The 72,089-nt window shown below is 40.4% G+C and overlaps 2 protein-coding genes and 1 pseudogene across 2 annotated transcripts in view; 1 reads left to right on the forward strand and 2 right to left on the reverse strand.

Annotated features, from left to right (window-relative positions):
- LOC100721472 (extracellular calcium-sensing receptor-like) overlaps positions 1-1,444 on the reverse strand; it is a 27,009-nt gene extending 25,565 nt beyond the window's left edge. The window contains exon 1 of the mRNA XM_063254047.1: positions 1,242-1,444. Within this exon, the coding sequence (XP_063110117.1) occupies positions 1,242-1,444 (203 nt within the window). The remainder of the gene's footprint in view (positions 1-1,241) is intronic.
- Positions 1,445-22,057: 20,613 nt separating this feature from the next.
- Positions 22,058-55,007, reverse strand: LOC100721750 (extracellular calcium-sensing receptor). Its single transcript, XM_003461692.5, has 6 exons — positions 54,805-55,007; positions 53,250-53,541; positions 27,916-28,713; positions 25,599-25,808; positions 24,208-24,331; positions 22,058-23,022 (listed from the first exon to the last, which is right to left on the reverse strand). The coding sequence occupies exons 1-6, from the start codon at positions 55,005-55,007 to the stop codon at positions 22,058-22,060; spliced, it is 2,592 nt and encodes an 863-aa protein (XP_003461740.4).
- A 3,449-nt stretch (positions 55,008-58,456) lies between these two features.
- Positions 58,457-69,025, forward strand: LOC100722031 (large ribosomal subunit protein uL30-like; annotated as a pseudogene).
- Positions 69,026-72,089: the final 3,064 nt, after the last annotated feature.

Genomic DNA, 72,089 nt, shown 5'->3' on the forward strand with positions numbered 1-72,089 from the left:
CCACCAAAATTAATGTGTATTTCAAAGTTAATAAAAGTAGACTTTAAATGTGCTTTTTACCTCCCCAAAAATACATGAAATCATGGATGCACTGATCAGGCTAATTTAATCTTTCTTTTTAAAAACTCTCTTTTAACTTAATCTGTCTATGGTGTATATACACACATCAACATGCTGAAGTGTGACCCAGACATATATACAATTATTATTTATTAATTTTCAAACATAACACCCAGTGAAAGTCCTAAAGGAACAAGGAAAAACTTGGGCATTTCTCATGGTAGTACAAAATGTCATTTCATAAAACATTTTGAAAATTTTCATAAAATTAAATATGTATGATTTATTCATTTTTTAAAGAGTAGAATATATTTACTGAGAAAAAGAAAGCTTCTACCCAAGAGGCAGACAGAGGGCATCATTTTTAAAAATTTTATTTAAAGAGAAAATAACAAAAGAATGTTAGAAATAACAAATAATTTTAAAAACTGAACAGTAAGAAATCACTAGTTGATAAATTATATATTATCCTCTTAGAAATACTTGAAGTTACAAAATTAAAGCATACAAAGTAGACATTCAAACTGTGAGACTGCAAACAGTTCTGTTCAACTAGATCCATGCCTATCACCATGCACAAACCTAATGTCTAAATGGATCAAAAACCTCAGTATTAAAACAGAGACACTAAATCGACTGGAAGACAAGGTAGGTAGAAGTCCTGGAGACATAAGGGTAGGCAGAGAATACATGAACAAAATGCAAACTACATGGGAAACAATTCAAAGAATCAACAACTGGGATCTCATATTATTGAAAAGTTTCTGCACTTCCAAGAAATCACCAACTCAGGGAAAAGAAAACCCACAGAAAGGGGTCTCGTTTGATTTAAAATAGAAAACTCAAGTGCTGCACTGGAAACTGAAGGACAGAAAAAGGCAAAGGGAAAACAGCGGAACCTGAGTCCCAGCTCCTGATGAGCAGTCTTAAGCTTTGTCACTGAGAATACCTGTCTCGCATCTAGCCCTATTCCCAGCTTAGAAGGAGAAGAGGCCCAGGAATGCTTGCCAAAGCTGGCAGCCCCTGAGCATAGAACACAGCAAGGACCTGGCTACCCAGGAGCCAGCCAGAAGGAGATGCACAGAAAGGGTCACCAAGAACTGGGAGCCAGATGATCAGGCACAGAACAACATGTGGGGACCTGTAGCACCACAGCATGGGGACCCGGGGACCCTGCTCACCTTGAGGATGGCAGCCCTGCAGGCAGTGTTGTGAAATCCAGGGAAACAGCATTGTAGAAATGAAGGATGCAGAAGCTGCCACCCAGCACCACATCCCCTGGACGCTCGAAGCGAGGGGTAAGGCCGGGTAGCCGCCAACCCACAGGCCCAGGGACCGCCAAGAGGGCACCTGCCAGTGTGGTCAGCAGGGCACACAGCCTCATGCCTGCACTGGCTGTGACCAACAGCTGTGACCAGATCCCTCAGACCTAAATGACAGTGGTCAGGCTCTTATCTAATGCCCCTCACCTGGGGCACTGCATCCCATGGCCATTACACCTTGGGGAGCTAGTGATCCCTGCTGCATCAAGCACCTGATGGCAGCAGGCTTTTTCCCCAGGCAGCTGCACAGTGGGGCAGGACACCTGGTGTCCCTGGAACTTCAGGCGGCCTGAGCCTCAGGAGGTTCCAGCCAAGATGCAGTAGAGACACGGGGCTCTGTGTCAGAGGCCTGGTCCCAAGAGAGGCTATCATGTGAGGATCTGGGAGAGAGCAGGATGGTCAGACTCCCAACCTCGGATACAGGGCAGCAGCTGTGAGCAGAGTGTAAGATACACAGTGTCATCGCCAGTGAACGGTCCTGCCAGGCCACATCACACTGTGCATCACCTGTGCACTGAAGAGTGGAACAGAAACAGCCCAGAGCTCAGAGAATTCAGCAGCAATTGGGCTTCTAAGCAGGAGAACAGGGTCATCCTGCACCACACTGCAGCTTTCTTAGGGTCTGCTGGGAACCCAACGGGAAAAGTTCTAGGGAAAACCAGTACCCCCAGGAACTAGGCTTCTAAGCTGGGCTAAACTTAAGAGGCCCTGGCCACTGGCTGGACCCATGCAGGCTTGAGTGAGTGGAATAGACACATGGGACTCAGCAGCAGGCTTGGAGACCCTCACACCCACCATTCTCATGAGACGACCCCATGTCCGGCCTGCTGGATCCTGACCACCACAGAATTTTTCCTTGAGCTGATTTCAGTCTTAAACAGGATGTGGATTTAGGCTGAATTTTGAAGGAAGGTTTGTGCTTTTTACTAAAGGATTAGAAGCCTCTACGAAGTTCAGTGCCAGATGGGAGGACAAGGGCCCTGAAGGCAACAGCTGTCCCTCTGAACTCCAGCATGGGACTTTAAAAGTACTTAAGGGAGCTTCCTGGGAGGAACAGAGAACAGGGGTGCCATGAGCCACCAGTGCTCCAAGACAAGGCCAGGTGCAACTCCCAAAAGGCAGTGCCAGGGAGCCAGAGAGGCAGGGCCTGAGTCACAGCCCTGGGGATCACAGTCCCCCCGAACCTCCTCTCCAGTGCTGAGTTCAGCCCTCTGCACCAACAGCCCACAGGACACAGAGGTGCAGCCTGGCCCACAGAGCAGAGGCAGCCTCTCCTCCCTTCTGCTTTCAGTTTCCAGGCCACCTTAGCTCCTCTTGGGGTTGCTGCTCTCTGGGGCATGCCCCTCAGTGCGGCTCCAGAGGGCCTAGATTGCAGATCTGCTGTCTTCTCAGGGACCATTTGCCTGGACAGACAGAGCACACTCAGCCCAAAGCTGCTCAGGGCCATGGGGCTCCTGCAGGTTAGTTGGGCCTTCAACCAATTCCCAGAGTTGAGCCACCTTACCAAACCAAAAGGCCTCAAATGAAGACAAGGTTGTGTCCCTTCAGGAAGGACTTGGTGCATTGCCAAATGTTATGCTGCAATCTTTTCCCCTCTTCTCTAAAAGTCACTCAGGCATTTGCCAAGGTAACCGTGTACTTGCAGAGGTAAATTATTAGACGCTTAGAAGACAATTGGGTACTGGTTCTGAAATAAATCTGATTCCCGGAAATCTCATGTGTCACTGTGGCCCTCCAGTGGGCATAGGGGCCTGTCAAGCTCAGGTAATCAATGGAAATTTTGCCAATGCCTTGCTCACGTGGGTCCAGTGTGACTCCAAATTTATTCTGTGGTCATTTCCTGAATTTCAGAATGCATCATTGAGGTAGATAGAGATAGAACTTCGCAGAATCCCTACAGAGTCCCCTAATCTACAGAGTTGAAAAGGCTAAAGTGAAACCATTAGAATTGCCTCTACCTGGGAAAATAGTAACAAAGACAGTATCACATCCCTGGGGGTATTGCTGAGATTACCACCATCAGCGAGGACTTGAAAGACATATGAAGGGTATCTGCCATCACACAGCACTTAACTCTCCTATTTGGGCTAGGCGGAGAACCTCAGAGAATGATGTGGATTACCATTAGGTTAACCAATTTCAGATGTGCTTTCCTTGCTTGAGTAAATTAACATATCTCCCGGTCCCTGGCAGGCAACAATTGATTGGAGAATTTCAGTGTTCTGCATACTTATGTGTAACTCCTACCAAAAGTAATTTACTTTCAATTGGGAAGCCACACCTTTATTTTGTTACCTACATTAATGCTCTAGCCCTGAATCATAACTTAGTTGCAAGAATTTTGATCATCTTTCTCTTCCATAAGCCATCACATTTGTACATTACATTGACCAAATTATGTTGACTGGACCAAGGGAACAGGAGGCAGCTGTCACCTGGGACTTTTTGGCAAATCATTTGTGTGACAAATGATGAGAAGTAAATCCAACTGAAATTCACACCCCTCTAATCTGTGAAATGCCTAGGAATCTACTTGTACGGGACATTTAGAGAAATCTCTTTTAAGGTAAAAGATAAAGTGTTGCATGTGGCTCTCCCTATAACCAACCCTGAAACACAACATCTACTAAGCCTCCCTAAGTTTTGGAAACAACACATTCCTCATTTAGCTGTGTTGTACTTGCCCATTTCCCAAATGGCTTGAAAGGTGCTAGACTTGAATGTGGCCCAAAACAAGAGAAGGCTTTGTCATAAATCCAGCAGATTCTAAGATACTTGGCTGGGAAAACATGGTGGATAGAGAGCAGCAGCTATGGAGGCTCTCTGAGATACCCCACTTAAAATCCAGGAATGGTGCAGTACAAGGAGCACTAAGCAAGGGTAGATACACCCTGCCGACCCAGGAATGAACTAAGCTAAGAGAAACGAACTGGAAATCTAATCCTGGTGCTATAACAGGAACAGATAAAATCTCAGCTTGCGAACCTAGAACCTATGCCACTGAAAGCTGTGATTTGAATTTTCTGCTGCCGGTGCTGCGTCTAAATCTGCACGGCAGGGAGAGAGACACACAAAAGTTCAGAGGGTGGGAATCTGTGAACAGAGTTGAGAGCAGGACTAGCAGGGAGCCCTACATGGACTTGCAGTGAGTGAGTGGAACGAGGATCCTTTCATAGAGTAAGAGGCTCCAGCAAAGGACATACTGGGACTGGGCAGACTTGCCTGAACAGGGCACTGCAGTGCCATTAGCCGCATATTCCCCTCTCAAGCAGGATTGGTGGGGAGTGCCTGGCCTGTGTGACGCTGCTGACTAAGACCCAGTAGGCTAGCCCAAACTAGGTCCCAGCACCTGGAGGTGCATCCTAGCGGTGAAGCCTTCAGTAGGTTGACCTGGAGGGGCAGGCACAGCAGAGGCTGCCCATGTCTGTGTCTCCCTACTACACTGCAGTGGGCAGGAACACCTAGCCAGTGCAATTCAAACAAATTGTAACCGACAAAGAGAAAAAAAATTGGGCCTCCTACATTCACTTGTATGGAAGGAACAAAAAGTATGGGAAGAGGAAGCAACAAGAAAGGGTCCTCAGTCCCCAATCCTGAGAACACTGATCCAGGAAAGGGAAACGCAAAGGAAGACAGAAAACATGCAATATCAGACACGGCACCAATACACATAAAGCAATATCTCCAGAGCTTCACAGACAAGTTTAAAAATGAAGGATTTAATGAAATAAAGCAAGACATAAGTAGGATCATTAGAGAAATGCTAAGCATTGCCCAAGAAAAAACAGATGGTGGAATGGAAGCAGAAAAAAAAACCCAGAGAATTGGTTGATGGAGAAAATAGAGAAAACATAGAATATGTGAAGCAGGTTCAAAGAGATTACCAGCAAACTAAAAACTCTATCTAAAGCTGGCATAACAGCTTGAAAGAAACTAAGGATAGATTATCTGAATTGGAGGGCAGATTTGTAATATGGGAACATGAAATGAAAACCTCTTAAAAATAACAAGAAAACAAACAGCAATAATACAAAGGCTAGAAGATGATAAGATGATATATAACTTAAGAATGGAGAACATAAAAGAAGAAGTAGGGACACAAACAAATGGACTACAAAACCTATTCACAGAAATAATCCAAGAGGATTTCCTTAATTTAGCAAATTGTTAAAGATACTCAGATGTATGAGGTATACAGGACCCCAGTCATGTACAACCCAAACAGAGCTACACTTAGGCATATAATAGGCAAAATTCCACAAATCCAGTATAAGAACAGAATGTTAAAAGCTGTCAGAGAGAAGAAACAGATCACTTACAAGGGAACACCCATCAGGATTACGATGGACTTCTTGGCACAAACCATCAAATCTTGAAGAGCATGGGGGGGAAGTAATTCAACCTTTGAAAGATAACAACTTCCAGCCAAGATTGATATATCCTGGACAACTGTCCCTAGAAATTGATGGAAAAACAAGGTGCTTCCAGGATAAAGAGGAACTGGGGGAATTTGCAACCACCAATTCAACTCTACAGAGAATACTGCAGGATATTCTAAAAAAGGAAAATACCAAGACTTCAGAAACAGTGGCAGAGAGGCCACAATGAATGGAGCAGAAAGCGAAATGAAGAAGACAAACTGACAACAAATGACAGAAAAAGAGCTCAACAGAAATGAGACAGAGAAGATTGGCTGGTAGGAACAGCTGTTTTGGGGAAAACAAGACATCGTAATAGCTAGTGCTGATTTAGTATCATCTTGTGCTGAAGTCCCATCAAGCTTTTATTATTCTGTCTCCATCAATCTTAACAGGTTGTATCTTATTGGATTTTATTATATGTGATAATATAAGCAAAAACTTTTATAGACAAGGAGATTAAACAGAAACCATTGTTCATTTTCTGAATGTTGGATCTAAATACCCTGTAATACTGTCATTCTCTTGAATGGTTTTACATTGTCTTGATATGTTTGTTGCTACAGTATACGAAGTTATACTCAAAGATTTCAAGGAAAGAGACACTATGATAACTACTTTTATGTCAGGATATCTTGTGGTGAAACACTATTTTGCTTAAATGGTTATGCTTTTTTTTGTCTTTTTCCTTTTTATTGGTACTGGGGATCAAACTCATGACTGCCTGCTTGCAATAGATAAAGAATAAAATCAAAACATTGGAGACATTACAGGACTTTAAAAGAAGATAATAGTCAACCAGAATGGGCATCATAATGAATCTTATTGTCTTCACAGTTTTGCCTATACTTGAGAACTTGGTACTCAATACGGTTGACTATTATCTTCTTTTAAAGTCCTGTAATGTCTCCAATGTTTTGATTTTATTCTTTACTGTTTTGTTCAATTTTACTATAACTGACAATATAGGCAATTCCTTTTCAGACAGCAAGAGGCAGTATAGTAACCATTGTTGATCACCTAGTATTTTGTTTTTACATTATCTATTATATCAATTCTTTTGATTTGACTGACTCTTTTCTGTTATGGCACATTTGGCTTTACTCTCTTCAAAAAAAAGTAATAAGAACTGTGGGAGTAATAAAACCCAAAATGTGTAATTGTCATTGTACAAAAGAAAGGAAAAGAAAGTGCTTTAAAGGATATAACTGCATACATATTTAAGTGTATAAGATAGATAACCATATTACTGAGTTTTGTTGGATCATTGAGCAAAACTGTTGCTAGTCTCACTGTTTGAAAGTCCACTTCCTATGCTTTAATTTTGTAACTTGAACAACTATTTCTAAGATAACAATATGTAATCTATTAACTGGTGATTTCCTACTGTTTATGTTTTCTGAAATTCTGTATAACTTGTACCCTTTTTCTATTTTTTTCTTTGTCTCCTTAAATTAAAAAAAAAGATACTTGATGTATCAATGGAAGATAGAAATTCCATTTGGGGTCTCCGGCAGGCCCCAAATCACATCACAAGCCTTGGGGAGCTTGGAGCAAGGCTCTGCCATCATCTTCAGATACCTATACTCTCTTCTAAAAACAGATCATGGTCTGTTCATGGACAATGGTGGAAAATGCACAATTGATCATGGAACACTAGGGTATCACACAATCTGAACCACCCATCATGAACTGGATCATATCTGATCAGTCACAGTGTTGGATAGTTGGACATTCACAGCAGCAGTCTATCGTGAAAAGGAAGTAGTTTTCACATAACTAAGCCTAAGCATTTCTAGAAGGCATGAGTTACATTAAGAAGTTGCCGAAATGCACATGGTACCTGCTTCCGCTATGCACTGTCCCCCAGAATGCACAGCCAGCCTCTTGGTGTGCATGCTATCATCATCAACAGTGGATCAGAGACTGGGACATGATTCCCAGTCAATAGTGGATCAGGGTGGCCCCGCCATGCCACCCTGCCTTGGAGCCAACTGAGTATGGACTGAAACCTCCAAAAACTGATTAATCTATGAAAAAACATCCTTTACAAATTCATATAATTGGCGCACACTGTCCCCAGAGCCCAGCCTATTTGGGACTCCTGTACCACACCATCTGGACGCAGAGGAAGGGCTGGGCAGATCTGGGGCACCTGCATCCGCCTCCCAGTGTGTCTGGAGGGCTGTGGACATCTCAGCAAGCAGGCGAGCATCGCAAGTTCCAGAGGCCCCGTGGCCTGCAGTAAGTGCTCAGTGAACTCTGCCCAAAGCCCAGACTGTTCAGGACACTCCAGGCTTCCGGGTGCAATGAAGTGGATCAGTGGGTTTGAGGCATCTACATCCACCTCCCCATTCTGGCTGCGCTTGGAGAACTGTGGAGTTTCCAGCAAGCAGACGGGTGCACACTGTCCCTGGAGGCCAGCCTATTTGGGACTCCTGTACCACACCATCTGGGTGCAGAGGAAGGGCTGGGCAGATCTGGGGCCTACATCTGCCTCCCCATGTGTCTGGAGGACTATGGATATCTCAGCAAGCAGGCGAGCATTGCAGGTTCCAGAGGCCCCATGGCCTGTGGTAAGTGCTCAGTGCACTCTGCCCCAAGCCCAGACTGTTCGGGAACCTCGAGCCTTCTGGGTAGAGTGAAGTGCATGAGTGGGTTTGAGGCATCTACATCCGCCTCCCGATTCTGGCTGCACTTGGAGAACTGTGGAGCTTCCAGCAAGCAGGTGGGCGCAGAGTGTTCCTGTAGCCCAGCTTATCTGGAACTACAGAGTTCTACACAGGTAGAAGGGGGCCATTGGTTCTACAGGCCCAGTGGCTTGGGGGAACTGGGTGCCAGAGGCCCAGGAGACGGAAACATAGAAGTGGATTTCCAACAGACCCTGAGGAAGCTTTCAAATAACACTTGAAACACAGAAATATAGGAAAATGACAAAACAAAAGACCAAATTACAACCTCAAACCTCCAGCCCAACTCAAGAAACCCTACGAGTGATGTATATAGAAGAAAATATATGCTATTCACCTCAAATATTGGACATAATAGCTACTGAAATAAAGAAGCAACTCCAGGAAGCTTTAAAAGAATTCAAACTAGAAATAATCTCCAAGGTAAAAGAAGAAATGATAAAAGAAAAGAAAGAGATTCTGAATATATCTAAAGAAAACACAGTTAAAAAATCAGAGGAACTAAACAAAAAGATAGAATCCCTAGATGAGCAATATAAGAAACAAACAGAATGCATAATGCAGATGCAAAGAGATATACAGGAAATAAAAAACTCCACTGAAAGTTGTAAAAACCGCCTTAATGAAAGTGAAGATAGAATTTCAGACCTTGAAGACAGAATTGCAGCTAGTGAACAGGAAAGGAAAGATCTTTTAAAAATAACAAGGAATCAGGAAATAACAATTCAACAACTGCAAGATGATGCAAAGAAAAATAACAGAAGATCGATAGGGATTAATGAAAAAGAAGGAGACAACATAAAGGATGTCAAGGGGAAATTTAGAGAAGTAATAGCTGAAAATTTCCCAAGCATGAGATCAGAAACCGACATCAGGATCAGTGAAGCATATAGAACTCCAAATAGTCACAACAAAAATAAAATTACACCCAGACATAAAATAATCACCATCCCAGAAATCCAACACAAGAATAGATTATTAAAAGCTGTCAGAGAGATGAGACAGATCACTTATAAAGGAAAACCTATCAGAATCACAGCAGACTTCTCAGCACAAACAATAAAGTCAAGAAAAGCATGGAGTGAAGTATTCCAGATCCTAAGGCAAAATGATTTCCAACCTAGACTGATGTACCCTGAAAAACTCTCCTTCAAAATCTATGGAGAAATAAGATACTTCCATGACAAAGAACAGCTGAAGAACTTCATGAACACCAAGCCAACCCTGCAAAAAATATTGAAAGACAGTTTAGATACACAAAGGAAAAAACCACTAAGCAAAGCAGATAATTAAACAGGATAGAAAGATAAAGATGCAACAGCAGATAGATAACATGTCTACAACAAACCAGCATTTAACAGTAATAACCATTAATGTAAATGGTCTCAATGCACCAATCAAAAGAAACAGACTAGCAGAATGGATCAAGAAACCATTACCATATGCTGTTTACAGGAAACCCATCTAACCCAGAAGGATCCTCACAGCCTGAAAGTCAAAGGATGGAAAACAATACTTCATGCAGCAGGAATCAAAAAAAAAAAAGCAGGAGTAGCCATTCTGTTTGCAGACAACATGAACTTTAAACCAACAATGACCATAAAGGACAAAGAAGGTCACTACATACTCGTTAGGGGAAAACTCCAAGAGGAAGAGATAACAATCTTAAATATATATGCACCAAACTCCAGAGCACCCAGTTATATAAAACAACTATTAACAGAAATGAAAACTGAAATTATCAGTAACACAATTGTAACTGGAGAGCTTAATATGCCATTGACACCAAGGGACAGATCAACCAGGCAGAAAATGAGCAAAGAAATAACAGAACTTAATCACACCTGTGAACAAACGTACATGAGAGACATATACAGAATGTTCCACCCAACAACATCAGAATACACATTCTTCTCAGCAGTACATGGATCATTCTCTAAAATAGACCATATATTAGCTCACATAACATACTTAAACAAGTGCGAAAGAGTTGAAATCATCCCTTGCATGTTATGGTATCATAGCGCTCTGCAATTAGAAATTAATGATAAAAGATACTGCAAAAATCCCACAAAAACATGGAAACTGAATAACACACTCTGGAATAATCAGTGGGTCACAGAAGAAATTAAAGAAGGAATTAAACAATGCCTACAAGAAAATGAAAATGCAGATACAATTTACCAGAATCTGTGGGATGCAATGAAAGCCGTCCTCAGAGGAAAATTTATTGCACTGAGTTCCCACATCAGGAAAACAGAACAAATACATATAAATAACCTGATGGTACACCTCAAACACCCAGAAAAAGAAGAGCAAGTCAATCCCAAAGCCAAAAGAAGGGAGGACATTACAAAAATCAGAGCAGAAATCAATGCAATCGAGACTAAGCAAAAATCCAAAGGATCAACGAATTGAAGAGTTGGTTCTTTGAAAACATAAATAAAATCAATAAGCCCCTAGCCAACCTTATTTTAAAAAGGGAAGAAAAAGCTCAAATTCACCCCATAAGAAATGAAAAAGGTGAAATCACTACAGACCCTACAGAAATACAGAAGATCATCAACACCTATTTCGAAAACCTCTACTCTCAAAGGTTTGATAACACAGAAGAAATAGACAGATTCTTAGAAACATATGAAGTACCAAAGCTAGATCAAGAGGATGTAAAACTACTTAATAATCCAATCTCTGTTAATGAAATTGAAAAAGTAATTAAGTCCTTACCTACAAAGAAGAGCCCAGGCCCAGATGGATTCACTGCAGAATTCTACAAGAAATACAAAGAAGACCTAACGCCGACACTCCTCAAACTATTCAATGAAATTGAAAGGGAAGCAATCCTTCCTAAGTCATTCCTGGAAGCAAATATTACTCTAGTACCAAAACCTGAGAAAGACCCAACTAAAAAAGAGAACTATAGACCAATCTCCCTAAAGAACACAGATGCAAAAATCCTCAATAAAATATAGGCAAAGGGGATTCAGCAAATCATCAAGAAGATTATACACCATGACCAAGTGGGATTCATCCCAGGAATGCCAGGATGGTTCAACATACATAAATCAATAAATGTAATCAACCATATCAATAAAACCAAAAGTAAGAATCAAATGATCATTTCTATAGATGCAGAAAAAGCCTACAACAAGGTCCAACATTCATTCATGATAAGAACTTTACAGAAAGTTGGAATAGATGGTCTTTACCTCAATATAATAAAGGCCGTTTATGACAAACCAACAGCGAGCATGATAGTAAATGGCCAAAAATTGAAAGCCTTTACTTTAATATCAGGCACAAGACAAGGATGTCCTTTATCACCACTCCTATTTAATATAGTACTGGAAATACTAGCCAGAGCAATTAGACAAGAGAGAGAAATAAAATGGATAAAGATAGGAAAAGAAGTTAAATTATCATTGTTTGCAGATGGCATGATACTCTACATAGAAGACCCCCTAAACTCCATTGAATGACTCTTAGATATAATAAGTAAATTCAGTAATGTAGCTGGATACAAAATCAATACTCAGAAATCAATAGCATTCCTATACACTAACAACAAAATCACAGAGAGGGAAATAAGACAAACCACACTCTTCACACTAGCAAGCAAAAAAAATGAAATATTTAAGAATTACTCTTAGAAAGAAGTGAAAGACCTATATAGGGAAAATTATAATACACTGAAAAAAGAAATGGAAGATGTTCTCAGAAAATGGAAAGACATACCTTGCTGATGGATAGGAAGAACAAACATTGTGAAAATGGCCATTCTCCCAAAACTGTTAAACAGAATCAATGCAATTCCAATAAAAACACCATCAACATACCTTATAAATCTAGAGAAATCACTCCTAAAATTCATCTGGAACCAGAAGAGACCTAGAATAGCAAAAGCAGTTCTAAGCAGCAAACGCAAGGCAGAAGGCATCACAATCTGACTTGAAGTTATACTACAAAGCAACAGTAGTAAAATCAACATGGTACTGGAATCAAAACAGAGAAGAAGATCAATGGAATAGATTATAAGATACAACCACAACTACAAACACACTCAACCATCTTATCTTTGATAAAGGATCCAAGCAGGTTCACTGGAAAAATGACAATCTATTTAATAAATGGTGCTGGAAAAACTGGCTCTCCATTTGCCGAAAATAAAGCTACACCCATGCCTATCACCATGTACTAAATTAAAATCTAAATGTGTCAAAGATCTGAATATTAAAACAGAAACCCTAAATCTATTGGAAGACAAGTTGGGTATAAACCTTGAAGACATAGGGCTAGGTAGAGAATTCATGAACAGGATTCCAACCGCATGGGAAATACTTCCCAGAATCAATAACTGGGACCCCTTCTTATTAAAAAGTTTCTGCATGTCAAACGAAATCTCCAGCATAGTAAAAAGAAAACCCACAAACTGGGAAAATATTTTAGTGAACTCTCTCTCAGACAAGGGACTCTTGTCTAAAAGACATAAAGAATTAAAAAAACTCAGACCCCCAAAATTCAAAGATCCAATCCAAAAATGGGCATCTGAGATGAATACGCATTTCTCAGTTGAAGAAATACAAATGGCAAATAAATACATGAAAAAATGTTAATCATGTTTGGTCATTAGAGAAACGCAAATTAAAACCACACTGTGATACCATCTCACTCCTGAAAGAATGGCCAGGATCAAGAAAAGCAACAACAACAAATGCTGGAGAGGCTGTGGGGAAAAAGAGATTCTCCTACACTGTTTGTGGGAGTGTAGACTGGTACAACCTTTGTGGAGGTCAGTCTGGAGATTTCTCAAAACCTGGGATTCGAAGTCCCATTTATCCCAGCTATTCCACTTCTAGGGATATTCCCAGAAGAACTGAAAGAATCATACCACAGTGATATATGTGCACCCATGTTTATAGCAGCACAATTTGTAATTGCCAGATCTTGGAAACAACCCAAGTGTCCATCAACTGAGGAATGGATAAAAAAGTTGTGGCATTTCTATACAATGGAGTATTACTCAGCTATAAAGAAGGATCATATTGAGATATTTATCAATAAATGGGCGCAGCCTGAGACCATACTCATAAGTGAAATAAATCAATCTCGCATGTGTGAATACCGAATAGTTTCCCTAATGTAAATAATGATTTGAATATATAAAAATATGTGGTAATCATGATTCCCCATTATGTGGCCTTGAAGCCTTATAAAGTTTTCACTTATTAATTGGAAAGGCTTTATTCTGGGCTTCCTGATTTGGAAATATTTGAAGCTATAGTATGTGAAGTTTTATTCAAATATTTCAAGGAAAAAGACAGACACTATGGTAACTACTATTAAGTCAGATTATTTAGTGGTGAAGCACTAGGTTGCTGAAACAGTTATGCTTTGACCTGTATTGTTATATTGTTATGTACTCTTTTATCTCAGTCTCTCCCTTATTTATTAAAAAAATATTTAATTATTTTTTATGGTTTTTTTTAATTAAGGGGAAAATTTTTAAAAATTAGCAGGATTTATAATAGTAACTTTTGATTTCCTATTAACTTTTTTTGAAGTCTTGTAATACTCCCACTATCTTGTTTTGACTGATTAGACTCTGTTCCAATCTGTATGATAGTATCAAGTTTGAGGGTATAGGCAACTACTTTGAAGGCAATAAGATTCACTAAGATGCCCATTCTGGTTTGACTATTGTCTCTGTTGGAGGTCCTGTAATGTTTACAATGCTTAAGTTTTATTGGTCTTGTTCTCTACTGTTTTTTTCAACTTTATAATACCTAATGAGATAGACAATTCTTTTTAAGAAACAAGAGACATTGTTGATAACCTTGTACTCTGTTTTTACATCATGTGCTATGTCTATCCTTGGTTTTGACTGACAGTTTTGCTTTGCCATATTTGACTTTATTCTCTCCCCCCAAAAGTAATAAGAACTAAGGAGTAATAAAACCCAAAATGTGTAAATTTTGTTGTAAAAAAAAGAGGGGAAAAAAGTGCTCTAAAAGATACAACTGCAAGTGTGTGTGTAGCGGTGTTAAATAGCTGACCATATTAATGTTTTTGGTTGGATCATTGAACACAACTGGTTGCAGTCTCTCTGTTTGAATGTCCACTTTGTATGCTTTGATAATGTGACTTGAGCAACTGTCTCTAAGATGATAATGTGTAATGTATTAACTGGTGATTTCTTACTGTTTTTTTTTAGTTCTATGTTACTTGTACCCTTCCACTGCTTTGTTTTGTTTTGTTTTTTCTCTTTTTTCCTTTTAAATAAAATTTTAAAAAAATAGTGGATCAGAGACTGGGACATGGTTCCCATCCATATTATCTGAAGGCATTATCTGAAAGTGGACAGTTGCAGCACAACAACCCTTTGCCAAAAATGGTCTAAGAAACAGTGCAGAAGGAAAGTTGTTAACATCAGGAAGTACACGCGGTCATCCAGTTTATTAGGAAGAAAAAAGGCCAAATACACAAGTATGTTCTGATCCATGGGCTGCAGCAAGCAGTGATCTGGCCAGCAAATGAGGGACTTGAAGGGAAGGTGGCTGGAAATCTGATGTGACCATGGTTAAGAAGGATGCATCTAGAGCTCTGTGCATGAGGTCAGGATATAAACATACTGATCAAAAGCATAAGAGGACTCAGCAATAGCACTTTACTAATCAATTGGACAGATGGTGCTCCTGTTGGAGAGCAGTGAAAGTTTCCTTCAGTCTCCCCTGTCATTCCTTTATTGGCTCATTAACAAAGTGGCAATGGTGTCTGTGATGGAGATTTTACTTTGGTACCCACTCAACAAAGCTGACCTGGCTACAGCCACTGCTGTGTCTCTCATGTTCCAGCAGCAGAGACCCACATGGAGCCTCTGATACAGCAGGATTCCTTGGGGCAATCAGCTTGCAGCCTGTTGGCAGGTTGATTTCGTTGGACCTTCTGCATCATTGAAAGGGTATAGACATCCATCCCAGGTATGGACTTTCCTTCCCTACACCCAGTGCTTCTGTCAATACTCTTGTCAGTGGACTAAGAGAATACCTTAGCTACCATCACTGTGTGGTGAACAACATTGCTTCTGACCAAAGAACTCATTTTATGGCCAAAGAAGTGAAGCAATGAGCTTATGCTGATGCAATTCACTGGCCTTATGTTTGTCACCCTCTGGAAGCAGTTGCATTGATAGAAAGGCAAACTGAGAGACTTCTGAGAGAACATGGTGGATAGATAACAGCAGCTCTGGAGGCTCTCTGAGTTAGCCAGCTTAGAATCCAGGAATGGTGTGGTGTGAGGAGTCCTAGCAAGGGGAGAGATACCTTGCTGACCTAGGAATGAACCAAGCTGAAAGATATCAACTGGAAATGTAATCCTGGTGCTATAACCCGAACAGATAAAATCTCAGTGCAGAACCCATTTCTCTGGAAGCTGTGAACTGAATTTCCTGCTGCCATGGCTGCATCTGAATTGACACAGGGACAGAGAGGCGAAACCTCTGAGAGCAGGAATCGGTGAATGGAGTTGAGAATAGGACTGGTGGGGAGCCCTGCATTGACCTGTGGGGAGTGAGAGGAACAGGGACTCTTCCATAAACTAGGAGGCTCAAACAGGGGACATTCTGGGACTGGGCAGACTCACTGGAACAGGATACTGCAGTGACTTTAGTTGCATATTCCCCTCTCAAGCGGGATTGGTGGGGAGTGCTTGGCCTGGGTGATGCCACAAACTAAGAGCCAGTAGGTTAGCCCAAACCAAGTCCGAGCGCCTGGTGGTGCACCTTAGCAGTGAAGCCTTCAGTAGGTTGACCTGGAGGGGTGGGCCCCACAGAGGCTGCCCAGGTCTGTGTCTCCCTAGTACATGGCAGTGGGCAGGAACACCTAACCAGCACAATTCAAACAAACTGTAACTGACAAAGAAAGAAACTGGGCCTCCTACATTCGCTTGTATGGAAGGAACAAAAAGTATGGGAAGAGGGAGCAACAAGAAAGAGTCCTCGGCCACCAATCCTGAGAACATTGATCCAGGAAAGGTTAATGCAAAGGAGAATGAGGACAGAAAACATGCAATATCAGTCATGGCACCAATAGACATAAAGCAATATTCCTGGAGCCTCATAGAAGAGTTCAAAAGTGGAGTATTTAAAGACCTAAAGCAAGATATAAGTAGAATAGTTAGAGAAATGCTAAGCACTGCCCAAGAAAAAACCGATGGTGCAGTGGAAGAACAGAAAAAAAAGGGGAGACTTGTTTGATGGAGAAAATAGAGAAAACATAGAATACGTGAAGCAGGTTCAAAGAGATTACCAGGAAACTAAAAACTCTATTGAAAGCTGGCATAACAGCTTGAAAGAAACTAACGATAAATTATCTGAACTAGAGGACAGATGTGGGACCATGAAATGAAAAACTTCTTTAAAATAACAAGAAAACAAACAGCAATAATACAAAGGCTTGAAGATGATAAGAGGATATATAACTTAAGAGTTAAGAATGTAAAAGATTGCAAAAGTAGAGACACAATCAAATGGACTACAAAGACTATTCACAGAAATAACCCAGGAGAAATTCCCTAATTTAGCAAATGGATAAAGATATTCAGATGTATGAGGCCTACAGTACTCCAGCCACCTACCATCCAAACAGAACAACACCCAGGCATATAATAATCAAAATTCCAGAAATCCAATATAGGAGCAGCATATTAAAAGCCATCAGAGAGAAGAAACATATCATTTACAAGGGAACACCCATCAGGATTACAACATATTTCTCAGCAGAAACCATCAAATCACGAAGAGGATGGGGGGAAATAATTCAAGCTTTGAAAGAGAACTTCCAGCGAAGATTGATATATCCTGCACAACTGTCCCTAGAAATTGATGGAAATACAAGGTGCTTCCAGGATAAAGAGGAACTGGGGGAATTTGCAACCACCATTTCAACTTTACAGAGAATAGTGCAGGACATTCGAAAAAAAGAAAAATACCAAGATTTCAGAAACAGTGGCAGGGAGGCCACAATGAATGGAGCAGAAAGCAAAATAAAGAAGATAAACTGACAACTAATGACAGAAGAAGAGCTCAACAGAAATGAGGCAGAGAAGGTTGCATGGTAGGAACAGCTATTTTGGAGAAAACAAGATATCATAATAGCTAGTGCTGATTTAATATCATCTTGTTTTGAAGTCCCATCAAGCTTTTGTTCTTCAGTCTCCATCAATCTTAACAGGTTGTATCTTATTGGATTTTGTTATACATGATAATATAAACAAAAAACTTTTATAGACAAGGAGATTATACAGAAACCATTGTTTATTTTCTGATAGTTGATTCTAAATACCCTGTAATATTGTTATTCTCTTGAATGGTTTTACACTGTCATGATATGTTTGATGCTATAGTACAGGAAGTTATACCAAAAGATTTCAAGGAAAGAGACACTATGGTAACTACTTTTATGTCAGGATATCTTGTGGTGAAACACTATTTTGCTTAAATGGTTATGTTTTGACCTGTACTGTTTTGTTGTTATGTCCTTTTATCTCAATCTCCTTTTTTTATTATTTACTTTTTTATTTGTATCTTTTTAATTTGGGAAAAATAAAAAAAATCACAGGATATGTTATAGTAACCAACATTGATTTTCTATTAACTTGATTTGAAGCCCTGTATTGCTATCACCATCTTGTTTTGACTTATTTTCCTCTATTCTGTTTTGCCTGATAGTACCAAGTTTGAGAGTATAGGCAACAACTGTGAAGACATAAGATTCATTCTGGTTTAACTATTATCTTCTTTTGAAGTCCTGTAATGTCTCCAATGCTTTGGTTTTATTGGTTTTGTTCTGTACTTTTTTGTTCAATTTGATTATAACTGATGATATAGGCAATTCTTGTTAAGATAGCAAGAGGCATTATGGTAACCACTGTTGATCACCTTGGTTTTTGTTTTTACAGTATGTAATATGTCCATCCTTTTGATTTGACTCACTCTGTTTTGTTATGTCACATTTGGTTTTATTCTCTTCAAAAAAAGTAATAAGACTTGTACGAGGAATAAAATCCAAAATGTGTAATTGTCATTGTACAAAATAGAGGAAAATAAAGTGCTCTAAATGATATAACTGCATGTACATTTAAGTGTATAAAATAGATAACCATATTACTGAGTTTTGTTGGATCATTGAACAGAACTGTTTGCAATCTCACTGTTTGAATGTCCACTTTAATGCTTTAATTTTGTAAGTTGAACTACTATTTCTAAGATGACAATATGTAATCTATTAACTAGTTATTTCCTATTGTTTGTTTTTTCTGAAATTCTGTATAACCTGCACCCTTTTTCTGTTTTGTTTTCTTTTTCTCGTTAAATAAAATTTAAAAAAGAAAGGCAAGGGGCTGGGGATTTAGCTCAGCGGCATAAGCGCCTGCCTTGAAAGCAGGCAGTCGTGAGTTCGATCCCTGGTACCGATAAAAACGAAAAAGACAAAAAAAAAAAAAAAAAAGAAAGGCAAACAGGCCTTTGAAGTTGCAATTACAGTGCCAGACAGGTGTTAATACCTTGCAGGGCTGTGACAAGGTTCTCCAGAAGGCTGTATATGCTTTAAATGGGCATTCACTTGATTGTATATCTCCTCCCACAGCTATTCATGGTTACAGGAATCTAGGGATGGAACGGGCAGTGATACCATTCCTCATCCTCCTAAGGATCTTCACAAAAAGATTTTGTTTCCTGTTCCTATAACCTTATGCCCTTCTGGGTTGAAGTCTTAGTTCCACAGGGGGAAAGCTTGTACCAAGAATCAGAACAAGGATTCCATTGAATTAAGCTTCCCTCTGGTCATTTTGGGCTCCTCATTCCTCTGGGTAAACAAGCTAAAATCGTGGTTATAGTCCTCGTGGGGTGACTGATGCAGACCATCAATGAGACAATGGATGCCTACCCTACAATGGAAGAAAGAAAAAATATATGTGTAGTAAAGAAAGCCCTAGGGCACCTACCAGTATTACCATGTCCTCCTATTAAGATGAGAAATAACAAAAACCCTATCTGGCAGTATGACAAATTCCCCAGAACCTTCAGGGGTGAGGTATGTGTCTGTGCTAAGTAAAGAATTAAGATTCATTGACCCACTTTCTGAAGATCATGGTAATAAACAAGGGGTAGTAAAAGATGGTAGTTATAAATACTAGCTACACCCACATGACAAGAACACAGAGGAGGACTGTAATTTTCTTTCCTGTTTTGTTTATATTTGTGCACATATACACATATAGTGATCAGGTATGTTTGTCTTCTTTCTTCATACCATGACATTGGTAGACTTAATATCTGCTCCTGAATATCACTAAAACTGTAAGTTTGCATTATGAAATGTTAGGAAAAGAGTAATCAGTTACCTAAAGACAAACTTTGCCTTCTATTCTGAGGATGAAATTGACATGTTTCTAGCTGTGCACAGGAGAGTTGTACCATATCAGACACAAGTGTAAGTTTCCTATTTGTGTTTGGAAACTAAGGATCATTCAAGGAGCTGCATCTTCTTGACAAGGGATGGATCATGACTATTAGGTGCCAAATAGAGAGATGGATGAGAAGCGCTTAAGAGATCATTGAAACACAGTTCTGGGATGACAGGACAGGTCCATTCTAGTTATGGGTGGTGCCGACCACTAGGCGCCAGGGCTTTGAACCCTGGATACAATAAAAAGGGAAGAAAGGGATCCCTCCCTTTCACATCTTCAGAAAACCTCTGCTGTTTGCCATTGCCTGAGGACTTTTCTTCACCCATTCCTTCATGCTTTCAGCATGGACTCTTTGCCTTTCCCCTGCAGACTCCTTGATATTTTGATGTGGACTCACACTGGACTTTGCAGTGAGCTCTTGGTCCTTTATTTCACCTGGAATGCCCCACAACCAGCCCACAGTCAGTTTGCGTGCTTCTCCCTCTGAGTAAGTGGCCACTGTAAGTCCCCAACTTTGTATGAATCTGTTCTCCTACTGAACCTGACTCACACAGATCAGTAAAAAGGACGAGGATTCTGTCTCTACTGTAGACAGTGTCTATTTGAGATGTTTCATATCACTAGAATCCCAGTGCTCGTGGCATTCAGTGTTTGGCTTCCTTTATTCAGCCAAATGTTTCCAAGGTGTTTTACCTTGTGTATATGTATTCCCCCAGGCCTCATGCAGGTACTAAGTGGGGCTTTTCAGAGATGTCTGGATCTACAGAGTGTGCTGCTAGGGTTAAAGGTATGTGATTCCTAAATTAGCTCAGTGATTGCTATGGTACAGTTTCAGGTGTGCATAATGTGAAGGCCAAGTGTGACAGGAGGGCTCCTGCCCTAGGGCATGGAGACTGGATGCAATGTAAGGCCCAGTCGAGGGCTGCTGTGTTGCTGGCTGCTTCTTGGACTTCGCTGTTTGTGGCCTTCTGTTTGCCAGGAACTCTTTCTCCTATGTGATGCCCCTCTGCCAGGCACCCTGCCTGGGAGCCAGATAACTATGGACTGAAACCTGCCAAACTGTGAGCCTTGATAAACCTTTTGTCCTTGAATTTGGGATGTCTGATATTTTGTCTGAAAAATGAGAAAATTAACTAAGACACATGCTTTATCCACCTATGATTTTTTAATAATAACCTATGTCTTTTCATTTTCAAAATATCCCACTCAGAAATACTCAGATATAATGAAAGCCCACACTTTGGACTGGATAATTCTGTTTATTTTCTGCAGTACTGGCTTGAAAAGAGAATACATTTACCATACAATTTAATTTGATATTTTTCATCACATATGCACAACTGGGCAACAATCACCATACCCAATTTTAGGAATTCATTAACCAACCCGCTGAATTCTGTACCCTTCGTTGTCACCACAGCATTCAAATTCCCTCTCCCAACACCAGGAAACCACTGTTGTATGTTCTGCCCCCTGGATTCACCTATTCCGAGACACTATATGGCCCTGGAATCTTACACCACGTAGCATCGTTTCCAGCTTCCTTCCCTCAGCATGACATTTCTGAGGTTCATGCATGTTGTAGCACGCCCTAGTCCCTCATATCTTTTTGCCAAATACCAATTCACTATGAATAATTCACATTTGTTTGTTCTCCATAAGCTCAAATTCTTTTAAATGGTTTCCAGCTTTTGGCTTACAGGTTATGTTTCTCTGAACATTCCTGTGTATTTTTATATGCACACTTCTCTTCAGTAACTGAGAGTATGTTAGAGCTAGGTCTAATCTGCTGAGAAATTGCCTGGCCACTATCCAGGCCATAGGATTGCAGAAGGATTGAGGATTTTCCACATCTCTGCCAGATGTTTGTCTTGTAGTAATCATTATTACCACTGTCACTAGGAACTCTGCTTTCCATAATATTTTTGCATGTGCAAATGTTCATAGGTATCAAGTGAGCAACCAGAGAGCCCACAGACATCCACTCTTGTGGTTCAGCATCCTTGGCATCTTGTTCTAGAAACCCCACCCACTTCTCAGTTCTTCAGCACACAGTAACCAGGACCTGCATCCTGGGACTGTGCAGCTGACTTCATAGATTGGTTCAAGGGCGCTGTGCTAAGAACATGGGAGTACACATATTTCTGGGAGCAACTGCAGCACACTGAGTCTGGCGAGCTATCTGTAACTTGGTCGGGGCATTCTGCTCAGGTTTCAGCAGGATGAGGTAGCACTTGGGGAGGAAGATGCCACCCAGCAGCCCTGCAGTAGAGGCCAGGATGGAGAAGACCTCCACAGCTACTGTAGCCTTGCCCCGTGCACTGTGGTACAGGGGCAGGAAAGCTGTCCAGACACTGCAAAACAGCAGCATGCTGAAAGTGAGGAACTTGGCCTCATTGAAGGCATCTGGCAGGTCCCGGGCCAGGAAGGCCACAGAGAAGGTTCCTATAGCCAGGAGGCCCAGGTAGCCCAGCATGCAAGAGAAAGCCACGCCAGAGCCCTCCTGACACTGGAGCACAAGGTGGCCAGGCTCTGAGGCTGTGTCTCTGTGTGGGAATGGTGGGGAGGTGCCTAGCCAGACCCCACAGAGAATGATCTGCATCAGGGAGGAGACCAGGACCACAGAGGAAGAGGCACTGTTCCCTAGGCACATGCGGACTCTCTGTCCTGGCCTAGTGGCCCTAAAGGCCAGGACCACAGTGAGGGTCTTGGCAAGGACACAGGACACAGCCACAGTGAACACCACTGCAAAGGTGGTCTGGCGCAGGAGGCAAGTGGTGGGTGAGGGACGGCCAAGGAATAGCAAGGGACTCAGGGCACAGAGGGTCAGGGAGACCAGGAGCACATAGCTGAGGGCTCTGTTATTGGCCCTGACCACAGGTGTGTGCCGGAACCACAGGAACACCCCGAAGACTAGGCATGCCAAGCTGGCCAGTGCCAGTGACACTGAGGTCAGTGCAAGGCCCAGGGGCTCATCAAAGGCCAGGAAGTTCTCTGTTCTGGGAATACAGTGGTCTCTGGTCTGGCTTGGGTACTGCTCCTCAGGGCACTCAAGGCAGCTCTTCATGTCTGTGGGAGGCACAAAACCACACCCAAGGCACACTGGGGTTATGAAACCAGCTTTTGGCCATTCGCTGGGCATCAGGCCCTTTAAGCAACGCATGCTTCCACTGCTGCTTTTATGAATTATTCTTAGGCATCCTTGAAGGAGGCAACATTAGATTCAGAGGGACTAGGAAAACTGCAGCAGAACATATTTATTTTTTGTGCATTGGGCTGTTTTGGTTTTGGTTCTATTGTATTATTCTCCCAAATGGGGGAGTCAACCTTTGCCTGAACAACATTCTTAGATTGTTTTGATGCTCAGCTTTACTGACTCACTGAGTGGACCAAACTGGGCTTAAACATGCTATCTTCCTCCCTCATCCTCCCATAATGCTAGGATCACTGGCTCGTACCACAAGACTACAGACCTCCATTGTGTTTATTTCAATGGCTAACTTTTCCTGAGCAGCACCTGTGACTTCTATTTTTGCCAAATGTTTTAGATCTTATTGGTTCCCTCAAAACTCATTTGTTGAAGTCTTGATCTCCAGTAGCTCAGAATGTGATTGTGTTTTATAGGTAAATTACATCTGAGACAATTATGATTCACTGAGACCCCTGAGGTGGCCTGAATGCAGCAAGCTGGCATCCTCACAGGAAGAGGGTTCTTTGACCCAGGTAAGACACAGGAGGACACAGCAGGAAAGGGTTGCCTGCAGGTCCAGGACAGGGGTCTGACAAAACTCCCTGCTTTACACACCAGGACCTCAACTTCTAGAAGTGTGAGGAAATGCATTTCTGTGGTTTATATGGGATTCATGACACCTGGTCTCTGGGATGGAGGTCACAGTCTCAGGTAGAGGAGAAAAGGAGCTTCACCAGGGCCTGGATGAGGCCTCCCAAGCTCAGGAGATGAAACAAGGCTAGAGGTCAGGTCAGTGGTAATCTAGGCAGGACCAAGTCACACTGCTTATGGTCAGGCAGAGAGAAGAGTGTGCTCATGAATATTCTGTGTGGCCACCATCTGCACCCTGCCTGCCCATGGGGTCTAGTTCAGGACATATTTCTCCAAGAATAAACAAGAAGGCTCCTTCCAGGACATGGGTCCAAGTAATGTTGGGAAAGAACGGAGACTGACCAGTGCCTCCTGGGGACAGGGAATTTAGGGGAGCACGACCTCTCAGCTCCCTTACTCTGCAGCCCACTCACCTCTCTGGTCTGCAAACTGTCCCTCTGGGCAGGGATGGCACTCAAAGCAGCAGTGGGGGACACCCTCTCGGGGGATCTGGCTGAATCCTGGTTCACAGCTGGTGCTGCAGACAGAGCTGGGCACCTGAGGACAATGTGCAGGGGGTCAGCAGGCTCCAGTAGGATTGGGCCACAGGGCTGGTCTGACCACCAGCCGCAGAGTGGTGTCCTCCCCAGATGACTAGGTGGAGTGCCGGGAACTGTCCTCCCTGCCATCAGAAGCCAGATGCAGGCAGTGTACATGGGGAGGGAATGAACAACTGTCCCAAGAGGTCACCTGGCTGCCTGGCAGGAGGGACAGCAGGCAGCGAACCCTGCTCATGGGGTCTTTCCCTAGATCCGGGCCCCATATAGGAGTTATAGGTACTGGGACTATACAGCCATAGGCGTGCATGCAAACACACACACACACACACACACACACACACACAAACACACCCACTCCCACAGACGGTCAGGGCTACCTGCCATGTGGACATTGTACAGCTGTGCTCCTGCCCTCTCTGCTGAGGCCCAAACCCAGGCAGAATATTTAGACATCATGGAAAGAAGAATGGTGCTGTGTCCTCCAAGGAGGGACAGTAGCTTCCCCTCACAGCCACCAGTGGCCCTGTAAGATCCTCTGACTATGCATCTGTGTTCCTGGAGGGAGGAGTCAAGGATGGGACCCTAAAAATCCAGAAAGAAAACCCTGAGAGTACTGTGATGGAGATGGCTTGGGGTCAGAGATGGCTGCTCTGCAGAAAAGGCTGGAGAAAGGATCCTGCAGCAGAGCAGCATAAGGCCCTTGACCCTGAGCAAGGACTTGTGACAGCCCCCGCAGCTCACACTGCATGCCATGGCCATGCAGAGCGGAGCTTCAACCCGCCAAGTCTTCACAGACCCCACAAACCATGAGAGAAACCAGGAGAAAAAAGAGAAATGTCTGACACAGACATAATTCTCTCACCTGTTGTGACTCTGTTCCTATCTTTTTTTTTTCTCTACTGAAGATTGAAGCAAGAACTATCCCACTCAGGAACATCAAGAGCCATTTCATTTTGTGCTTTGATACAGGGTCTCATTAAGTCACTCAGGCTAGCCTTCAACTTGCCCCTCTCCTGCCTCAGCATCCCCAGAAGCTGGATTACAGGTATGCGCTATCACATCCAGCTTCACAGTTCATTTGGATTCCATGGCTTTGCACCATCACTGAAGAATTCCACTATGGACAAAGAGCATAGCTGAGCTATCACTGCCCTGATTACTACCACATCCACATTGTGACACCAAAGGAGACAGGAACCCTGGTTCTGAGTTTTCTCCAATCCAGTGCCCAGGCCTTGGTTTCTCTGTGCAGCAAGGGGACCCACCTCGACACTGTCCTTCAAGAGGATCATCATGCTGTTCCCCAGAGAGGAATGAGGGTCTAGTGTGCCAATGTGGGAAAACTGGAACTGGCCCTCGACGTTCCACTGCCCTTGGAGAACATCAAATTTTGTCACCAAATCTCCGTTGGTATCGAACATGATATCGGTCCCATCATGGGTTTGGAAGTGCACCTTCCTGAGAGGGTGAAGAAGCTGGGGAAGGAGGCTGACATGTAGCCTGGCCAAACTGACCCAAGCTGGGGATGGCAAGCAGAGATCCAGGCCTGACCACCTGTTTCATCAGGCACATGGCCTGCAGGGTCCCAGGAATATGATCCATATTTTAACTTCTGGTAGAATCCAAAAGAAAGTGTAACAGTGAGCAATACTGAATAATAAATATGTACCTCTGTAAGTCAGTCTTTAAACTCTCACTATCACTTCTGTGGAGGCAGCAACTCTGGACCACTGTGTTCCATCCTCAGCCTCCAAGTCCCTCCACATCAGGATGCACCCCACATATGTAAAGTCCATACAAGTCCCTGCCCCCAACCTGCCAAGCCTTTTGACCTCCCTGGAGCAGCTGCGACTCTTTCTGCTCGCTCCCCCAATTAGAGCCAAGTAGAAATCTCCTTTCTGCTCATAGTGCAAGCCACCTGTTGTCCAGGTAGGAGCTCAGCTCTGTCCTCCCACAGTGTGAACTTCCTCTCCCTTATTCTACAGCATCATTCACATTGCAGCATGCAGATATCACCCTTCCCTGCATTTCTACCCAATCTGCCCTGCCCAGAAGTCAGGTGCCTTCACTTCCATCCACCCGCAGCCCACATGTGCTTAGTCCTCAAACATAGAAGCCCCACGATCGGAGCAGAGAACTCACTGTCGCCTTCCATCCTCAGTCTCCACTGGCCACAACAGCTAGCAGCACATATCTGGGAGATGCTTCTCAGCACCATGCTGAAGACGTTTACCTATGGCCCAACAGGTGGAGAGGGCACACTGTGGTGCCTGCTCTGTCCTCCCTCATGTGAGAAGGTGGTGGCTCAGGGACAGTGGTTGCCAAATGCACCAGAGAAAGGTTAACAATCCAAACCTCACACATGTTTCTACTGCTTTTCACAGTCCAGCAGCCTGCTCTCCACAGATGAACAAAAGGGGCCATGGAAGATCCTGGGCCAGAGCTTCCTCTTAGAACAGCCCCAAGGACTCCTGAGGCATCCCGTTTGGCAAACTGGGTGTAAGAACTCACAGGTAAAGCCCGAGCTACACACAGCAGGTGAGGGTTGAGGGAGAGGCCCCAGGTGTTAACCATGGTGGCGATGTTCTGCAGGATGTGATATATTCAGAGAGAGGGGGTTTGGTAAGGCAAGCCTTTGTCCATACCTCTGAGGTATTGCTGGCTTGCTGGGTGGTCTTCAGAGGGGAGCTGGCCAAGAGAATCACTGGACACAGGTAGGAAAATAAGAAACCCTGAGCAATTTAGAGACTCACCAACCCTATCATAAAATTAAAACTGCTCTGTGGATATGTTACTCATTAGTAACATATCCCTCCTTTTGACCCACAGCACCAGAAATATACCCTTTTCTAACAAAACATATATTGTCCCATATTTCAAATACACTTATTCTAAAACTTAGTTTTACCCAATAAAACACAGCAATCTTCATTCATTGAATTTCAGTTTGAAAAATGACTCTCCGATAGGTGAGTCATATGCCTATGATGCCAGCAGGGAAACAGGCTGAAAGCAGAGGGTTGGGAATTCTTAGTAGCCTGGATAACACAGGGAAAACCTGTGTGAAATAAACAATAAGTATGGTTGGAAATAAAATTTAGGGTTAGAGCATTCCAGGGTTCAATCCTAGGTACCACAAAAAGAAAAATAAGACTCTTTAGTACAACACATGCAATGTTTGGAACTGTAGGGGAACATGGAAAAGCTTCAAGTTTTTGAATATTTGTGGCATTTATAATGAATTCTATTAGCTGCTATGTGTTTTTCAAGTTTGCATCAGGCATATACCAACATTGTTCACTGGTTACCCAAACTCAAATTTGAAAATACAACAAAAATGTCTATTCATTGCAGATCTGAATTATGAATTTCACCAGGCATCTCATATTTGCTAAACTGCCTTCCACACACTGTGGACCAATCTAGGGTCACACAACTAGCAAGGCCTCAGGACTCATGGTCCAGGTGCCACTGAGCTGCCTCAGCTCTAGGCACAGGCACCCTTGCAGATAACACAAACACTGAGCACCTCATCAGCTACATAGAAAACATTAGTCTCCTCTTCCCAGCCATCCAACTCACCTGCCAGGGATGGAGATGCTGTGGATCTGTGCAGACCCCACTCCCATGCTCACATGACACCAGGTCCTGCAGGGCGTGGGCGACACTGTATACAGCCGTGTATGCGATATCCACTTCACTCACGTCCTGGAAAGGGAACTCATGGCCTCTCAGACTCTCAGCACCTGTGCACAGCCGCACATCTTCTGTCTCTGTGCTGTTCTCGTGTGGCCACTTGCACCCAAAGGTGGCCTCCCAGAACCTCACCAGGAACACATCCTCTGGGATCTGACTTGGGTGGAGGCTGGAAAAGAACTCGGGGAACCCCTGTACCTGGCTGTTGTGGCACAGAAGACCAAATGCACCTTGCAGAATCTGGGAGATGCCTGGTGTGGCCAGGGCAAGTGCTGTGTGCAGGAGGCCCTCACTGACCCAGACCTGGCCCAGGGGATGGAAACCCAGAAGACTTTGCAGGATGAGCCTGAAATTGGAGTTGTTCAGGAAGACCAGGACCCCCGTGGCAGTGCTGGTCTGCATCTTCTGCACCACACAGGTGATCTTCTCGAGGGAGTGCTGGGAGGGGACTGTGAGGTGGAATTCAATGCAGATGCCTGCCTTTTCCAATTCCCTTGCAGCTAGAGCACCAGCCTGCTGCCCAAATTCATCATCCTGGGCTAGGATGATGACCCAGGACCACCCCAAGCTCAGCACCAGCTGGATCACAGCCAGAGAAGACACAAAGTCACTTGCTTGGGTGCGCAGGAAGGAGGGGAACTGGGTTTTGTCACTGAGGCTGGGCAGTGTCGATGAGTGACTGACCTGTGGGGGAGAACAGGGCACAGGAGAGAGGACCAGAGCTCAGATACAGATTTTTCACAGGTTGAAACTCAGGATGCAGATACAGTGAGGACAAGCAGCACAGGACAGCTCACCCAGGGAGGCTGCATATCCTCCCAGAGCTGTGCCTCTAAGTACTGTGTCCCATGATCATGTTTGCTCCTGGACAGCCAAGCAGCTATGCACCCAGGCCAGGTCAGAGCTGAGACACTATTGCTCCTTTGGAAACCTGAAGGCAAGACACAGATGAGCAGTGTGAGTCACAACCCAAATCCAACTATGCTGCCTGAAGAGACACACCTCATCCTGAAGGATACACAGAGACTAGGGCAAGTGTGGAAATCCATACTCCCTGCAGCAGACCCGCATAACAAGCATGAGTAGTTACTCCAGTATTCAGAACAAAACTGATCACAATGAACACAAAAGGTCATTAAATATTCTCAACGGAACAGCTACAGCAAAAGATAAAAATTATACATATATATGCATCAGGTAACTATTCATCCAACTTAATGAACAAAAACAGAATACACACTCTTCTCAATAACCAACAGAGCACTCTCCAAAATAGACCATATCAGGTGCCTGAGATACAGCTCAGGGGCCTAAACACCTACATGGCAAGCCCTCAGATCAATTTTAGGTAAAAAACAAAAACAAAATAAAAATAAAAACAAATATAGACCACATCTTAAGAGCATACACCATATCTAATAAGCACAGAAAGAAGTGAAATATTCTCTTGCCTCTTATTATGCATAATAGAATGTAACTATATATCAAGAACAAAAGAAAATAAAAAACTCTAAAACAGCAAGACTCAATACTAGACACTTGAAAAATTGTTGTGACACAGGAGAAATCTGGGAAAAAATTTTAAAACACATGAAACCAGAAAACAATATACATACAATGTATCAGAATTTCTGGGACACAACAAAATCCTTTTAAGAGGAGATTTAAGCTGAGGTACCTATTTCAGAAGTGATCCAAAATAAATCAGATATTGCTATATCTCAGGAATCTACGAAAAGAAGAACAATTTAAAGCCAAAAATTGTAGAAGGGAAAGCATTATAAACATCAGAGTAGAAGTCAATCGAATTGGTCCTAAAAAATACAAGTGATATCAAGGCATGGTTGTGAATGCATTTAATCCCAGCACTTGCAAGGCTGAGGCAGGAGGTTGCGATGAGTTTGAAGTGGGCTGAAGCAACATAGTGAGTTCAAAGCCAGCCTGGACTACATAGCAAGACTTTGTCTCAAAACAACAACAACACAAGTGATCAATGAATCAAAAATCTGGTTCTTTGAAAGAATAAATAAGCCTTTCAACAAACTTAACAAAAGAAGCAAAGACCTATTCAATGCAATTTAGCAAAAAACAGACACAACACACACCACTGAAATCTAGATTATATAAAAGTCTTTTAAAAATTATATTCTAATACATTTGAGAATCTGAAAGAAAGGAACACATTTTTAGACACAAGTTATTTAACAAATTGAACCAATGTGATAGAAAAATTCTGAACACACCAACAAGGGCAACAAAGTTATATAATGCCAAAAATTCTACAACTAAGAGCCCAGGACCAAACGGATTTACCACTGACTTTACTATAACTTTAGAGATATAATCCTAATACTCTTCAAAAATCTCACATGAAATTGAAGGGAATGAATACTGCCATACTCATTCCAAGTCCAAGAGAAGTAAGGTTCAGAAATACTTAGGTAAATAGCAGGTTGCCCCCCAACACTTTAAAACCAAGGGTCCTGGTCAGACGCAAAAATACACATTGTACCCTGGAGAAGCAAAAGGGGAGGGAATGTCTTGAAAAAGATGGCAGAAGATATTGTTAATAGTGTATCAGTATTTAAAACCCACATTATTCACACCACTCTGTTTAGATTTTATTCTATTTTTTCTGATAGGTTTTATTCTGTCTCAGTTTGTCTACTTGCATTAGATTTGAGGGCACAGACAGCTATCCCAAAAACATCAGGATGTAGCACCATAATCTTTAATTTCCTATTATCTTAATCTGGAGCCCTGTATGACTTATACTATTTTATCATGACCGATCTTAGTTAAATCTGGTTTGTTTGATTGCTGTTTGGTATCAAAAGATTTTATTCAAAACTGATATGTCTGATAGTATCAAATCTGAGAGTATAGACAACTACACTGAAGATGACAAGACCCTAGGATACACATTCTAGTTTAATAACTGCCTGTTTTTGAAGTTCTATACTATATACAAAGTTGTATTTTTATTAATACTGTTACATACTGATATATTCAATTATACTATGTCTGATGATATAGCCAATTCTATTGAAGATAACAAGAGACAAAACATGAATCATGGTAGAACTCTTTGTATAATGGTCTTATATGTTTTTTCCATTTCACGTGTTTATAGGAATATGTTTTGTTTTGTCTTGCTTTGTTTTGTTTCTCCCTCTAATATAGAAAGGATAAAAATACGTAGACTCATGCATGTGTAGAATCTATAAACAGTTTATGAGAATTGATCTTATGACACATGATGAAATGAACAGATACTTTGAAGAAAGAGAGACACTAAAATACTCTGTACTATCCTGGATTGTCACAATGCGAAACCCAGCAATAGTATTATTCTTTGTTCAAAGTGATATTAGCCTGCTTGGGTTTGTTCAATCTCAACATAATTGAATATATGGATGACTGCATGTATGTTTAAGGTATAGCATTGAAAACCATGTTTCTAAATTTTTAGGGACTGGGGATTTAGCTCAGCGCATAAGCACCTGCCTTGCAAGCAGGCAGTCATGAGTTCGATCCCTGGTACCGATAAAAATGAAAAAGATTAAAAAAAATGTTTTTATTGGATAGTTGAACAGAACTCATTGCAATCTCACTGTTTGAATCCCCACTTTATATGCTCCATTTTAGTATCTTGAATAACTATTTGTAAGAAGACAATCTGTAATCATCAACTAGTGATTTCTTACTGTTTATTTTTTCTTTCAAATTATGTATGGTTTCTACCCATTTTCTGTTTTGTTTAGTCTTTCTTTAAATTAAATTTTTAAAAAAAGCCACTACAATACCCAGGGCTGATCATGCAGTGTCATGATGTGAAATTCAGCAATACTATTATTCTTGTTCAGAATGATTTTAATTTGCTATAGTTTGTTTAATTTAAACATATATGAACATATGGATAAATGCATGTATGTTTAAGTGTATAGGACTGTAAACCATGTTACTAAGATTTGTTGGACAGTTGAACAGAACTGTTTGCAGTCTCACTGTATGAATTCCCACTTTAAAGGTTCCACTTTTGTATCTTGAAAAACTATGTGTACAACAACAATATGTAAACATCAACTAGTGATTTCTTACTTTATTTCTATGAACGTATGTATTATTTCTACCCATTGTCTGTTGGGATTAGTTTTTCTTTAAATAAAAATGAAACAAAGAAATAATCTACCAGTGAAAGAAGAGATGATAAAAGTAATGAAAGAAATGCTGAATGCATCTGAGGAAGACACAGTAAAAAAGTAAGAGGAACAATGCCAGAAGTTGGAATCCCTGCATGAACAATGTAAGAAACAAATACTACATGAAAAACATTCAAAAGAGATGTACAGGAAATCAAAAATTCTATTGAAAGTTCTCAGAACCACATCAACAAAAGTGAAGATATAATTTATGACCCTGATGACAAGGTTGCAGGTAGTGAACAGGAAAGAAAAAATCTTTTAACACTAACAAGGAATCAGGAAATAACAATTCAACAGCTGCAAGATGACTCAAAGAAAAAACATAAGATGGATAAGGATAAATGAAAAAGAAGGGAACAACACAAATGATATCAAGAGACTATTTACAGAACTAATACCTGAAAATTTCCCAAATATGATAATGGAAACTGACATCAGGACCGGTGAAGCATTGAAAACCGCAAATAGCCAAAACCAAAATAAAAGTACACTCAAACATATAATAATCACCATGCCTGAAATTCAACATAAGAACACAATATTAAAAGCTTTTAGAGAGAAAAGACAGAAAAACCTATCTGAATCACAGCAGACTTCTCAACATACACAACGAAGTCAAGAAGAGCATGGAGTGAAGTATGTCAGATCCTAAAGGAAAATGACTTCCAACCCAGTCTGATGTACCCTGCAAAAGTGTCCTTCAAAACAAATGGAGAAATAAGATAATTCCATCACAAAGAACAGCTGAAGAAATTTATGATCATAAAAGTAACCCTGCAAACAATGCTGAAAGGTAGTCTAAATCTACATAAAAAACCAACTAAACAAGGCAAACAATTAAAGAGAATGAAAAGACAGAGAAACAATAGCAAAAAGATAACATGTCAACAATAAATCAATATATTACAGTTATAACCATTAATGGACATGGTCTAAATGCACCAATTAAAAGAAAAAGACTGGCAGAATGGATCAAGATACAACATCCAACCATATGCTGTCTACAGGAATCCCATTTAACCCAAGAGAAAACTCACAGATTGAAAGTCAAACGATGGAAAACAATACTTCACGCCACAGGAATCCAAAAAAAAAAGTAGGAGTAGCCATTCTGTTTGCAGACAATGTGAACTTTAAACCAACAATGATCAGAAAGGACAAATAAGGTCACTACATACTCATTAGGGGAAAACACCAAGAGGAAGAGATAACTATGTTAAATATATATGTACCAAATTCCAGAGCATACAGTTATATAAACAACTAGTAACAGAAATGCAAAATCAAATTATCAGTAACACAATTGTAACAGGATATCTTTAAAACACAATTGACATCAAGGAACAGATCAACCACACAGAAAATGAGCAAAGAACTAACAGAACTGAATCACACCTATGAACAAATGGGCTTCATAGACATATACAGAGTGTTCCATCAAACAACATCAAAATACACATTCTTCTCAGGAGTACATGGGACATTTTCTAAAACAGCCCATATATTAGCTCACAGAACATATTTAAATAAATGAAAAACAGTTGAAATTATCCCTTGCATGTTATCAGATCATACCCATATGAAATTAGAAATTAACAATAAGAAATACTGAAAAACAGCCACAAAAACATGGAAATTGAATAACATACTCTTGAGTAATTAGTGGGACAAAGGGGAAATTAAAGAAGAAATTAAACAATACATACAAGCAAATGAAAATACAAATACAACTTACCTGAATCTGTGGGATGTAATGAAAGCCGTCCAGAGAGGAAAATTTATTGCACTGAGTTCTCACATCAGGAAAACAGAATGAATACAAATAAATAACCTGATGCTACACCTCAAACATCTAAGAAAAGTAGAGCAAGTTGAGGTCAAAGCCAAAAGAAGAGAGGAAATTATAAAAACCAGAGCAGAGGAGAACTGTGGAGTTTCAAGCAAGCAGGCGGGCACACACTGTCCCCGGAGCAAAACCTATTTGGCACTCTCGCACTGTCTGGGTTCAGTGGAATGGCTGGGCAGGTCTCGGGCACCTGCATCTGCCTCCCCGTGTGTCTGGAGGACGGTGGGTTTCTAAGCAAGCAGGCGAGCATCACCACCTCCAGAGGCCTGGCATCCTGGGGTAAGTGTCCTGTGCACTCTCCCACAAGCCCAGTCTGTTCCAGACCATTTAGCCTTCTGGGTGCAGTGAAGTAGATAGGCAGGTCAGAGGCACCTACATCTGCCACCCTGTTCCAGCTGTGCTGGGAGAACTGAGGAGTTCCAAGCAAGCAGGCAGGTGCACACTGTCCCCAGAGCCCAGCCTATCTGGGACTGCAGAGTTCTAAGCAGGCAGGTGAGCACCATGGGTTCTAGAGTCCCAGCGGCCTGGGGGAAGTGGATGCCAGAGTCCCAGGAGCTGGGAACACAGAAGTGGATTTCCAACAGAACCTGAGGAAGCTTTCAAATAACACTTGAAACACAGAAATATAGGAAAATGACAAAACGAAAGACCAAATTACAACCTCAAACCTCCAGCCCATCTCAAGAAACCCTAGGAGCATGAATATACAGGAAAATATATGCCATACACCTCAAATATTAGACATAATAGCTACTGAAATAAACAAGCAACTCCAGGAAGTTTTAAAGGAATTCAAACTCAAAATAAGCTCCGAGGTAAAAGAAGAAATGATAAAAGAAATGAAAGAGATGCTGAATACATCTAAAGAAAACACAGTTAAAAAATTGGAGGAACTAAACAAAAAGAATCCCTAGATGAACAATATAAGAAACAAACAGAATACATAAAGCAGATGCACAGAGATATACAGGAAATCAAAAAATGCAGAAATCAGGAAATCAAAAAATTGCATTTTGCTGAAAGCTGTAAAAACCACCTCATTGAAAGTGAAGATAGAATTTCAGACCTTGAAGACAGGATTGCAGCTAGTGAACAGGAAAGGAAAGATCTTTTAAAAATAACAAGGAATCAGGAAATAACAATTCAACAACTGCAAGATGATGCAAAGAAAAACAACATAAGATTGACAGAGATTAATGAAAAAGAAGGGGACAACATAAAGGATGTCATGAGGATATTTAGAGAAGTAATAGCTGAAAATTTCCCGAGCATGAGATCAGAAACTGACATCAGCTCCAGTGAACCTTATAGAACTCTAAATAGTCATAACCAAAATAAAATTACACCCAGACATATAATAATCACCATCCCAGAAATCCAACACAAGAATAGATTACTAAAAGCTGTCAGAGAGAAAAGACAGATCACTTATAAAGGAAAACCCATCATAATCACAGCAGACTTCTCAGCACAAACAATAAAGTCAAGAAGAGCATGGAGTGAAGTATTCCAGATCCTAAAGGAAAATAATTTCCAACCTAGACTGATGTACCCTGAAAAACTATCCTTCAAAATTGATGGTGAAATAAGATACTTCCATGAAAAGAACAACTGAAGAACTTCATGAACACCAAGCCAACCCTGCAAAAAATATTGAGAGACAGTTTAAATACACAAAGGAAAAAATCACTAAGCAAACCAGATAATTAAACAGAACAGAAAGATAAAGATGCAAGAGCAGAAAGATAACATGTCAACAAAAACCAATATATAACAGTTATAAGCATTGATACAAATGGTCTCAATGCACCAATCAAAAGAAACAGACTAGCAGAATGAATCAAGATACAAAATCCAACCATATGCTGTTTACAGGAAACCCATCTAAACCAGAAGGATACTCACAGACTGAAAGTCAAAGGATGGAAAACTATACTTCATGCAACAGAAATCCAAAAAAAAAAAAAAAAAAAAAAAAAAAAAAAAAAAAAAGAAAAAAGAAAGAAAAAAGCAGGAGTAGCCATTCTGTTTGCAGAAAACGTGAACTTTAAACCAACAATGATCAGAATGGACAAATAAGCTCACTACATACTCATTAGGGGAAAACCCCAAGAGGAAGAGATAACTATGTTAAATACATATGCACCAAATTCCAGAGCACCCAGTTATAAAACAACTAGTAACAGAAATGAAAAATCAAATTATCAGTAACACAATTGTAACAGGAGATCTTTAACACACAATTGACTCCAAGGGACAGATCAACCAGACAGAAAATGAGAAAAGAAATAACAGATCTGACTTCCGGGAGAACATGGTGGATAGGTAGCAGCAGCTTCAGAGGCTCTCTGAGAAACCATACTTAAAATCCAGGAATTGTGCCAGGCGAGAAATCCTAAGCAAGGGGAGATATACTTTGTCAACCCAGGAACAAACTAAACTAAAAGAAACCAACTGGAAATGCACTCCCAGTGATATAACAGGAACAGATAAGGTCTCAGCAGGGAAGCTGGACCCCGAGCCACTGGAAGCTGCGATTTGAATTTCCTGCAGCCTCTGCTGCAACCCAATCTGTGCAGCAAGAAGAGAGGCACAAAAGCTCTGAGAGTGGGAAGCGGTGAGTGGAGTTGAGAACAGGACTGGCTGGGAGCCCTGCATCGACCTGCAGTGAGTGAGCAGATCGGGGACCCTTACATTAGAGTAGGAGGCTTCAGCAAAGGACATATTGGGACTGGGCAGACTAGACAGAACAGGTTGTTGCAGTCACTTCAGTCGCATATTCTCCTCTCAAGCGGGATTGGCGCAGTGCCTGGCCTGCGTGACGCCACTGACTGATACCCAGTAGGCTAGACCAAACCAGGTCCCAGCACTTGGAGGTGCACCCTAGCATTGAAGCCTTAGGTAGGTTGACCTGGAGGGGAAGGCCCAGCATAGGCTGCCCAGGTATATGTCTCCCTAGTACACTGCTGTGGGTGGGAACACCTAGTCAGCGCAATTCAAACAAACTGTAACCAACAAAGAAAGAAACTGGGTCTCTTATATTCGCTTGTATAAAAGGAACAAAAAATATGGGAAGAGGGAGCAACAAGAAAGCGTCCTCGGCCCCCAATACTGAGAAACATGCAATATCAGACACGGCACAAATAGACATAAAGCGCTATCTCCAGAGCCTCATAGAAGAGTTCAAGAATGAAGTTATTAATGACTTGAAACAATATATAAGTAGAATCGTTAAGGAAATGCTAAACACCACCCAAGAAGAAACAGATGGTGGAATGGAAAGACAGAAAACAAGGGGAGAATTGTTTGATGGAGAAAATAGAGAAAATATAGAATACGTGAAGCAGGTTCAAAGAGATTATCAGGAAACTAAAAACTCTATTGAAAACTGGCATAAGAGCTTAAAAGAAACTAAGGATAAATTATCTGAACTGGAGGGCAGATTTGTAATTTGGGAGCACGAAACAAAAAACTTCTTAAAAATAACAAAACAAAAACCTAACAGCAACAATACAAAGGCTAGAAGATGATAAGAGGATCTATAACTTAAGAGTTGAGAACATAAAAGAAGAAGTAGGGACACAAATTGACTACAAAAGCTATTCAGAGAAATAATCCAAGAGAATTTCCCTAAATTACCAAATGGTAAAGATACTCAGATGTACGAGGCATACAGGACCCCAGCCACCTACAACCCAAACAGAGCTACACCCAGGCATGTAATAATCAAAATTCCAAAAATCCAATATACGAACAGAATATTAAAAGCCATCAGAGAGAAGAAACAGATCACTTACAAGGGAACACCCATCAGAATTATAGCAGACGTCTCAGCACATACCATCAAATCACGAAGAGCATTGGGGGAAATAATTCAAGCTTTGAAACATTACAACCTCCAGCCAAGATTGATATATCCTGCACAACTGTCCCTAGAAATTGATGGAAAAACAAGGTGCTTCCAGGATAAAGAGGAACTGGGGGAATTTGCAACCACTAATTCAACTCTACAGAGAATACGGCAGGATATTCTAAAAAAGGAAAACACCAAAATTCCAGAAATAGTGGCAGACAGGCCACAATGAATGGAGCAGAAAGTGAAATGAAGAACACAAACTGACAACAAATGACAGAAAATGAGCTCAACAGAAATGAGGCAGAGAAGATCGGATGGTAGGAACAGCTACTTTGTAGAAAACAAGACATCATAATAGCTAGTGCTGATTTAGTATCATTTTGTTGTGAAGTCCCATCAAACTTGTATTCTTCTGTTACCATTGGTCTTAAAAGGTTGTATCTTATTGGATTTTGTTATATATGGTAATATAAGTAAAAACTTTTATAGCAAGGAGATTATACAGAAACCATTGTTCATTTTCTGTTAATTGGTTCTAAATACCCTGTAATAATGTCATTCTCTTGAATGGTTTTACAGTGTCTTGATATGTTTGGTGCTACAGTGTAGGAAGTTATATTCAAAGATTTCAAGGAAAGAGACACTATGGTATTTTTATGTCAGGATATCTTGAGGTGAAACACTATTTTGCTTAAATGGTTATGTTTTGACCTGTGCTATTCTGTTGTTATGCCCTCTTTTATCTAAATCGCCCCTTTTTAAAAATTATTTACTTTTTTATCTTTTTAATTAAGGGGAAAATAAACAAAAATAGCAGGATACATTATAGTAACCTACTGTAATTTTCTATTAACTTCATGTGAAATTCTGTATTGCCCTCATTATCTTGTTTTCACTGATTTTCCCCTATTCTACTTTGCTTGATAGTACCAACTTCAAAAGTAAAGGCAAAACTGTGAAGACAATAAGATTCGTTACGACTCCCATCCAGGTTGACTATTATCTTCTTTTAAAGTCCTGTGTTGTCTCCAATGCTTTGGTTTTATTCTTTACTGTTTTGTTCAATTTTATTATAACTGGAAATTCTTCTTAAAATAGCAAGGGGCGGTATGATAATCATTGTTGATCACCTTGTATTTTGCTTTTACATTATCTATTATGTCCATGCTTTTGATTTGACTCACTCTGTTCTGATATGTCACATTTGGTTTCACTCTCTTCAAAAAAAGTAATAACTGTGGCAGTAATAAAACCCAAAATGTGTAATTGTCATTGTACAAAAGAAAAGAAAAGAAAGTGCTCTAAATGTTATAACTGCATATACGTTTAAGTGTATAATATAGATAACCATATTACTGAGTTTTTTTGATCGCTGAACAAAATTGTTTGCACTCTCACTGTTTGAAAGCCCATTTTATATGCTTCAGTTTTGCAACCTGAACAACTATTTCTAAGATGAGAATATGTAATCTATTAACTGGTGATTTCTTACTGTTTATTTTTTAAATTTTGTATTACTTGTACCCTTTTCTGTTTTTTTTCTCCTTAAATAAAAAAGCAATAACAGAACTGAATCACACCTGTGAACAAATGAACTTGATACACATATACAGAATGTTCCACCCAACAACATCAGAATACACATTCTTCTCAGCAGTACATGGGTCATTCTCTAAAATAGACCATATATTAGCTCACAGAACATATTTAAACAAAAGCAAAGGAGTTGAAATGATCCCTTGCATGTTATCAGAACATAGTGCATTGAAATTAGAAATTAATGACAAATGATACTGCAAAAATCCCACAAACACTTGGAAACTAAATAGCACATTTTTGAGTAATCAGTGGGTCACAGAGGAAATTAAAGAAGAAATTAAACAATACCTATAAGAAAATGAAAATACGGATGCAACTTACAGGAATCTGTGGGATGCAATGAAAGCCATCCTCAGAGGAAAATTTATTGCACTGAGTTCCCGCATCAGGAAAACAGAATGAATACAGATAAATAATCTGATGCCACACCTCAAACAGCTAGAAAAAGCAGAGCAAGTCAAGCCCAAAGCCAAAAGAAGAGAGGAAATTATAAAAATCAGAGGAGAAATCAACACAATAGAGACTAAGAAAACAATCCAAAGAATCCAACGATTCAAGGAGTTGGTTCTCTGAAAGAATAAATACAATCAATAAGCCCCTAGCCAACCTTATTTTAAAAAGGGAAGAAAAAGCTAAAATTCATACAATAAGAAATAAAAAAGGTGAAATTACTACAGACTCTAGAAATACGGAAGATCCTCAAAATCTATTATGAAAACCTATACTCTCATAGGATTGATAACACATAAGAAGCAGACGGAGTCTTAGAAACATATGAAGTACCAAAGCTAGATCAAGAGGATGTAAAACTGCTGAATAATCCAATCTATATTAATGAAACTGAAAATGTAATTAAGTCCTTACCTACAAAGAAGACCCAGGCCCAGATGGATTCATTGTAGAATTCTACAAGAAATACAAAGAAGACATAATGCCGACACTCCTCAAAATCTTCAATGAAACTGAAAGGGAAGCAATCCTTCCTAAATCATTCTTGGTAGCAAATATTACTCTAGTAGCAAAACCTGAAAAAGACCCAACTGAAAAAGAGAACTACAGACCAATCTCCCTAATGAACACGGATTCAAAAATCCTGAATAAAATATTGGCAAATAGGATGCAGCAAATCATTAAGAAGATTATACACCATGACCAAGTGGGATTCATCCCAGGCATGCAGGGATGGTTCAACATATGTAAATCGATGAATGTAATGTACCATATCAATAGAACTAAAAGTAACAATCACATGAACATTTCTATAGATGCAGAAAAAGCTTTTGATAAGGTCCAACATTCATTCATGATAAGAACTTCACAGAAAATTGGAATAGGTGGTCTTCACCTCAATACAAAAAAGCCATCTACGAGATCCAACAGCCAGTATCATACTAAATGGCCAAAATTGAAAGCCTTTACTTTAAAATCAGGCACAAGAGAAGGATGTCCTTTGTCATGATTGTTATTTAATATAGTACTGGAAATAGTTGCCAGAGCAATTAGACAAGTGATAGAAATAAAAGGGGTAAAGATAGGAAAAGAAGAAGTTAAATTATCATTGTTTGCAAATGACATGATACTCTACATAGAAGACCCCCTAAACTCCATTGAAAGACTCTTAGATAAAACAAATAAATTCAGCAATGTAGCTGGATACAAAAGCAATAGCATTCCTATACACTAACAACAAAATCACAGTGATAGAAATAAAAGAAGCCAAACTCTTTACACTAGTAACCAAAAAACTGAAATATTTAGGAATTACTCTTATGAAAGAAGTGAAAGACCTATACAGGGAAAATTATAATACACTGAAAAAAGAAATTGAGTATGATCTCAGAAAATGGAAAGACATCCCTTGCTCATGGATAGGAAGAATAAACATTGTGAAAATGGCCATTCTCCCAAAACTGTTATACAGATTCAATGCTATCCCAATAAAAAATACCATAAACACACCTTATAGATCTAGAAAAATCACTCCTAAAATTCATCTGGTACCAGAAGAGACCTAGAAGCCTAAGCAGCAAAGGCAAGTCAGGAGGCATCACAATCCCTTACTTGAAGTTATACTACAAAGCAACAATAGTAAAATCAACATGGTTCTGGAATCAAAAGAGTGCCGAAGATCAATGGAATAGATTAGAAGATACAACAACAGCTACAAACACACCCAACCACCTTATCTTTGATAAAGGTGCCAAGCAGATTCACTGGAAGAATGACAGTCTCTGTAATAAATGGTGTTGGAAAAACTGGCTCTCCATTTGTCAAAAACTAAAACTGGACCCACGCCTATCACCATGTACTAAATTAATATCTAAATGGATCAGAGGTCTGAACATTAAAACAGAAACATTAAATCTATTGGAAGACAAATTGGGTAGAAACCTTGAAGACTTAGGGGTAGGTAGAGAATTCATGAACAGGACTCAAATCACACGGGAAATACTTCCCCGAATCAATAACTGGGACCATGTCTTATTAAAAAATTTCTGCATGTCAAAAAAATCTCCTGCATGGTGAAAAGAAAACCCACAAACTGGGAAAAAACCTTAGTGAACTCCTCCTCAGACAAAGGACTTTTGTCTAAAACATATAAAGAATTAAAAAAACTCAGACCCCCAAAATTCAAAGATCCAATCCAAAAATGGGCATCTGAGATGAATACACACTTCTCAGACGAAGAAATACAAATGGCAAATAAATACATGAACACATGTTCATCATCATTAGTCATTAGAGAAATGCAAATTAAAACCACACTGAGATTCCATCTCACTCCTGAAAGAATGGCCAGGATCAAGAAAACCAATAACAACAAATGTTGGAGAGGCTGTGGGGAAAAAGGAACCCTCGGCAATGTTGGTGGGAGTGTAGACTGGTACAATCTTTGTGGAGGTCAGTCTGGAAATTTCTCAAAATTGGGATCAGAAGTCCCATTTTTTCCAGCTATTCCACTTCTAGACATATTCCCAAAAGAACTGAAAGCATCATACCACAGTGATATGTGTGCAACTATGTTCATAGCAGCACAGTTTGTAATTGCCAGATCTTGAAAACAACCCAAGTGTCCATCAACTGAGGAATGGATAAAAAAGTTTCAGTATTTTTATACAATGGAGTACTACTCAGCTATAAAGAAGGATCACATTGAGGTATTTATAAATCAATGGGCACAGCTTGAGACCATACTCATAAGTGAAATAAATCAAACTCGCATGTGTGAATACCGAATAGCTTCCCTAGTGTAAGAAATGATTCAAATATATAAAAGTGTGTGGTAATCATGATTCCTCATTATGTGGCCTTGAAGCTTTATAAAGTTTTCACTTATTAATTGGAATGGCTTTATTCTGGGCTGCTTGATATTATTGGCTGTGATGTAATGAACAGCTATTTTGAAGAAAACAAGACATCATAATAGGTAGTGCTGATTTAATATCATCTTGTTTTGAAGCCCCACCAAGCTCTTCTTTCTCCATTGGTTTTATCATGTTGTATCTTGCTAGATTTTATTATATGTAATAGTATAAACAAAAATTGTTAAAGGCAAAGAGATAATATAGAAACCATTGTTCTTCTTCTGTTAGCTGGTTCTAAATACCCTACAATACTTTCATCCACTTGAATGGTTTTACATTGTCTTGATATGTTTGATGCTATAGTATATGAAGTTATATTCAAATATTTCAAGGAAAAAGACACTATGATAACTACAATTAAGTTGAGTTATTTGGTGGTGAAGCACTAGTTTGCTGAAATTGTCATACTTTAACCTGTATTAGTATGTTGTTGTGTCCTAATTTATCTGAATCTCTCCTTTATTCATTAAAAGATGATTTAGTTTTTTTTTAACATTTTTAATTAGGGTGAAAAAATAAAAAAAATTAGCAAGATATATCATAGTAACTTTTTTGAATTCCTATTAACTTGATTTGAAGTCCTGTATTACTCCCACTATCTAGGTTTGATAGTATCAAGTTTGAGGGTATAGGCAACTATTTTGAAATCAATAAGATTCACTATGATGCCCATTCTTGTTTGACTATTATCTTCTTTTGAAGTCCTGTAATGTTTAAAATGTTTAGGTTCTATTGGTCTTGTTATGTACTGATTTGTTCAACTTTATAATACCTAATGATATAGGCAATTCTTTTTAAGGAAGCAAGAGGCATTATGGTAACAATTGTTGATAACCTTGTACTCTGTTTTTACATCGTGTGCTATGTCTATCCTTGGTTTTGACTGACAGCTTTGTTTTGTCATATTTGGTTTTATTCTCTTCCAAAAAAAGTAATAAGAGCTATGGGTGTAATAAAACCCAAAATGTGTAAATTTTTATGTAAAAATGAGAGGAAAAAAGTGCTCTAAAGAATACAACTGCAATTGTGTTTAGGTGTGTTAAGATAGGCAACCATATTAATGTTTTTGGTTGGATCATTGAGCACAACTGTTTGCGGTCTCACTGTTTGTATCCACTTTGTATGCTTTGATCCTGTGATTTGAACAACTATCTCTAAGATGACAATGTGTAATCTATTAACAGGTGACTTCTTACTGATTGTTTTGTAGTTCTGTATTACTTGTAGCCTTACACTGTTTTGTTTTGTTTGGTTTTTTCTCTTTTTCTATTTAAATGAAATTATTTTAAAACCAGAGCAGAAATCAATGTAATAGAGACTAATAAAACAATCCAAAGAATCAATGAATCAAAGTTATTTCTGTGAAAGAAATAAAATTGATAAGCCCCAAGTGAACCTTATTTTAAAAAGGGAAGAAAAGGCTAAAATTTATGCAATAAGAAATGAAAAAGGTGAAATCACTACACACTCTATAGAAATACGGATCATCAACACCTATTTCGAAAACCTCTACTCTCAAAGGTTTGACAACACAGAAGAAATAGAAAGATTCCTAGAAACATATGAAGTACCAAAGCTAGGTTCAGAAGATGTAAAACTGCTGAATAACACAATTTCTGTGAATGAAACTGAAAATGTAATTAAGTCCTTACCTACAAAGAAGAGCCCAGGCCCAGATGGATTCACTGAAGAATTCTACAAGAACTACAGAGAAGACTCAATGCCGACACTCCTCAAACTCTTCACTGAAACTGAAAGGGAAGCAATCCTTCCTAAGTCATTCCTGGAAGCAAATATTACTCTAGTACCAAAACCTGAGAAAGACCCAACTGAAAAAGAGAACTACAGACCAATCTCCCTAATGAACACAGATGCAAAAATCCTCAAGAAAATATTGGCAAATAGGATGCAGAAAATCATCAAGAATATTATACACCATGACCAAGTGGGATTCATCCCAGGCATGCAGGGATGATTCAACAGATGTAAATCAGTAAAGGTAACCCACCATATCAATAAAGCCAAAAGTAAGAATCATGTGATCATTTCTAAAGATGCAGAAAAAGCTTTGAATAAGGTCCAACATTCATTCATGATAAGAACTTTAAAGGAAATTGGATTATATGGTTTTTACCTCAATATAGTAAAGGCCATCTATGAGAAACCAACAGCCAGTATCATACTAAATGGCCAAAAATTGAAGGTCTTTACTTTAAACTCAGGCACAAGACATGGATGTCCCTTATCACTGCTCCTATTTAATATAGTATTGGAAATACTAGCTAGAGCAATTAGACAAGAGGGAGAAATAAAAGAGATAGAGATAGGAAAAGAAGTTAAATTGGTATTGTTTGTGGATGACATGACACTCTACATAGAAGACCCCCTAAACTCCATTGAAAGACACTTAGATATAATAAATATATTCAGTAATGTAGCTGGATGAATAATCAATACTCAAAAATCAATAGCATTCCTATACACTAACAACAAAATCACTGACAGAGAAATAAGAGAAGCCACAACCTTCACACTAGCAACCAAAAAACTGAAATATTTAGGAATTACTCTCACAAAAGTAGTGAAAGACCTATACGGTAAAAATTATAATACACTGAAAAACGAAATTGAATATGATCTCAGAAAATGGAAAGACATCCCTTGCTCATGGATAGGAAGAATAAACATTGTGAAAATGGCAATTCTCCCAAAACTGTTATACAGATTCAATGCTATCCCAATAAAAATACAATCAACATACCTCATAGATCTCAAGAAATTACACCTAAAATTCATCTGGAACCAGAAGAGACCTAGAATAGCAAAGACAGTTCTAAGCAGTGAAGGCAAGGCAGGAGGCATCACAATCCCTTACTTGAAGTTATACTACAAAACTCCTGTAATAAAATCAACATGGTACTGGAATCAAAGGAGAGCTGAAGATCAATGGAATAGATTAGAAGATACAACCACAACTACAAACACACTCAACCACCTTATCTTTGATAAAGGGGCTAAACAGTTTCACTGGAAGAATGACAGTCTCTTCAATAAATGGTGTTGGAAAACCTAGCTCTCCATATGCCGAAAACTAAATGTAGACCTGTGTCTATCACCATGCACTAAAATAAAATCTCAGTGGATCAAAGTTCTGAATATTAAAACAGAATCACTAAATCTATTGGAAGACAGTAGGAGTAGACAGGGAATTCAAGAACTGGAATCAAATTGCATGGGAAATACTTCCCAGAATCAATGTCTGGGATCACCTCTTATTAAAAAGTTTCTGCATGTCAAAAGAAATCTCCAGAATCCTGAAAAGAAAACCCACAAACTGGAAAAAAATCTGAGTGAACTCTCCCTCAGACAAAGGACTTCTGCCTAAAATATATGAAGAATTAAAAAAAATCAGACCTCAAAATTCAAAGATCCAATTCAAAAATGGGCATCTGAGATGAATACACACTTCTCAAATGAAGAAATACAAATGGCAATAAATACATGAAAAAATGTTCATCATCCTTACTCATTAGAGAAATGCAAATTAAAGCCACACTGCGAGGGGGCTCAAAAAAGATGGGGGATAGATAACAGCAAGCTACGGAGGCTCCCTGACATAGTCAACTTAGATTCCAAAAATAATACAGCATGGGGAGTGCTGAACAGAGGGAGATAGACCCTTCTGACCCAGGAGCAATCTAAACTGAGAGAAACCAATTAAAAACATAGTCCCAGTACTACTTAGAACAGCTACAGTTTGGGTACTGCCACTTGAACTTGCTGGTTGAACACCCTGACATTGCTGCACTTGAACGTGTGCAGTGGAAACTTACCGAGCTACGTGAAAGCCCACCAGCATCAGCTCACTGGAGATGCATTCACACTAAGGATGGGAATTGGTGAACCAAATTCAGAGCCGAGCTGATGGGGAACCCTGCAGTGACCTGCAGAGAGTGATGGGAATAAAAACACTTCCATAGACAAATAGGCTCCAGCAGATGACATTCTGGGACTGGGCAGACTGACCAGAACAAGGGGCTGCAGTGACTTCAATCAGCTACTCCCTTCTCAAGTAAGATTGGTGGGGAGCACTTGACCTGGGCCTCTCTCCAGCACTGTCGGTGGGACTGTAGACTGGTACAACCATTGTGGAGGTCGGTCTGGAGGTTTCTCAAAAAGCCGGGATTAGAAGTCCCATTTGTTCCAGCTAATCTACTTCTAGCCATATTTCCAGAAGAACTGAAAACATCATACCACAGTGACATATGTACACCCACATTTGTAGCAGTACAATTTGTAATAGCCAGATTTTGGAAACAAATCTGTCCATCATCTGAGGAATGGATAAAAAGTTGTGGTATTTTTATACAATGGAGTACTACTCATCTATATAGAATTATCACATTGAGATATTTGTAATTAAATGGACGCAGCTTGAGACCATACTCATAAGCAAAATAAATCAAACTCCACATATATAAATACCAAATAGATTCCCTAGTGTAAGAAATGGTAAGAATACATAAAAGTATGTGGTAATCATGGTTCCTCATTATATTGCTTTGAAGCCTTGTAATATTTTTATTCATTAGTTAGAATGGTTTTATTCTGGGTTGTTTGATTTTATTGTCTGTGATGGTATAAACAGTTACTTTGAAGAAAACAAGACACTATAATACCTAGTGAGGATTCAATATCATCTTGTTTTGAATTTACACCAAGCTTTTGTTCTTCTGTCTCCATCAGTTTTATTATGTTGTACCTTATTGGATTTTATTCTATGTCATAGTACAAACAAAATTTTTTATAAACAAGGAGATAATATAAAAACCATTTTTCATTTTCTGTTAATTGGTTTTGAATACCCTGTGATACTTTCATTGTCTTGAATGGTTTTACACTTTCTTGTTAGGTTTGATGCTATCATATATGAAAGTATACTCAAATATTTCAAGGAAAGAAACTCTATGGTAACTACTGTTATGTTGGGTTGTCTTGTGGTGAAACATTATGTTGCTTAAATTTTTCTGTTCTAACCTGTGTTGTTATGTCCTCTTTTATCTTAGTCTTTTTAAAAATAAAAAATAAAAAAGAAATGACACTCTACAAAGGAGACCCCCAAAACTTGCTTACAAGATTCCTAGATATAATAAATGAATTCAGTAATGTAACTGGATACAAAGTCACTCCTCAAAAATTAATAGGATTACTATACACTAACAACAATATCACCAAGAGAGAAATAAGAGAAGCCACGTCCTTCACACTAGCATACAAAAAAATGAAATAAAGAATTAATCTCATGAAAGAAGTAAAAGATCTATACAGGGAAAATTATAACATAAAAAAAGAAATCGAAGAATATCTCAGAAAATGGAAAGACATAACTTGTTCATGGATAGGAAGAGTAAATATTGAGAAAATAGCCATTCTCCAAAAACTCTTACACAGATTCAATTCAACCCCAATCAAAGTACCACTAACATACTTCATAGATCTCAAGAAATCATTCATAAAATTCATCTGAAACCAGAAGAGACCTCCAATAGCAAAGGCAATTCTAAGCAACAAAGGCAAGGCAGGAGGCATCACAATCCCTGACTTGAAGTTATACTACAAAGTTCCTGTAATAAAATCAACATGGTACTGGAATAAAAACAGAGATTAGAAGATCAAGAGAATAGATTAGAAGATCACAACTACAAACACAATCAACTTACCTTTGATAAAGGGGCCAAACATTTTCGTTGGAAAAATGACAGTCTCTTTAATAAATGGTGCTGGAAAAACTGGCTCTCCAAATGCTGAAAACTAAAACTAGACCCATGCCTATCACCATGTACTAAACTAAAATCTAAATGGATCAAAGATTAGAATATTAAAACAGAAACACTAATCCTGGAAGACAAAGTAGGTAAAAATCTTGAAGACATAGTGGTAGGTAGAGAATTCATTAACAAGAATCAAACCAAATGGGAAATATTTCTAAGAATCAATAACTGGTGTCATGTATTATTAAAGAGTTTCTCCATGTCGAACAAAATCTCCAGCATAGTGAAAGACAAACCCACAAACTGGGAAAAAATCATAGTAAACTGTCCCTCAGACAAAAGACTTCTGGCTGGAACATATAAAGAGTTTTTAAAACTCAGACCCCCAAAATTCAAATATCTAATCCAAAATTGCACATCTGAAATGAATACACACTTCTCAGATGAAGAAATACAAATGGCAAATAAATGCATGAAAAAATGTTCTTCATCATTAGTCATTAGAGAAGTGCAAATTAAAACAACACTGAAATTCCATCTCACTACAGAAACAATGGCCAGGATCAAGAAAACTACAAAAAAAATGCTCGAGAGGTTGTGGGGGAAAAAGAACTCTCCTGCACTGTTGGTGGGAGTGTAGACTGGTGCAGCTACTGTGGAAGTCAGTCTGGAGGTTCCTCAAAAAGCTGTGATTGGAAGTCCCATTTGACTCACCTATTCAACTTCTGAGCATGTTCCCAGAAGAACTGAAAACATCATACCACTGTGATATAAGTACAGCCATGTTTATAGCAGCACCAAAAAAACCTGAGGAATGGATAAAAAAGTGATGGTATTTTTATGCAATGGAATACTACTCAGCCATGAAGAATGATCACATTAAGACATTTATAAATAAATGGATGCAACTTGAAACCATACTCATAAGCCAAATAAATGAAACTCACATATATAAATAACATATAGTCTCCCTAGTGTACAAAATGGTAAGAGTACATAAGATTTTACAATAACCATGGATCCTCATTACATTGCTTTGAAGCCTTATAATGTTTTCATTCATTAGTTGGAATGGTTTTATTCTGTTTTCTTTGATGTTAGGTGCGATGATATGAACAGCTATTTTGAAGAAAATGAGATATTATGGCAGCCATTGCTGATTTAATATCATCTTGCTTTGATGTCCTACCATGCTTTTATTCTTTTGTTTCCGTGGTTCAATGATGTTGTGTCATATTGGGTTTTAATATGTGTGATAGTGTAAACTAATTTTTATGAAAATAAGATGATATAGTAGCCATTTTTCATTTTCTGTTATTTGGTTCTGAATGCCCAGTAATACTTACATTCTCTTGAATGGTTTTACACTATTTTGTTTATTTGACACTGTTGTATGTGAAGGTATTCTCAACTATTTCAAAGAAAGAGACATTATGGTAGCTACTGTTATTATCCAGTTATCTTGTGGTGAAGTGCTGTGTTGCTTACATTTTTCTGTTCTGATCTGCTTTGTTCTGTCCTCTCTGTTCTTAATCTCTTTAAAATAAAATAAAAATTTTTTAACATCATACATGATGACCATGTCAGCTTCTGCCCAGTTATGCAAGGGTGGTACATCTTATGTAAGTCAAGAAATACAACATACCACAAACATAATTAAGGATAAAAATCACTTGATCATCACAGTTGCTGCAGAAAAAAGATTCAACATCCATTCATATTGAAAACTCTGATGGATATTAGTATAGGACATCAACTCAAACTAATGAAAGTCATTTGTGACAAGCTCACTGTCGACTTCATAGCAACTGGGGGAAAACTGAATACATCCCCCTAACATCAGAAACACCACAAGTGTTTCCACACCCACAGTAACATACAATAGAGCAATTGAAGTTTAGCCTGATGAACTGGAAGAGAAAGTGAAATAAAAGACGGACCAACAGGAAAGAAAACTGTCACGCTATCCTCTATTCAAAAGACACAAAAATGCGGTGAGAAAACTCTTAGAGCTCATAAGGCAACCTATCTAGGTGGCAGGATACAAAATCAGTTTTAAGTTACTTAAAATTAAACAGAAAATTAAAAAGTAATGACCATTAACAGAAATTTTATACACTAACAATTAATCCACAGTGAAGGAAATCAGGAAAAGGACTGCATTCATAGGAAGAACACAAAGATTAAGTAATGTACCTAGGAATACAAATAACCAAGGAAGTAGAAGATCTCTATAATGAAAACTATAGTCCTCTGAAGACATAAATGGAAGAGGCAATTAGAAAATGGAAAGACATCCCCATCTTAGGCAGAATCAATAGTGTCAAAATTCTCATATTCCCAAAACTTATACACACATTTCACACCATGCTCTGAGAGCCCAGGAGGGCCCAGCAAGTGTCAGCTCCATGTCTTCTGGCTCAGCCTCGTACAGCCCATATGGCTCAGGAGGAAACTCAGGAGCAGATGAGCCTCAACTAGGCCCCTGGAATCCCACACTGCTGTCTAGGCCAGGGCCTCAGATGGGCTTGACTCAAAGACTCTGCTTGGCACAGAACTAGTAGGTTACCTTGAATACCAGGGACCATGTTTAGGGCCAGTGCATCTCATCTGGCTATTTTTTGAACTCTGTTCTGTGAGAGATGACAAAGAATGTGGGAAGGCAATTTACAGCTGTTTGTTTTTGTGTTGGAAAGAGATCATTTTTCCAAAAGAGAAAAGAGCTCTTGAGATGCAGTTGGCACAGCACGGTATCATGTTGGATGCTGGTAGAGGCTGAGGTGCAGGATGCAGTCGCTCAGGCCCTGGCTGAGTGGATAGATGATACCTTAACTCTCCTCACCGATATATAAACCCCCTCCTCCTGTAAGAGAGCAGGGATTCAATAGATGGCACAGAGGTTGCACTTCAGCTCCAACTGTAGGTGTTGGATTTCCTGGGACCTGCAGAAAGGGCCCCACAAGGACTAGCTCTCATAGGGACAGGCTAGCCAAATTTTGCAAATAAAAGTACAGGATAAGCAGTGATGTGGATTTCTGATGAATGATGAGTACAGGTTTGTCCTGTACCTATGGGTTTGGATTTTGTTCAAAACCCAGATTTCTTTGAAGATTCTGTGTAATTTCTGACCTACCTACAACATGGAAAATAGGATTTTCTTGAGGTATGATTAACAAAGATATTTCCAAGTCTTTAAATGTGCTTATATTTGAAGGAAAGGAGAAAAATCCACGTCACAGAAAACTCTAGTTGAGAATGTATTATTAGTACTATAAGCTGAGAGGATCAGAATCCTTGGGCTAAGGATTCTGCACTGACAATCTGAGGTCAGACACGTGGAACAGCAATAGGAACTAGAAGACTGTCCAGAAGGACCTTCCACCTGATCATGAAGAACCTGGAGCCACTCAGGGAGCATCCAAACACGATGGAGGCCCTGGGAGATGATCCCAGCACAGTAGGAGCCATGGGTGTCCCCTTCTCCACAACTGTATGGCACCTTGATAAACAGACTGCAACCAAATTTTGTCACCTTCAATGTCCCACTGCATAGGTAGCTTCCTCACAGCAAGTGGGAGTGACAGTGGGACTCACCCAGGTTCACAGGCTTCAAAGTGAGACCAGATAGGCTTCAGTGGGACCCTTGAACACAGCTGATGGGAATGCAACCTCATGCAGAGCCAAGGCACACATAACACTAGTTCAAAAGAGCAGCATTGGGCCCAGTGATTCTGCTCCACACACAACAATGCTAAGTCTGATCCTGAACATGCAGAGAAACAGCATCCACAGGACCTGAGGAAAAGCAGCTCAAATCCTATGAACTGCAGAGTGAGTGAACACAATGAGGTCTTTGCACAGAGAGGATATAAATGGTCACTGAAAAAGGGTGAAACTCTAACACTGGCCACAGTGGGACTGACCCATGACACTGCCCAGGGAAGCTGCAAGTCCCACAACACACACCTTCTAATTCCATCCTGGGAAATATCCACAAAGGCAGATCCACAGAGATGTAATGCAGACGGGTGGCTTGGGGTTCGCTGGAGCAAAGTGGTACCTCCTGGGTTTGGGGTTTTTTGCAGGGTGAGGAAAACATTCACATTACTGGTGGCTGTTATTTTCACCCTGGTCATGCTAATAGCCATGTTCAATGGATGAATCCACGCTACACATCTCAATTCCTCCCCTAAAAGTAAGAGCTCTCATTGGCAGCGGCATATGTGGCAGCCTCCTATGGCCACTGTCTCGGGAGTACCATCGAGAGCCTGCAATTCAGTGACAACCAAGGGTACAGGTGAAGCTAGTGGCCTGAATCCCCTGCCTGGACTTGAACCTCAGCTCCAGCTCCTGGCACTGAGTGAGCTGAGACTGTCACTGTGTTTGATCCAAAGCTGGCTGCTCCTCCAAGGGATGAGAACAGAGCTCTCCCATAACAAAGGGTCATGCAGAGAACAGGTTCAGATGTGGATGTGACAGCAGGGACCTCCCACAGCAGAGCACCTACCTGAGTGTCACATCACTCAGACTCTCTGCCATCCTCCTGGTTCTGAAGGGACAGCACCTGGGCGGACTCACCTGGGGAAACTTGTAGAGCCCCAAGAGCCTGGCCATGGCCACAGACAGGGCTGAGCGTGTGTCCCCCACCATGGCAACCCTGGGTGGACCCCAGTGGCATGCATAGTTAGGGACTGGATCCTCCTGCCCTGAGAGGAAGGACATGGTCTCATGCATGGCTCCATGCACAGAGTCCCCAGAGTTGTGAATGGAGAAGCCCAGTGTCAGGTTGGGCAGCAGGTGGGTGCTCCTGTTGATCTCCTCCACAGCAAAGACAAAGCTCTGGGCCACCCGGTAGCCCCAGCTGGACACACTGAGGAGAGAAGTCCAAAGTCACAGTTGGCACAGGGCAGACAGAGTAGGCTTGCATAGTCAGTGATACCTGTATGCATGGCACACACAGTATGTGGGACAAGTTGCATTTCCATGTAACCCACATACAGAAATTCACACAGCGTCATTCAGAACAGACAGGGAGAGGGTTGGTTGGAGTGTGGTTGTGCACACCTTTAATCTAGCACTCTGGGAAGCTGAGGCAGGAAGTTTGCAAGATCAATCCCAGCCTGGGCAAATTTACAAGATCATGTTATAAAAGAAAGAAGGAAAGGATGGAAAGAAGGAAGTAATAAAAGAGTAGGGAAAAAAGAATACTAGAGACATTATCCAAAGTTAATGCCATGTGCTTAAACCAAAATACAGAAAAAACAGACAAACCATCAAGTGGGCCAGATCCAGTAGGTGCTGGAAAGTTAGACTGTGCCTAGGCACGAGTATAAAGTCTGGTGCCCAAGAATGTTAAAGGCCCCCAAAATTAACATGTATTTCAAAGTCGCTAAGAATAGACTTTAAATGTGCTCTTTAACAAAAAAAAAAAAGTCCATACATGACATCATGATGCACTGATCAGCCTAATTTAGTATTTTTTTAAATTTCTTCTAACTTAATCTTTCTATGATATATATGCACACATCAGCATGCTGAAGTGTGAGACAGACATTTGTACAATTATGATTCATTAATTTTCAAACATATCAAAACACCCAGTGAATGTCGAAAGGAAAAACTAAGTATTTCTGATGGTAACACAAAGTTTTGTCATTTCAAAAGAATTTTGACAGCTTTAGTAAAACTAAACATATATGATTTATTCATTTCTTTAAAGAGCAGAATATATTTATTGAGAGAAAGAAAGCTTCTGCCTGAGAGGGAGCCAGAGCAGTCTCATTTAATTTAAAACGTGTGCTGCACTATGAACTGAAGGACAGAAACAGGCAAAGCAAAAACAACAGAACCTGAATCCCAGCTCCTGAGGAGCAGCCTTAAGCTCAGTCAGCAAAAACACCTGTCTCTCATCCAGCCCTGTACCCATCTCAGAAGGAGGAGAAGCCCAGGAACATTTGCACAAGCCTGCAGTCCCCAAGCACAGCACATAGCATGTTCTGGACTGCACAAGGGCCAGCCAGAAGGAGATGCACAGAAAGAGTCACTAAGGACTGGGAGCCACCAATGGCCAGGCACAAATCAGTATTTGGGAACCTGCAGCACCACAGCATGGGGATCCACCAACCCTGCTCACCGTGAGGATGGCTGCCTTGCAGGCAGTGCTGTGAAGTCCAGGGAGACAGCATTGTAGAAACGAAGGATCGAGAAGCTGCCACCCAGCACCACATCCCCTGGACGCTTGAAGCGAGGGATGTGGCCAGGAAGCAGCCAACCCAAAGGCCCAGGGGCTGCCAAGAGGGCACCTGACAGCATGGCTAGCAGGGCACACAGCCTCATGCCTGCACGGATGTGACCAGACTCCTCAGGCCGGAATGGAAGTGGCCAGGCTCTTATCTGGATGCCCCTCACCTGGGGCACTGAATCCCAGGACCATTACACCTCGGGGAGCTGGGTGATCCCTGCTGCACCAAGCATTCAATGGCAGCATTTGTTTCCAGGCTTCTGCACAGTGGGGCAGGACACCTGGTATCCCCAGAACTGCAGGTGGCCTGGGCCTCGGGAGAGTCCTAGCAGAGTGCAGACACAGAGCTAGGTCAGACAGACCTGTTCCCAGGAGGGGCTGTCATGTGAGGACCAGGGGGAGATCAGGAAGGTCAGATACCACCCTGGGACACAGGACAGCAGCTGTGAGCAGAGTGAAAGATACACAGTGTCATCACCAACACACAGTCCTGCCAGGTCACACCACACTGTGCATCACCTGTGCACTAAAGTGTGGAACAGAAACAGCCCAGAGCTTGGAGAATTCAGAAGCACTTGGGCTTCCAAGGCTGGGAAATGGGGCATCCTGTACCTCAATGCAGCCATCTCAGGGGCTCCTTGGACCCCAAGGGGAAAGCTTCCAGGCAGAACCAGTGCCCCCAGGGAACACAGTCATCTGGCCTAGGCCGATCTCCTGGGCCCTGGCAGCTGGCTGTACACATGCAGGCTTGAGCAGGCAGAAGAGATGCACAGGGCTCAGCACCAGGCTTGGAGACACTCAAACCCAAACCCACACCCAGCGTTCTCACAAGAGGACCCCATGTCCTGCCTGCAGCTCCCAGGCCACCACAGCTTTTGCCTTGAGCTGATTTCAGTTTAAACTGGGTTTGGAGTTAGCTTGCATTTGAATTAAGGTTTCTGCTTTTTATTAAAAGATTAAAAGCCTCTATCAATTTCATTGCCAGACAGGAAGACAAGAGCCCTGAGGGTGACAGCTGTCTCTCCCAACACCTGCATGGGACTTTAAGAGGCCTAAGGAGCTTTCTGGGAGGCACAGAGTTACTGGGGCACCATGAGCCACCAGTGCTCTAAGGCCAGGTCCGGTGTAACTCCCAGAATGGGGCACCAGGGATCCTGAGGGGCAAGGCCTGAATTAGACACCTGCAGGTCACAGCCCTGCTCACTCCTCCTCCCCAGTGATGAGTTCATCCCTCAGGGCTAGCAGTCCACAGGGGACAAAGGAGCAGCCTGGCCCGCAGAGCACAGGTGGCCTCTCCTCCCTTCTGCTCTCTGTTTCCAGACCACTTTAGCTCCTCTTGGAGCTGCTGCTCCCTGGGGATGCCTTTTTTTCCTGGGGATGCTTTTTTTTCCTGGGGATGCCTTTTAAGGTGGCTCCTGAAGGGCTGGACCACAGTCCCGCTGTCCTTTTCCAGGCCTAAGTCTCCAGGACAGACACAGGGCACCCTGTGTGCAGATGCATAGTGCTGGGTGGCTCTGTCAGGGCAGTTGGGCCCTGTTCTCCCAGCACTCAGCCCCACTGCCTCCTGCCCCGGAGCAGCACTGCCCAGCTCTGTCCCAGACTGCACTGTCTCCCTGCATCCTCCTCTGGCACAGCCCGTGAAGTCTGCTTGCAAAACCACAGTTCTCAAAGTCATTATTAATTAATCTCTGAGGGAAGATCTGGAACCAAGTGAAGTGTGGCACACACTTTATTCCAGAATGTTTGGAGGCTGAGGCAGGACAGTACAAATATAGATTCTACCCTGGATATCTTAGCAACTTAGTGACCTTGTGCTGCAAAATGAAAAGTGAAGGAAGGCCAAGGATGTACCCAGGCAGTGAACTGTGATAGGAGGTCAAGATAGTGGGATTAAGAAACTCCCAGGACATCAGGTGAGCATTTCAGGGTATATCCTTGTATCATTCCCTGTAGGAAGAGCCCCGTCCCTGGAAGTGGTTCGCATAAACCAAGATGCTTTTATTCTGGATGGAATAAAAAGCAAAAGGAGACATTTATACACAATGAAGTACCAGTGTGCCACAAGGAATCACAAACCTGGGTCACATGTAGTAAAACAGGTTCACCTTCAGACTTACTGCTAAGTGAAATACACAAGACACACATGCTTAAACAGCACACAGGTCTTCTTATGTGAGAACACAATACACAAAGGGCAATAGGGGAAACGGAGGAAAAGTTATTGTGATCCAGCATGATCAATGTATCTAAAAGGGTGTCTTGATTTTTTTGTCTTTTGGAGACAGTCTCCCTATGCAGTTCAGGCTGCCTTGGAGCTCGCTTTGTAGCAGGCTGGTCTGGATCATCCAACAATCTTCCTGCCTCAGCCTCTCAAGTGCTGGGATTACAGATGGGCACCATCATGCCCAGCTTTGTACTTTGATTTAGAATGATGGTTTTATGTGTTTCACATGGAGCTTTTTGGCCTTTTATTGTGGCTGTTATTCTGTGATTATGACAACTAACCACATAATGATTAATAAAATAAATAAATGAGTCTAATGCTAGGCCAAAAAACACTAAAATATGAGTACAAGGGGGGAAAAAACAATAGAGAAGCATAGGAAAAGGTGGAAAACCTTTGATGAACAATACAAAATATTTAGAATAAATGAAACAGATTCAAAGAGCCTACCAGGAAATTTAAAACTCCATTGAAAGATGGCAAAACTGTTTGAAAGAAACTAAAAATAGACTATCAAACCTTGCAGACCTTGAAGGTTTGCAATTCGCTATCATAAATGGAAAGTTTTCTTTAAAATAACAAGGAACCAGGAAGTAAGAATACAAAGGCTAGAAGATGACAAGAGGATCTATAACTTAAGAATAACAAATGTGAGTGAAGAAGCAGGGCTAAACACAAATGAAATACAGAGGCCATTTACAGAAATAAGGAAAGAAAACTGTCCAGGCATAGGAAAAGGAAATAATATTCAGATAAATGAAGTATACAAAAATCCATCTAGCTATAACCAAAATACATCTATACTCATAATAACCAAGAGCCCAGAAATCCAACACAAGAACAGAACATTAAAAGCTGCCAGAGAAAAGAAACAGATCACCTATAAAGGAAAACCCATTAGATTCAGGACAGACTTCTCAACACATACCATCAAATCCAGAAGAGATTGGAGTGAAGTGTTCCAAGTACTGAAAGAAAATAACCTCTAATGCAGATTGATATACTCTGCAAAACTATTTCTCAAAAGTAATGGAGAAACAAGATGCTTCCAGGACAAAGAGGAACTGGAGGAGCTCATGACCACCAAAACAACCCTACAAAAAATACATCCTAGACAGGGAGAGAAAAGACCATAGTTTTAGAAACAGTGGCAGAGGGGGCTCACTGAACTGGGCAGACAGTGCAATGAAGGGGAAAGTAGACAACCAATGGCAGAAAAATAGCATGGCATAGATGAAGCAGAGAAGCTTGGCCATAATCACTAACATAGATGGCCTCAATACACTAATAAAAAGAAATATAGGCAGAGCACATCCGGAGATGAGGTCCATAGAGATGCTCAATATAAGAAATATAATCAATTTGAAAGAGGGTTTACAGACTGAAGGTCAAAGAAGAGAAAACAATGCTGTATGTGACAGGCAACCAGAACAAAGTGGGGTTATTTTGCCCATCAGCTGCAGAAAGGTTGGAAAGACATGACACTTTTATACAAAGGAGAACTACTCAGCTATAAGAAAGGAAAACCTTGAGGCTCTTGTAGGTAAATGGCTACAGCTTGAGATCATACTCAGTGGTAAAAGGGTTCAGAATTACTTAGGTGATAGTGGGTTGCCCCCTAATCTCAAAACTAAAGGAGTTAGTGGGATCCAGAATGTACAACACACCCTGTGAAAGTGAAAGGGGAGGAGTAGTCTACAAAGAGAAGGTAGAGGACATTGTAAATCTATTATCATGATTAGAAACCGATATTGTTTTTGACATCCTGTTTAGTATTATTATAGACTGTTCGAATTTGTCTACTTGTATTAGATTTGATGGCATGGACAGCTATTCCAAATATTAGGGGTAGGGTATACTGTTAACCATTTTTGATTTCCTATTAACTTCATTTGAAGTGCTGTGTTGCTTTCAGGATTTTGTTTTGACTGATTTTATTACAATCTATTTTGTCTGGTCATTGTCTTGTTTTGAATGATTTTATTTGAATCCATTTTGTTTGATAGTATCAAGTCTGAGGGTATAGGCAACTACTTTGAAGACAGTAAGATAAACTATGATACCCAAAAGAAAGGAAAATGACTGTAATCATTTGTACTACAACAAACCCTAAGAAGAATTAAAAAAAAAAGAAAAATGGTCTTTCACCTCCTTTGACAGAGCGGCTTCTGTTTTCATCACAGCCTTTGATGGACCTGCTCCAGTCCTCCTGCTTCCCAGAGCAGACTCAGCCTTCCACTCAGTCCCTTCAGAGTTCTGCAATACACCTGCCCTGAGTGGCGAATCTCCATGCTCGAGGCATCCTGCAGGATCCTGCTGCTCTGCAGGGCACAGGGGGCATCTTTCATCTCCCACACATTCCCGATTCCATAGGGGCCACTGTGAGACTGCTTAGTAAATCCTACACAGTGAAGTCTCTGTCTCCAGTGAAACTTAACTGATCCAGAGTTTGACACACTTGGGAGGATCCCAAGAAACTGAATGGTAAGGATACATTAGTCTAGGCCAGGCACAAGCATAAAGAGTACAGTAGACAGATGTACAGAACTGGGATTGAAGTGGCGAGGATGGCAAGAAAAGCTGGCAACTTCTATGGACCTGCAGAACCCAAGTTGGCATTGCTCATCCAGATCAGGGGTATCCATGGTGTGAGCTCAAAGGTCTGAAACTTGTTGCAGCTTCTTCAACTTTGTCAAATCTTCAGTGGTACCTTTGGAAAACTCCACAGGGCTTCAATCAATATGCTGAAAATTATGGAACCATACATTGCCTGTGAGTACTCAAACCCGGAGGCAGTGAATAAAGTAATATGCAAGCAGGGTTGTGGCAAAACCAATGAGAAGCAAATTGCCTTAATAGACAATGCACTGAATGTTTGGTTGTTCTGGAAAATATGGGATCATCTGTATGTAGGATCTGACTTATGAGATCTACACTATTGGAAAATGCTTCAAAGAGGCAAATGACTTCCTAGTGCCCTTAAAATTATCATCTTCAGGTGGATGAAGATGGGATGGGATGGAATTGCATGGGATGGGGTGGAGTGGGATGGCATGGAATGAAGAAAAAGATCACTCACTTTGTGGAAGGCAGAGGTGTTAGAAAAACAGAAGACAAGATCAAAGGGCTTTTTAACAAGAGCAACCATGGTGTTTTTATGGTTTTGTCAGTGAATAGAATCTCTACTTCCAAACTGGAAAAGAAAAAAAGAAAGCATTTTTCTAATATGTTTAGTGGTTCCTGGAGTTGACTCTAATTTGGTAAGACCTAATTTTGCCACGGTCTCTCCCCCTGATAATGTAGCGATTACTGACATTCCCTGTTGAACTGCTTAAAATAATGAACAATGTAGATCCACTAGATTATCCTCATTTACCACTGGTGAGATTCAAAGATTTTAATGATTATCTACAAGACTTTTGAATGCTTATAGAAGAGTTGGAAATATAATGATGCTGGCATATTGCACAACATCTCTGGATACACTAGAAAGGAAAATCAAGAGCTCTACACATGTAGAGAAAAGCTGAACGCTTCTAATTACAAACAGGAATTAACAAAGAAAACTGAGGAGCTCAAAGATGCAAATTCACAGCTCCTGATGACATGTATAAATCATCTACAGGTATCTGATTGTGTCACAGAAGAGAATCTTCTCCCTTTAACCACAGAGCTAAACTTGCAGAAATCCACACACAAGCCCTCCTCATCCCATTGGCTGAATTACTGGATAAACATGTCACAGCCTCAATGGATAGCTGAAGTGAAAGTGAGTGCCCTGGTCAGGAAAAACTAACATCCATCCAACTGAGATGGAGATGCTTCAAGGAAGCCCGACATGGGTGAGAACATTGAGACCCAAAATGTCAATGATATTGTGTGGCCAGAGGAAGAGATGGCCCCTTCTACACCATTTTTCATATTTGCTTTCCTTGTTCCTGAATAAAATGGTGATATCTTGTCTCTGGAAACAGTAATGCCCATCGTTGAGGCTGGAGAGCAAGACAAGGCTGACCATCTTCAGAGCCCCCGTCCTACCCACACACACATTTGCCTCTAGGACTCTAAGAAGCTCACTCTCAGAAGGCTCCTGCAGGTGAAGTGCACAAAATAACTTATGAAGAAGTCCACTATGCTCCTAAAGAAGTTCTTGAGTTGTCAAATTGTAAGTAGCTGAGGTTGCAGGAAAAAGTATGACAAAGGATCTTAAGGATGTGGGATTATTATGGAAAGAAAAATAAACCTTTATCAGGGTCAACTTCCCATTATAGGCCATTAAGTAGAGATCCTGAATTTAATGTCACAGATTCTGCAGCTTCAAAAAAACGCGTTAATAGTTTATGTAGGTGTTTGGCAGAAGTATGCATTAAAAGATGGCCCATTCCTAGTGAAATTCCTAAAATTCCTTAGTTTACTATTGATGAGGGATTTGGGAGCTCAGGAAAATAAGTTTGGGGGAGTGAGTTTGTCAGGTTAAACATAATCCTCTACTGAGGGTAAACAGAAAAAGTATTAACCAAAACTTTAACAAGCAGACTTGTAAGAGGAGTACCAGCCAGCATCCTTGAAGAGCTCTGCTATTGCTTTACTGCATATGCCAGATGTTACAGATGTTCAACGGGGACACTTAAGTGCAGTGAGGTTTAACTGGATCTCAGAGCAACTGAGAGCAAGTGACAGCACTCAACTGCTGCTGACAAGGTGTGTGAGCTGCCCATAAAGGACTGTACATGCAAAGGGATGATCAGAATGCTACAACACATGGAGTCCTCTCAGATTAATTGATTGCTCAGTGTTTTTCCCAAAAGAAAAATAAACAGAAAGCCTACAAAACTTTTAAGGGATATGTAAGAAAAATATTTTAGGACAAACGAACAAAAGTCACCTAAAGTTGTAGAAAGAGAGACTCATGGACCTTCAACCAATTCCCACAGTTGAGCTACCTTACAGAACCAAAATGCCTCAAATGAAGAGGAGCCTGCATCCCCTCAGGAAGGACTTAGTGCACTGCCAAATGTTATGTTGCAACCCTTTCCCCTCTTCTCCAAAAGTGATAAAGGCCTTTTGCCACGGTAACAGTGTACTTGTAGAAGTAAATTATTAGATATTTAGAAGACAATTGGGTACTGTTTCTGAACTTTTAAAGCTGATTCCTGGAAATCTCACCTGTCACTGTGGCCCTCCAGTAAGCAGAGGGGTCTGTCAGTCTCAGGTAATCAATGGGAGTTTTGAAATTCCTTGGCTCACGTGGGTCCTGTGTGATTCCAAATTCATTCTGTGCTCATTTCCTAAGTTTCAGAATGCATAATTGAGGTACATAGACATAGGACTTCGCAGAATCGTGACAGTAGTTCCCTATCTATAGTCTGAGAGCTATTTGGGTTGAAAAGGCTAAACTGAAACCATTAGAGTTGCCTCTACCTGATAAAATAGTAACAAAGAGAGTATCACATCCCTGGGGGTATTGCTGAGATTATCATCATCAACAAAGGCTTGAAGATACATGAAGGGTATCTGTCAACACACAGCACTTAACTCTTTTATTTGGCCTAGGCAGGAGATTGATGAGACTTGGAGAATGATGAGCCTTGCAGTGTGATTCTGCATTACCATTAGATTAATCAGGTAGTGGGTCCAATTTCAGATGCGCTTTCCTTGCTTGAGGAAATTAACACATCTCCTGGTACCTGGCATGCAATGATTGACTTCAGAAACGCAATGTTCTCCATACTTTTCCGTAAATCCTAACTGAAAAAATTTACTTTCAGTTGGGAAAGCCAGCGATATGTTTATTTTCCTACTTCAAGGATATTTTAACACTACAGCCCTGCATCATAACTTACTTGCAGGAATCTTGATAGCTCATCCATAAGCTATCACAAGGTCCATTGCATGGACAAAATTATGTTGACCAGAACAAGAGAACGGGAGGCAGCTGTCACCTGGGCTTTTTGGCAAAGCATTTGTGTGACAAATGATGAGAAGTAAACCAAACTGAAATTCACGCCCCTCTAGTCTGTGGAATTTCTAAGAGTCTACTTGTATGGGACATAGAGAGAAATCTTTTCAGACAAAAGATAAAGTGTTGCATGGGGCTCTCCCTATAACCAACCCTGAAGCTACTGAGCCTCCCTGAATTATAGAAACAACACATTCCTCACTTAGCTGTGTTGTACTTGTCCACTTACCAAATGGCTTGAAAGACTGCTAGACTTGAATGTGGCCCAGAACAAGAGAAGGCTCTGGCATAAATCCAGCAGATTCTAAGGTACTTGATGTATCAGTGGAAGACAGAGATTCTGTTTGGGGTCTCAGGCAGGCCACAGATCGCAAGTATTTGGGAGCCTGAAGCAAGGCTCTTCCATCATCTACAGACAACTACACTTCCTTTGAAAAACAGCTCATGGTCTGCTCGTGGACCTTGGTGGAAAATGAACAATTGATCATGGAATACTAGGGTACCAGGCATCCTGAAGCACCCATCATGAACTGGATCTTACCTGATCAGTCACAATTTTGGACATGCACAACTGCAGTCTATTATAAAAAAAAAGTGGTTTACACATGACCAGGCCTGAGCATGTCCAGAGGGCACATGTTAAAAGAACAAATTGCCAAAATGCACCTCATACCTACTCCCAGTATGCACTGTCCCACAAAATTCATTGCCAGCCCTTTGCTGTGTAGGCTATCATCATTAACAGAAGATCAGAGACTGGGAAATATTCCTGAATGGGTCCCACATTGTAAAGGTATTATCTGAGAATGGACAGTTACAGCACTGCTGACCCTTGCCAAAAATGGTCTATGAAACAGTGCAGAAAGAAAGTTGTTAAGTGGCTGGAACGTCAGGAAGTACACCAGGTCATACAGTTAGTTTGAAAAATGGCAAGATACAAAGTATGTTCGGATTCATGGGCTGCACCGAGTGATCTGACCAGCAAGTGAGGGACTGGAAGGGAACATGGCTGGAAATTTGACGCAAAATAGTTAAGTATGCAGCTAGACCTCTGCATATGAGGTCACAATATAAACATACCGATCAAAAGCATAAGAGGACTCCAGCACTAGAGCACTTTAATACACAAGTGCACAGATGGTGCTCTTGGTAGAGAACAATGAGACTTTTCTTCAGTCTCTGCTGTCATTGCTTTACTGGCTCATGTACAAAGTGGCCATGGTGTCAGGGACAGAGGTTTCACTTTGCTTCCCACTCAACAAAGCTGACCTGACTACAGCCACTACTGTATGCCCCATGTGCCAGGCACAGAGACCCACATGGAATCAATGATACAGCAGCATTCCTTGGGGTAATCAGCCTTCAGCTTGCTGGCAGGTCAAGTTTATTAGACCTTTTACATAGTTGAAAGGGTATAGACACGCATCTCAGGTATAGGCCCTTCCTCTCTACACACAATACTTCTGTCAAACCTCCCATCAGTGGGCTAACAGAATACCTTCCTTACCATCACTGTGTTGTGCACAACATTACTTCTGAGCAAAGAACTCATTTCATGGCAAAGAAGTGAAGCAATGGGCTTATGCTGATGTGATTCACTGGCCTTATGTTTCTCTCCATCTGGAAGCAGTTGGATTGATAGAGAGTTGAACTGGCCTTTTGAAGATAAAATTACAGTGCCGGAATTGTGGCAATACCTTGCATGGCTGAGGCAAGTTTCTCCAGAAGGCTGTATATGCTTTAAATGGAATTCACTCAATGGCATATCCTCTCCCACAGCAAGGAGTTGTGGATCCAGGGTCTAGGGACGGAAGGAGCAGTGGTACCATTCATCATCCCCCTAGAGGTCCTTTCACAAAGTTTTGTCTTCCTGTTCCTATAGCTTTATGCTCTTATGGATAGAAGTCTTAGTTTCACATTGAGAAGGCTTGTATCAAGAAGTAGAACAAGGATTCCATTGAATTAAGCTTCCCTCTAATCATCTTGGGCTCCTCATTCCTCTGGGTACACAAGCTAAAAAGGTGGTTATAGTCTTGGTGTGGTGACTTTCGCAGACTACCAGGGGGACACTGGATGCTTACCCTATGATGGAAGAAAGGAGGAATATATATGGAGTGAAGAAACCACTAGGGACCTACTAGTATTACTATGCCCTGTTATTAAGATGAGAAACAACAGAAACAAAATCTGGCAGGATGATAAATTCCCCAGAATCTTCAGGAGTGAGGTATGGGTCATTAGGTAAAAAACTAAGATTCGCTGAGCCATTTGCTGATGATGATGTTAATAAACAAAGGGTAATAAAAGATAGTAGTTATAAACACTAACTACAACTCATAACGGGGAGAGAGAGGAGGACTGTAATTTGTTTTCCCTGTTTTGTTTATATGTATGTTTGTCTTCATTCTTCAGACCATGACACTGGTAGACTTAATATTTGTTCATAAATATCACGAAAACTGTAAGTTTATGCTATGGAACATTAGGAGAAGAATAATCAGTTACTGAAAGACAAACTTTGCCTTCTATTGTAAGGAGGAAGTTGGCACATTTCCAGTTGTGCACAGGAGAGTTGTACCATGTCAGGCAGAACTGTAAGATTTCTATTTGTGTTTGGAGACTAAGGGTCATTCAAGGAGATGCATCTTGCTGTCAAGTTGACAAGGGATGGGTCATGATCATTAGGTGTAAAATAGAGAGAGGTGAATGGAAATGCCTAAGGGATCAGTGGAGCACAGTTATGGGCATCTGTGGATGGCAGAGCAGACCCATTCTGGTTATGGGTGGCACTGACCACTAGGCACCAGGGCTTTTGAACCCTGGATGGAATAAAAATGGAAGGAAGAAATCTGCCCTTTCACATCTTCAGAGAATCTCTGCTCTTTGGCATTGCCTGTAGACACTTCTCCCCCATTCCTTCATGCTTCCACTATGGACTCTTCGGCCTTCCCCTGAAGACTCTTTGACATTTCAATGTGGACTCATACTGGGCTTTGCAGTGAGCTTCTGGTCCTTGACTAAATTGCCCTGCACCCACAACACAGTCAGTTTGCATGCTTCTCCCTCTGAGTAAGTGGCCACTGTAAGTGCACAACTTTGCCTGAATCTATTCCTTTACTGCAACTAACTGACTTACAGAGGTCAATAGATTATGAGTCTCTCATTCTTCAAAAATGATGTGTTAAATGTCATGATTAGAGGTTTCTTCATTCAAAAAAGTTATTATAAAGATGATTAAACAAAATCCCTTATAGTGGGGAGGTTATTAGACAGGACTTCAAGACTTCAAATGATGAATAAGAAAGTGGCCACTTTCTAATATTTAACCAGGTCTTGTTCATTGACTGGAGGCCCCAGTGATCTCAATAGCCTTATGGGAGACCACCCAACTAAAATTATAGAAATATATTATTGCAATATGTTCACATTGGTCATTGTCAAAAGAAATAATAAAATAAGGTTTTTGATTTAAAGTTGCCCATACAAAGGTTGTCATATGGCTATGACAGATTGTTATAAACATCATGATGTATCAATGTATTTATCCTTCCAGATGTACAGGCATTCCAAAGTATAAAACAGGGATTTTTTATGGTGACAAAATTTTGTTTCAGATTCAGACCTCAGCCTGTAATAAAACCTTGTGAGATGTATATCCCACTAAAGGTCAACAAATTAGGTAAAACCTTTTATGTATTAGATGGGGATGATTGACCTAAAGGGAGAAATTTAATGTCAAAATGAAAAGTTAAGTTGTTTGAAAATGTCATCATGGTTTTCATGATACTATGTTGTAAATTTGATATCAAATTTTATGTGTACAATATATAAATTCTACAGGTATTCAAATGTTAAAATACCCATGGTTTCTAAGAAATAATGGTTCAATTTTATGTTCTAAGATGTTTGGTATTTAGATAAGATGATAATGCCTCTACTACATTGCACTGTTATCAATCTTTTTGTCTGGATGTTCAACACTGAGGTTTAGAGATCAACAATTAGAGATAGATGGGCTAAGAGGACAGCCAATGTTTTGACCCTAGCCCTCCAAAGCCAATGAGCCCCCAGGACATTAGAGAACCTCTTCTATGACATCCAATACACAGTGAGTTCCTGTTCTTCTGATAAAGGACACTATGAGATCACAGAGGAAAGTGATCTTTGGTGTGTGGTGTGCCTAAGGAGAGTCACCAGGAGAAACAATCTCCCAGGCTTTCACAGATACCAACTTGGTCAAGCAATGGTCATGACTCATCTGAATGGCTAACGCTGAGAAGAACTAAGGGGTGCTGTGCCTGCTTCCAAGGCATTTCTTGAGGAGACTTAACTGACTTTGATAAATAACTTAAAAACAAATTTTTTTTTAAACAGCTCTCACCTTAACTTGGTCTTGACCCTCCTGTAGAAAATGTACAACTAATAGAGATCTATAAAATAATGCTAAAGTAATAAGTTATGAAAGAAACTGAAATCACTAATGCTTTTTGACAGTTTCTAGCTACACTGGTAGCTGAGTACTGTCACAGATGAATGGACTGCACAGGGTTTCAACTGCAGAACGCATGGACTTAAATCTTTGGACTGCACTTAAAATAGAAAAATCTTCTACAGAGCTCTCCAACATAGCTCCTCCAGCTTCAACTGCTCACCCATCCTGTGCAACAACGAAACAAAAAGAGATGGATATGTTGGGAGCCATTGAAGCTGGAAATGGACCTAGGGCATGACCCAGATGTGACCCTCCAAGAAAACAAAGAGCACCCAGGTCAGCCATGTGAAGAAGTAGCTACAGTCCAGAAAAACACCAAGCACCTAAACATTCCAATCAATGGAGTTCTAGGCAGAAAGGCTGGAATTGACATCATACTTTCTAGTATATAAATAAACATGCAGTATTGATTGAGCAGCACCTTTCCCCACATCAGGAGGGGAAGGGTTCCACCTGTCTTTTCTTTACTTTTTTCATCCTCTTGCAGTCCTTCACCCCAGAACCTCAGAAGCCTCACTGGGTCATGGCACATTATCTGCTCCTGCCAAGCCCCCTTCTCTCCCCTGCCAACTGCACTCAGTCTCACTCTGCCCAAGGGTCACACCCTGACCTCTTTGCTCTTCCTCTGCCCATATCTTCTTTCCTGCCCCTCCCTGGCCCTATTCTCCCTGCACCTCTCCTTCCTCTCTGCTAGGTGTCAGGCACTGAAGGGCTACTTCAGGTACATATCCCTTTTTCCATATCTCTCTCATATCTCCTCCTGTGTAGGCTTCTTTGATGCTGACACTTTTACCTTTACCAGAAGTTTATATTTGTCTTTCAATCATATGATTTGACCTATAATCATATGCATATAATTTTGATGTCTACTCTCTCTCCAGAACAAAAGTGGAACTTCGGCAGCCTGCACAGGTGGTAGCTGATGAATAGCACAAACTAGACTGCAATCATCCCACTGGGGTCATTGCTGTCCCCAATGTAGACCTCCAGTGGGATTTTCAACATAATGTAGAATTCCCTAATCATGTAGCTAGTATGTTGGAATGTATCCTCCTAGGCCTCAACAAAATTTCCCAAATTAGCTTAATTACCACAAAATACATGAATTAATTCAAAGACTGGATGAAAATTCCACAGAGTCTATGTTTCATCTGATGAAGGCTTTTACTAAATTTACAGATGTCAGATCTGACTTGCCTGATGGCATCATTCTCCCTAATTTACACTTTACCTCTCAGGCAGCCTCAGATGTTCAAAGCTCCAACAGTCTGACTTGGCCCTCAAACCCCTTGTAGTGAAGTTAGATGTGGTGTTCTGTGTCTTTAACAACAGAAAGGCACAACAACTTAAACTCCAAGCTAAGTTCCAGGACCAATATTTGGCGATGGCACTTGGAACTGAATGCAAGTCACAAGCTTTTGACAAGCCCAGGACCTGAGCCACTCTGGTACCATGCTTCAAGTGCAACAAGGAAGGACATTGTGCATGAGCATGCCATATCCAAAGCCACTACTGGAGGCTTGCTCCATCTGCAACCTGGAAGATCATGGAAAGATTTCTGCCAGAGAGTGGGTAAGTCATCAACTTCCCTATCCTCACAGGATTTGGAGCATTGCTGCTCCTGGATTCATCACAGCCTTACTTGCTCAGATTTGCCACTGATGACTGATGGGGCTTGGAGTCTATGTTCCCCACCAAGTTGATTCTAAAAACCCTAATTCTTGTTATACATTACAGGAAAGCCTTTTCTTTCCTTATCAATATGGGGACAACATATACTGCTTTGTGTGACTATACAGGCTGATGTTTTCAGTACAGAGTCTCTGTAGTGGGGGTGGATGGCCAACCATGATGACATCTTCAGCTGGAGCCTGTGCCTTTCAGGTTTCAGGCACTTTTAAATTTTCTTTTATTTTCAAGAGATTAAGACAAAAGAGGACATAACAAAGCAGACTAAAACAGAACAATGTAAGGAACACAATATTTCACCAAAAGACAACCCATAATTAACAGTAACTATCATTCAAGAGAATGAAAGTATTACAGGGCTCATGACCAAACAACAGAGAACAAACAAGAGCTACTATATTACCTCATTTTCCAGAGAAAATTTGTTTATACTATCACACATAATAAAATCAAATAAGATAAAATATGATACCACTAATGGAAACAGAAGAACAAAAGCATAGTGGGACTTCAGAGTAAGATGATATTAAAACATCACTGGCTATTATACTATCTTGTTTCCTTCAAAATAGCTGTTCATACTATCACAGATAATAAATCAAATAAACTAGGATAAAACAATTCCAAGTAATGAATGCGAACATAATAAGCCTTCAAAGAAATGTAATGGGGAATTGTGATTACCATAAACTCTTTTTTTTGCTTTTTTTCTTTTTTTACAAAGGATTTTATTTAAAGAGAAACAAAAAGCAAAACATAAAAAAGGTTCGAAGTAATATACAATATTAAAAGGCAGTAAGAAATCAGTGGTTGATAGATTATATATTGTCTCTTAGAAGTCACTGTTCAAGTTACAAAATTAAAGCATACAAAGTGGACATTTAAACAGTGAGAATGCAAAAAGTTCTGTTCAATGATCCAACAAAAACTTAGTAAATATGGCTACCTGTTTTACATACTTAAACTTACATGCAGTTATATCCTTTAGAGCACTTCCATTTCCTCTCTTTTTTATAATAACAATTACACATTTCAGGTTTTATTACTCCCACAGTTCTTATTACTTTACTTGAAGAGAATAAAATCAAATGTGACAACGCAAAATGGAGTCAGTCAAAAAAAGAATAGACATAGTATATGATGTAAAAACAAAATATAAAGTGATAAACAATGGCTACAATAATGCCTCTTGCTATCTTCAAAAGAATTGCCCATATCATAAAGAGGGTAAGATTAAACATATCAAAACAAAACAAAACATATCACAAGAAAATAATTTTAATAAGCACTGATTTCAAAGCAAGTCCAAGGAGATCTCCACTATTTGTCTTATTGTCTCTAGTTTCCTTCCAAATAGTTGTCCCCATCTTCACACACAGTGAATACATACTGGAATTATAGAACTAATCTGGGGATTAAAGAACTAATTTAGCTCCGCAGCATAAGCACCTGCCTTGCAAGCAGACTGTCGTGAGTGTGATCCCTGGTACCAACAAATTAAAAAAATACAAGTAGTCTGATCATAACAGGGTGATGAAGGCTTTTTAGGTCTTCAAGACCTGACATTGGGGAAGTCAACAGTGACTGCCATAATGTCCCTCATTCCCTTCATAGTAGCTGTCCTTATTTTTAGTATGTGGAAATTGAACATAAGAGAATAGACTACTATCACTCTGAACAATGAATAATAGTTTTGTTAGATTTTATATCATAATGTTACAGAATTAGCACTAAGTTTCTTAATGTCGCTTCTTCAGAGTATCTGTTCAGTACATCATGCATTATATAACGTTCCTGTAAACTGTTTAGAAATTCTGCCCATGTGTGAATCTCTATATGTATATCTAACATTTCTGTACTATAGGGAAAAACAGATCATAACAGGACAAAAAAACAAATTCTTACAAAAACATGAAATGAAAAAGACATAAAACCACATTATGAGGTGATCTACACCTAGTTACTGTGCTTTCTCTTGTTATTTTCAATAGAGTTGTCCACATTGTTAGACATATAATAATTGAACATAGCATTACATAGCTATTTTAATAAAAACACAACTTTGGAGACATTGTAAGACTTCAAAAGCAGTTAATAATCAAACTGGAATGGGTAAGTTATTACATCTTGTCATCTTCAGAGTGGTTCCCACTACTCTTAGACTCAATATTATAAAGCATATCAAATTTGAAAAATATCAGTCAAGGCAAAATAGCAGTTTAGTTTCATATAAGATCAGTCATAGTAAGACAATGTAAGTAGGGGCTTGGGGTTTAGCTCAGTGGCATAAGTGCCTGCCTTGCAAGCAGGCAGTCGTGAGTTCGATCCCTGGTACCGATAAAAAGGAAAAAGACAAAAACAAACAAACAAACAGACAATGTAAGTAATACAGGCCTTCAGTTTGAGTTAATAGGAAATTAAGGATAGTTACAATGGAATAGCTTGTTATTTTGGGAATAGCTATCTATGCCCTCAAATCTAGTGTGAGGAGACTGATCTGAACAAAATAAAATCAAACTAAGCAGAGTGATAAGATTACTGTGGCTTTTAAATCCTGATACACTATTAACAATGTCTTCTGCCTTTCTTTTTTAGGCAATTCCTCACCTTTCCCTTCCTCAGGATGCTTTGCATATTTTGGGTCCCACTAACTTCTTTAGATTTTAGATTAAGGGGGAAACCTGTTATCTGTCTGAGTGGTGCTGAAACTTTTTAACCCTGAGCTTGATCTTGAGCTATACTCTTTTACTTACTAAAGCCACAAGACTTTCCTTCCTTCTAGCTTTGTAGTTCTATACTGCACAAAAGTGTCA

This window comes from Cavia porcellus, unplaced genomic scaffold (genome assembly GCF_034190915.1).
Source record: "Cavia porcellus strain 051 isolate PalLab524CR breed Dunkin Hartley unplaced genomic scaffold, mCavPor4.1 scaffold_7, whole genome shotgun sequence".
Classification (NCBI taxonomy): domain Eukaryota; kingdom Metazoa; phylum Chordata; class Mammalia; order Rodentia; family Caviidae; genus Cavia; species Cavia porcellus.

What these genes read in the sequence shown, in the direction of transcription:
- LOC100721750 (XM_003461692.5), bottom strand. Translation starts at nt 55,007, where the DNA reads ATGAGGCTGTGTGCCCTGCTAGCCATGCTGTCAGGTGCCCTCTTGGCA. An exon ending in GCAAGGCAGCCATCCTCACG is followed by an intron (nt 53,542 to 54,804) that starts GTGAGCAGGGTT and finishes TTCTCTCCTCAG; the next exon opens with TGTGTCCAGCTGGGGCTACC. An exon ending in ACAGTTTGCAGACCAGAGAG is followed by an intron (nt 23,023 to 24,207) that starts GTGAGTGGGCTG and finishes TGCCTCCCACAG; the next exon opens with ACATGAAGAGCTGCCTTGAG.